Here is a 60948-nt window from a genome sequence, read left to right as displayed (position 1 = left end):
CAATATTTTTATGGCTGTATTTTGGCACATTTTGGTTGAAATATTTCACAATGGACAGTGAAATTGGTGTTTGCCCCTTGACATTTCAGAATCAATATATTTTAAGCTTGTGTATCAGTGTGTCAAAACTCTGTTGAAAATTTTAACTTTGGAAATATTCAGGTATAGATTCATTTTCATTTTTCTTCCAACCTCGGGGTTGTTCTGTCCACAAATTCAGCAAAATCAATTTTTCTTTGACTACCAACCAAGAAACTTCAATATGTAACAGAAAACATGGAATGGTATTTAGATCTTCAAAAAGCAGGGCAAACTGGAATGGAATGTACTATTTCTCACAATGGTCTATGCTGACAGCCAGGCTGAAGATTTCCAGTAGGTTATGGGTAATCAATCAAAGTTGACGTTTGGTGATGATGGCTGCAATACATCTTGAATGCCAGTTTTCTTCAATGTTTGCCAAAAACCCAAATTTAATACAGTTTGTGGTAGTGCCATTAATATATACTGCTATGAAATTTCATCCAACTCAGTTCATTTGATATAGCTTCACAAATATTGTCTTTAGTGGTCAAGTACTAGGCTCATAGAAACAGCACATCCACAGTTTTGAAAGCCTTATTCTGAACATAAGCAAAATACATCAGTAGATTCTACATCAGTAGATTCATCTCAACTAACAGCAATGAAGGGTGAGCTGATTTTTTTTTAAGATCTGAAGTTTGATATATTCAGTCATTAATTCAAAGTTAAGACTGCAGAAGTACATGAAGAAATTCTGGAGCTCCTTAATTTCTTCGTGGCAGCACTCCGGATGCAAGGTTTCACAAGTTTCTCCATTTTTTTCTCCTTTGCAATTAAAAGGGCTATTTAAAGCTTTGAAGATTCCTGTGAATATTTCAATACTGTCCAGTCTTAAAGCTGCAGAGAATCTGGCTTTGCAGAACACTCCACCTTTTTTAATGGCATGAATTTAACAGGGTTTGGCATGGTGTCACTGCCCAACACTCAGACAACTCAGCTGAAGAAGCTGACCCTATCTTTTGCATCATAACATGAATATATACTTGAGAAAAGCCTCAACATTTTTTTTGGCTGCCATTTTTAGCTACCTCAAAAGAGAAAACAGAAAAACAAGGAGTACTGATGATGGCAGCTGAGTAGCAGGACAATCCAGGCATCCAGTTATGCCGGAGCCCCAGTAAGTGAAATCTTTGTTCATATTCTTTTTATATACCCATCTGCCGCCTAAAACCTGACATCATTTAATGGTGTCTTTGGTCAAATCTAAATGATCTGACTTTCATAATCCTTTGATTCTAGCTTGCAGAGTCAAGATGAACTCTAACTCATGGGATGGACAAAATGAAAGATATAAGGTTTTCAGGGCTAAAAAGCCTCTTTTTACACAAAATCAAATTTTAAAAGAACATTGACCTCAAAACAATAAAACTGTCCTGGTTACACAATAGATATAACTCTATAAATGGAATCATATCCTTAATGAACATCCGTGGCTACCCAACTTTTCATACGTCTTATTGTTTACAGGCCTTGCTGTGAATGCTCTCTTGCTTTATCTGAAGTATTTCCACCAAAGAGTTCTTTCCAACTTTATTTCCTATATTATGAAAAATGAAGTTTTTTTCAACATTCTATCAAAGTATGATAGATAATGTATATTATATTAAATAAACCATAATTGTACTGTTAACTGTTTTTATGACATTGGTCAGTAAAGTTCTAAATCATGCGACTATAATTTATTTACATGTAAGGAAGTGACAATGAACTGCATAAAGAATGAAAGAGACGCCAGGCACAGTGGTTCACGCCTATAATTCTAGCACTTTGTGAGGCTGAGGCGGGCGGATCACCTGAGGTTGGGAGTTTGAGACCAGCTTGACCAACAGGGAGAAACACCGTCTCTACTAAAAATACAAAATTAGCCAGGCATGGTGGCACATGCCTGTAATCCCAGCTACTTGGGAGACCGAGGCAGGAGAATCACTTGAACCCAGGAGGCAGAGGTTGTGGTGAGCTGAGATTGTGCCATTGCACTCCAGCCTGGGCAACAAGAATAAGAAAAAAAAAAAACAAAATAATGAAAGAGAATATTCTAATTACTATCAGCTTACACAAAACTTATATAAAACACAAATTTTTACCTGTTCAATATAATTCCAACACTTGGCAACACTATTACACCTGAAAGTTCTGGTGTATGTTCGAAAATAAAAATGTAATTTAAAGAGATGATTGCAATTTGTTTGACTTAGTTTTGCTGTTCTTTATACTTATTAATATGCTTTATAAATAACTTCTCAGGTTTCTAATGAGTGCTATCTGGCCTCCCAGTTGAAGAGACCATCTTTTTTCCCCTCATCTCAATTGACTTTCAATTAAAATTTCAGTTTCAAAATTCTTTTCAAAAAAAGTTAGCAGAGGAATGGAAGGTTCTTTCCTTTCCTCAGCTTCAGTGTACTAAAACCCAGAAGCATAGGACCTAAGTTTTTTCCATGGGATAATTTAGTTATTACCTCGGGTGAAAACATGGTGCTAGGCTTTGTCCTTAAAGTCAGATTAGTGTGACAGAGGTAGCAGTGATTTGTAGTTAGATTTGTGTCTTAACTGTGCACTTACCAATATTTGCTATAAAATGGGGGCAGGGGGAAATAATAATATCTAATATATGAAGACTTTTGGTAAGAAAGGTGGTACTCATGCTTATTGTCACTGAGACAATTATCTGATTTTTAGAAGTCAGGACTAGAATGCAAGGCATTACCATATCAGCATCCAAAGAAGGGAAGACAAGTTACAAGAAAGCCAAATACAAGAGCAAGCTTGTTAGTGCACACTTTTTTTTTGGTTTTGTTTTTTTGCTTTTTGTTTTGAAAACCTCGGGATTAAACTTTCTGGCACGTTGGTCATTTCCCTTGGGACTGGCCCACACCAGGGAGGGGCCTACCATAAGATGTGGCTGAGAGCTGGGGGCCATAACCTGAGCCTTGGGAGTGTCATCCTAGCTTTCTCCTGACCTTCCCCCATCGTGGTCCCTATCCTGTCCTCAGGGAAGGTACAGATGCAGGGAGATTAGGAGCAGGGTGTTTTGATTATGGAAAGACTCTGATTAGGGGAAGACCTTGAACTAAGTCTCCTCTCCTCCCATCACCTGCCTGGCCTGAAATTCCCACAAACCCAGGAGCCCTTTGGAGTTGAAGATGATGCATGCAGGGGGCCTCTCTCTTGCTGCAGCCAAAGATTGAATGGACAGAGGCGTCAGGCAACTCTACCCTGCATCCTCTCCTTGGTACATGGGTGGAGAAGAGCAAAGAGGCTTTATGCTTAAGGCCTAGCACTGGAGAGGCTCCAAGAAGACCAGCTCCAGCCCCTGCTCCTCTCAGCCTCATCTAATTCATGGCCAAGAGGGGCAGGGGTTCAGTCTATCCAGGCTGAGACCCTGGGAACCTGCGGACCCTATCCATAATGCACCGCAGCTCAGTCCCTCTGGCCCTCTTCCATGGCTTTCTTCCCAAGCCAGAACCAACACTACCTTCCCCCTGAATTAGCCTCAGTGAGCCACTGCCAAGAGGAATTCAGTGCAGAGCCACACTTCTCCCTAACCTAGACCCTGCTCCTCCTTTGCCAGCAGCATTGTGGGGCCTTAGCTTCCCAGGCTTCCTCCCTATTATAGACTGTGGAGAGGAGGAGCCTAGAGAGGCCTGGCTGAGGCTGTCAAACCCTTGGCATGGACAGCTGGCAGGATGACTCCTTACACTGGCTGTTTGCCTTGAAGGGTGGCTGTCTGGCTCCTGTGGGTCCCACCATTCGCTGATGTGATAGTGCAGGGCAAGAAGTTAAGAAGACGTAGGGAGGCAACCTGGGCCGCAGTCACAATTCTGCTGTACCTTATCTGTAAGTTTCTCCACAAAGAGGAGAAAGACAAGGCCAGGGTTGGGCCTTCCCCCGGCTTGAGATGGAGTCGTGCTCTGTCACCAGATTGGAATGCAGTGGTGCAAACTCTGCCTCCTGCATTTAAGCGATCCTCCTGCCTCAGCCTCTCGAGTAGCTGGGAGTACAGGCATGTGCTACCATGCCCGGCTAATTTTTTGTAGAGAACGGGGTTTCACCATGTTGGCCCAGATGGTCTTGATCTCTTGACCTCGTGATCCACCTGCCTTAGCCTCCCAGAATGCTGGGATTATAGGCATGGGCCACTGCACCCTGGCTGCCCCCTGGCTTTTGTTGCTGCATCCACACCTGGCCAGGGCCTTAATACCTGCACATTCCATGTTGTCTGGCTGGGTTGAGTGAGTTCATCCTGGTGCCAGTGCAAACTTGGCTTTTAGAACTGTGGGATTGCACCACAGGACCACCCAGGAGAGTTCCAGGAGGTTGCAGGGAGGGAGGGTAGGGAAATGGGGAGGTGGCAGCACCAAAGGCAGCTGGTAAGAAAGCCTTGCCATGTGGTGGGCATGGATTCTGCTATCATTCATCAAATGTCCGTGATTCACCTTTGCTCACTATTGAATTCCTTCAGTCACCCATCTCACACATAATCACCAAGCACCCAGCCACGCAGAGCAGCCTGGACTTCTGGCAGCCCATGGAAGGCTGGTGGTTTAAGGCCAACTCCAGAGAGGTTAGCAGGAGAGGTTTGTGCCAAGTGGGGTGGATTTCAGGGCTGCCTGAGGCCTAGAAATCTGACTCAGCACTCCTGCAACAGGGGAGACACCCTGGCCTCCCTGAGCGAGAATCCCTGGTGCTGAGGTGAGGCCGCCTGGGTCTGGGCCAAGGGAAGGAAGCTATTCCCAGGAGCAGGCTGTGGCAGCACTGTGGATTGGAAGCTGCTTTTCCCACCGTCTGTCATCTTGGAGAAGAAGCCCTGTCAAGCTGCCACCCTGACCCTGATCCGCAGGCCACTTCTCTGCTCCCAAGGGTGCTCAGCCCTCTCCGCGTGCCTTGCTGCTTGGCCTACTCCTGAGACTGTGGCACTCACACTGGAGGGTGTGATGAACTCACCGTCTGTCCCATCACAGGAGCAGCTGAAGGAGCTGCCAAGGAGAGAGGTAGGTGTTCAGGCTGGTCAAGCTGGGCCCAAAATGCCTGTGTTTGGCTGAGTTAACTGACCAGCCAGTGCCACACGGGGAGACAGCAGGGGTGGTAGCAAGGCCTGAACAGGAGGATTTCTCCCCTTCCTTGGCCTGTTTATCCCTCTGTGGAATTACACACCGGATCCCTGGGTTCACCTCCTCACTGGCTATAGGATTCTGGTGGAATCACGTTCCTTCACCTTAATTTTTGCAGGTACAGAAGACTTAGATGAGTATGTGCCAAGGATGGGGTGGGAGTGAGGGGGCTGAGTGTGTGTACCCTGGAGAGCCAGGCTGGACAGAAAGGACACTCATACAAGGAACATGGAGTCCTGTGGTGGGGAGGCCACCATGGGGACGGCTATTTTCAGTTGCCCAGGTTGTCAGGGGAGATGCTCTGGGGCTCTTTAGGTTCTAAAATGGACTTTGTGGCTCCATGGGCAGGACTCTGGGCTAGCCTCCAAGGGAAATCCAAACAGGTGAGGTCACATGCAGTTGCCAGGAGCTCAGAATCCAGTGGAGGAGCAGACGAAGCAAGGTTGGACAGCGGTGCTATTGGCAACAGGAGGGACTGGCACACTCAGCCTTGTGTGTCTGACCACCCTTGGGGAGTCAGGCTGAGGGCTGCTCCAGGAAGGAAAGATTAACAGGACTCACGGTAATGGAAGATGATGCCCCAGGCCAATGTGAGGTGTGGCACCTGTCCCCTCTCCAGGCTTAAGTGTCTTCTGCCCACCAGCCCTGCCCTGGGAGTTCCTGCACAAATGTCTGGCCTTGGTGAGAGGCAGGAGACGAGATGAGCTGAGGAGCCTGCATTCACTACCAAGGTGTGGAAAACCAGCAGGAAAAGGCTGTGAGGTTCAGAGGCAAGAGTTTGCTGATGGGCAAGAGTTTGCTGATGGGCATTCATGACAGATTGAGATGCCCTCTCTAAACCAAACAGCTAGTGAGGCCACTGGAAAGAGCAAAGTGACCCTACCTCTAGGATGATGGGCAGCCTGGGGCCTGAGGCTGTCTTGTAGGAGCCATCAAGGATTGCACCAGCCCGTGGCCTCTGCCCTTTTTCATCTGGGAGAGATGGTCTTATGATCCCATAGCCCCGGAGGTGAAGGGTCTTGGACACAGAAACACAGAACTGGACAGGAACTTCCAGCCTATCCTGTCCAAGCCTGTCACTCCGAGAAGCCACTCCCAGAGGGACAAGGTGCCTCTGTGTAAGGCTCCCTGAACTTCTCTAAAGCCCCTGCATCAGAAAATTCGGGTAAGCCACCAGTCAAGGCCTGTGCTTGCCTGGCAGGATCTAATACTGGGGGTTAGGCTCCTGTGGGCTAGGTCAGGTCAGCTACAGGTCATGTCTTGGGGTAGGGACACAGAAAGATGACACGTTTATACCAGTTGGTGAGACTGGCCAGCCGGGAGCCTCCTCCTTTTCCACCCTGTCCACCCCAGGGAAGAAGGCCCTCAGTATATAGAGGGTTGAGGGAGCCCTGCGGGTCCAGCCAGGCACTCATGCCTCCCACTAGGGGGCCAGACCTATCTTGTCCTTTGACTTCAGTCTCACTGTATAGCCACACAGCTCTGCTTTTATCAGTAAAAATAAAAAACAACATTATTACAAAACCTTATTTATACAGGTGTACAATCCCTTACTTAAACCTACAGGGCAAATGTATGTCAGAATTTAGAATTCTTTGGACTTTAGAAAGGCCCCAAGGTGTGAATGCTGAATGTCAACGGTCCCAGAGGGGCCTGGGAGGAAACATCCCATAACCAAATGCATCAATATATCCGTGGGAAATTGCAAACAGGCACACTAGAGGAAGTAAATAAAGAAGAGTATGAATGACCTACCTGCAGCTGGGGTTGGCATGGATGCCACACTGCTGAAGAAACTCTCGGCTTTAAAGCTTTTTGGATCTCATAACCGCAGGTAAAGAATTGTGCACCTGTACTTACTGTCCATGTACAGAGCAGTGTGGTTGATGAGGCTTCTAGTGCAGCGGCAAAGCTCCCAGACTGCAGCCAGGCTACCTGGCCTCAGGTCTGGCTCTGCCATGAACAGCTGTGGGACCTCAGGCCAGGGACTCAACCTCTCTGGCCTCAGTTTCCTCACACAGGAGTAGTAATTTGGCACCAGGCGTGCTATGGGGATTCATTGGCTTGGCACATGGGAAGTGCTGTATGTGGTCAGTCCATCATCCATGATGGTGCCCTGAGACAGGCAGATACTTCAGACACATCCTTCCATAAAACCTGATAGTTACCAGCTGAGGCTCTGCATGCCACCAGCACAGGCTGGACTTTTTCTAGTTTCAAAGTCTTTCCCATCCTTGGGCTTGGGGCCTCTGGGCTGCAGAACACCAAGGTTTCTCCCTACAGGAGGCTCAATCACTGCATAGGGTCTGATAGGCTCAGGTCTAAGGAGAGGGAGCCTTAGGTGTGTGGGAGGGTGTGTGGGAGGGTCCTGGCCACATACCTTTTATCCACTGAACTACAGTTCTATGAGTCCCAGCACCTTGCACACTGGATAACTGGGAGACACAACTGTTGAATAAACAAAGATGTGTCGTCCTAGGAGGTTTTCCTTCACAACGGAGACATGGGGTTTCTGCTCCAATAAAAATGCCAGAAAGGTGAGGCTGGCACCCATCCCCACAATGCACCATTGTCCCTTACAAAAGGGACCACACATGCATACGTGAGCATGTTTATGTGGTTGTTCAAAGTAAAAAGCCAAAAAGTAACAGATGCTAATGAGGCTGCAGAGGAAGAGGAATGCTTAGACACTGCTGGTGGTAATGCAAACTAGCCCAGCCACTGTGTAAAGTGGTTTGGAGCTTTCTCAAAGAACTTTAAAGAGAACTACCGTTCCACGCAGCAATCCCACTACTGGGTATAGACCCAAAGGAAAATCATTCATTCTATCAAAAAGACACCTGCACGCTTATGCTCTTTGCAGTCCTATTCAGAATGGCAATCAACCTAGGTGCCCATTCACAGTGGGCTGGATAAAGAAAATGTGGCACGTATGCACCATGGAATACTACACACCCATAAAAAGAACAAAATCATTGCTTTTGCAGCAACTTGAGTGCAGCTGGAGGCTGCGAATTAATGTAGCCACAGAAAACCAAATACTGCATGTTCTCACTTACAAGTGGGGGTTAAACACTGAGTGCACATGTATGTAAAGAGGGGAGCAATGGTCAACAGGGACTTCTGGACAGAGAAGGGGGCTGAAGAACCACCTGTTGGGCACTGTGCTCACTCCCTGGGTGACAGGATCATTGGGACCCCAAGCCTCAGTGTCATGTAAACACATTCATGTAATGAACCTGCACAACATGTACTCTTTATAGTAAAAGCTGAAATTGCATATAAAAAAGGAACACACATTTTAAAAAGTCAGCCATTGGGAGACTTCTTGCCAGTGCCAAAGGTTGCTGGATGTGGCCCCCTAACTCCTCCTGAATCTTGTTCTGGTTCTTCCTGAACTGCCCGGCATCTGTTTGCAAGTTGGGAAGCGGGGACAAGAATAATGCAGCCAAAATTACGGGATGCCTGTGAGACTCAAGTATGATGGACACTCACATGAAACCACTCAGCAAACTGTCCAGTGTGAGATGGAGCTGAGAAAAGAGTATTACTGCCCTCCTCTCTACCTACAAACAGTCCTTTTAAAAGGACTTCAGGAAGTCGTCAAAGCCATCTCAGCATCCGAGGCAGGGAGGCCCTCTATGGTCAGATGGCACCTGTCACCCAGTGCAGCCCGGAGGCCCCCAAGCACCCCTTGGTCAGGTCAAAGGAACTTGCATCAGTGGAGGGACCCAGCAGCCCCTGCCCTCCCTGGGCTTCAGGATTCACAGAGGACTCTCCATCTGTAAGAGGAGGCAGGGAGGTGGTGCCAGCTGCTCCTGGCCTTCCCGGTGCTCCCGCCTCTTCTGCCCACACACCAGGCTTGCTTCCCTCTCCCTGTCTTCCTGGAACCGCTGGCTCCTGCCAGGGGTGGTCCAGGACAACTGGAGGGGAAAGGGGTGCGGCCAGGTCTGGAGATTGGGTAAGCAGCTGTCCCACCACCCTGACCCATCACTGGTTCTGAGGCATCTCAGCCATGCTTGGGCACATCTGGACTTCCTCTCCCTGACCCGCCCATCCACAGTCACCTGGGCTGGCTCCTAAGAGTTCTCACCCCTGGTTGTGGGCAGAAAGAACACAGAACAAAAGACTAGGTGGGGGGTGGGCAGAGGTGGGAGAAAGGGGCAAGGAGGCACTGGGTCCCTGCCTTCCCTCACCCTGCCCCCTACCCTGGGCTCTTTTCCAGGGCAGTCCATGTTCTCCCTGTGACTGTGGGGTCCCTAGGGAGGTGGATGGCTGTGGGTGGGGGCACCCAGACTGAGGGAGGGAAGCAGAGTATTCCTCCCCAAGGGGCTGGACCAGCCAGGGGGAGCCCATCCCTTTATTTTTCCCCCACCTGTCCTGAAGGCACTGCTTGGTCAATGTCTCCACTACAGCTACCAGCAAAACAGTGACCAGACCCCAGAGCTAGGCTCACAATGGCAATGAGTTCACCATGACAGGGTGATGCTAAGGAGGGCAGAGAAAAGAGGCACTGCCCCAGACAATGGGGCTGTCTCCAGGTGCCCTGGGACCCTCTCTGTATCCCCTTGACTCGCCCAGCTGGCCCAGCTAATCTCAGGCCACCGTGAATATGAAGTTTAGGCTGGGGCCTCACACATGGCAGGTGCACCAGGCCTCCTCCATGGCTGCCCAAGTCTTGCAGGGCACATCTCCACATGCTCAGTCTCTAAGGCCAGCTCCTCCTCCCCAGCCACCAGCTCAGTGAGACACCCCATTGGTAGGAGCTCGGGGACTAGCACCTCAGTGTGGCTTCTCTGTCCTGAGCTCTGTGCCTTGTCACCTGCACTGCAGGAGGTTCTGGGGAAGGAAGTGAGGGAGTAGGCTGGTGAGCGGCCACTCTCTGCCCATCTCCATGCTTTATCCCAGTGCCTCGCCATTTTCCAGGGCTGTGGTCAGAGAGGAAATGGGAGCAGGTCTTTCTCTGGGGAAGGCACTCATGCATGTTGAAGCACAGAGCACCCATCATCAACCCTCCTAGGGGGGCAATGTCCTGAGAATTCCCATGGGGAATGGGACCTCACCCCAACTTTGGAGAGGTACTGTAAGGTCCTATGTGGCCTCACCCACCCCCCTTCTTTCTACAGAGATCCTAAGGTTTTTTCAGAGACTACATGACTGTCTGCTTACATTAAGTGCCTAATAAATGGTTGCTAAAGGAAGGCAAGAATGATGACACTTCTGCAACCCTACCCAAGATAATTTTATAAAATCAATTAGGGAAAAACACAAAATCCCGCCAGGCTTGCAGGAGCAGTCACTGCCCGGCTGCCCTCTACCCCTTCCCTGCATGGTCGCTGCCTACAGTCCTGGGACAACTCGGCTCTCGTCCCAAGCTGCTTCATCTTTTCCTGTAGACACAGTCTCAGATGCTGTGGGATAACACGCATTGAGTCTGAGCTACTGCTTCAGGCTCTGTGCACTGAGGGACACAAGGCAGCCTGCAGGGTCGCACAGGAAGCTGCTGTGTGGAGGAATGTGACGCCCTGAGGATTTCATCCCCTCACCCCACCCTGACCCATCACCCTCCCCATCCATGCCTCCCCTCAAAAACCCAGGCCCAGAACCCCTCAAGGAATGAATTTGAGGCCAGAGTGCACCTTTCATGTCCTCACTGGGTGCCTGGCCATTGCTGAGGTATCTGTGCTGCAACCTGCCTGATGGGGTGTCCTCTGTGGCTTTGAGGTGGGCACAGGGACCTGGCGCTGCTGCTGCACTTTCCCCACCTCTGAACTGATCTGCCTATGGGCTCTGGAGGGGCAGCCTAGGGGAAGCCATGCTGGACCCCTCTGCAGCCCTGTGACCTGAGGGAGGCCCTGGTGCCCATCTGGCTCTCAAAGCTCCATGGAATCCGTCATTCCTTTCTCTCGGAGTTGCTCTGAGGATTCCAGGAGTGAAGCCAGGGAAGCAGTGTAGATGATGCCTGCTGCCCAGTGAGAGCCCAGCTCCCGCCTACAGAACAAACAACCGTCTGGTTTTTCAGAGAGGCAGGTGCTCTTATTACTATCCCTGCATGCTGATGAGGACAAGGAAGCACAGGGAGGGCAAGTAACCTGCCCAAGGTCACACAGTCAGCAAGCCCTGGAGCCGGTATCTGGATCAGGAGGGCGGGACTCCAGTGCCTGAGTCCTGAAACACCACATTCTGCTCTTACAATCATACCTGGTCCTTTTCTTCTTTTCTTAAAAAATAAATAAACAACTAAATAATAGAGACGACGCTTCACTATGTTGCCCAGGCTGGTCTCAAACCCCTGGGGCGCTGGCCACATCGTCTCCTGATGCTGCTTGTCCTGTCCTCGCTGCGAGGCGTGTCTCACCCATTGCCTCAGCACATTCGGACCCCTCAGCCTGCAACTTCCCTCACCTTCATAATCCACAAGGCCCCCGCCCTCAACACCCCCAGGTGCCTGTCTCCCCTAACATCACCTGTAAACCAAAAATGGCATCCTAATTCCCCACCCCAACTGACTGAATGGACTGGACCCCTTTGGGCCAAGGGAATCCAAAAAACTGAATTCCTGATTATGACAGGAAGAAACAACCAACACATCTCAATATACTCCTCCCTTTTGGAATTATGAACAACTGATGTGTATCTTGCCTGTAACTTCAGTTTTCCCAAAATGTATAAAACCAACCTGTAACCCGACTGCCTTGGGCACACCTTCTCAGACCTCTTGAGGCTGTTCCCAGAGCCATGGTCACTCGTATTAGCTCAGAATAAACCTTTACATATTTCAGTTTGTTTTTCCGTCAACACATCCCAGAGCTTGTGCCTTGGAGCTAAGGTGCTTCCTGTGTCTGCAGCCCAGCTGCTTGGGATCAGAAGTTTAGGGTCACCTGGAGGCTGGGGGGCATGTTTAGAACAAAGGGTATGTAGAGGGAGGGGGTGAAGGCCTCAGCTTCCCTGGCAGCCTTGAGCTGGGGGTGCGTTGCGAAGGACGTTATTCCCTTGGGCATGGGGTCATTGAACTGTCTGACCCACCCCTGTCTGGAACAGCAGCATCTGAGGGCCTGGAGGCCAGCAGAACTGCAGGGCGTTGAAGCCTACAGAGACTTCCCCTTGCTTAACCCACATGCTCTTCGCATGAAGAAATCGAGGCTCGGAGTCAGGGTGCTCCTGTTCCAGGAGCACACTGAGGGGTAGCAGGACCCTTTCTCTGCCTAACCAGGAGCAGGGCATTGGCCCAGCCTTTATCCTTCTGTATGAGGAAGCCCTGCTCATCAGAGTCTTTCTAAGGCCTGGTGGGCTTATCTGGGAGGGGGACACAGCTTGTCCTCCTCCCTCCCAGGCCCCTGTCAAGTGGGATGGCTCTGAGGATGGGAGTGTAGGGCCACACTGTCACCATGGCTGGGCCTGACCTATGTGGGGAGGCTCTGACCTGCAGGGAGGTGAAGCAGAGGCCGTGCCAGGAGGCCATGCTGTGCTTTGTGGAGGTTGATACCCAGCTCAGCATCTCCAGGTCCAGCGACAGGTAGTCCTTCCTGTGGAGGCCAAGCTTCTGGGGGCTGAAGGAGCTGCCACACTCCTGGATCTCCAGGCTGCACACGCCCTGGGCACTGTGTGCATCTCTGCCAATCGGCAAAAAGGAGTGAGCAACATGGTTGGGCAGTGTCCATGAGAGCTAGGGGTGCCCACAAGGGCCAGGGTCTCGAAAGGGTGGGGGGTGTGCTGGGTAGGGTAGCATAAAAAATATCCCCAATTCTCATGAGCAGCAGGACTGAGAGACCTGCATGGCCCTTCAGCACCCCATCAGAGAAGCCCTAGTCCCATGTGTAAGACACATTGTTATTTTATATGCCACCAGGAAGGATGAAAGGCAGCTGTTGAGAGTGTAAGCTACCCTCAGTGGCAAGATTGAGGCATGTGCTGAGTTCTGAGATGTTAAGTGGGAAGTCTGCCCCAGGTCAAGTTTGTCTGGCCGCCCCAGGCTGGTTCAGACCAGCTCCATCTGCTCTTTTCCTGGGCCTTCGTGCTCCCATGTTACCTTGTTTATATATTCATGTATTTACTTTTGAGATGGGGTCTCACTGTGCTAGCCTGCTGTACTCCATCTCCTGAGCTCCAGTTGGACAGCAGTATCCAGAAGCAGGTGACATCTGCCCCATCACTGGGCTGCCTGGCTGTGCCGGGGGCTTGTCTGACCCCCAGTCTGTGCTGGGCTGAAACCTGCTCTAGAGGCTCCCAGCTCTCTTTCCTTCACCCTCCACCTCAGCAGAACCTTAGGTGTTTTTTGTGCTTGCACCCAAGCTCCCCTTGGACTCTGCTCCAGAGTCTAAGGCAGCCTGCCTGGGGACCTTGGCTGCCACTTCACCTCCATTGCTTCTCTCACCCTGTGATCAGGATATGTCCAGACCCCTCCCTGCCCCAGAGCTGCAGTGGGTCTCAGAGGAGGCCAGCTCCACCCCATAGGCTGCCCTGGGAAGGTGGAGACACATCTGATCCAGTCACTGCTGGGGGTGCTCCATGTGGCAGCTGCTCCGCTGGGGCTGCCCTGACCCATCCCCAGCTGCAAGGCCCATGTCACTGGTGTGCACAGGCACTCAGCTCTGTAATCAACTTTGTCACGTCCACGTTCTTAAGTGTTTGGTGACACCAGGACCTGGCAGGGCCGAGGGAAGGACCCCTCGAAGCTCAGTTCTCTCATGTCCAGCAGGGATGGGTGTGAGAACCCAAGCATCAAGCATTGGGGAAACCGTGTCAGTTGTGCCTCCCATGCAGGTGCCCAATGTGGTGTGTGCTCCTGGCAGTGGACACTGCCTGAGTGAACTCCCCTGTCTCACCATCCTGGACCTTTACCAGGTTTCCAAGCTCCTCAGCCACCTACATGTCACTGAAATGTCAAAGACTTTGTGAGGAAGCTTCTGGGGCACCTGACTTCTAGAGGAGGCTGAGGGCAGCTATGGATGGTTATTTAATGTAATGTTCTTGGCCTGGGCTGCAGGTGGGTAAGTGGATTAGAATGGCAGCTCAAGGTGCCCCAGCTTCTCTGCATGCCTGTCACCTAGTGGAGGAGCCCAGGCTTGCCACCAGGTTGAGTCCTAGCTTATTCTCTGTCCTGAGGTGGGGTACGTACCCTGTCTCTGCCTCAGTTTCCTCCTCTGTGAGACAGGGATTCTTACAGGCCCTGCCTCTGACAGTGGTTTTGATGAAGTGCACGATGTGGGTGAAGCACCTGGAGCAGGCCCACTCGAGCAATGCACTGCAGACTCTCAAAGTTAATGTTGAGAAGGGGCTGGGGTGAGGCAAAAAAGGGCAGGCCATTTCAGCTCCAGGAACCTGGGCTGACAGATTGGGTTAAATTAGCATGTGCCTTGCTGAGTGCACAAGAGACAGTTGCCCAGGCCAGAGGTACCAGGGTCAGAGTTGATGATGCCTTGGCCTCGTCACCCCAGGATTGGGCCAGTGCATGATGTAGTCAGCCAGGGGTGGGCTCTAGAGTCCTGAAGCTGAGGGGGCCGTCAGAGGTCTGAAGTTCGAGACCAGCCTGGCCAACATGGTGAAACACCAACTCTATTAAAAAATATATAAAAATTAGCCAAGTGTGGTGGCACGCACCTGTAGCCCCAGCTTCTTGGGTGGCTGAGGCAGGAGAATCACTTGAACCTGGGAGGTGGAGGTTACAGTGAGCCGAGATCGCACCACTGCACTCCAGCCTGGGTAATGAGTCAAACTCCATCACAAAAGAAAAAGTGATCCAAAAATTATTTTGAGGTTGTTCAGTGTGAAGTTCTTTATAATACAAAGCACAAAAATGCTTTCATGTTTAACCACACAATTGTGACTTCAATTATAACGATATTTAAGTCATAAAAATGAAATATTTGAAAAATTTTAATGACAAAATTTATAAAGTAGGGCTATAACTAAAAAATTTTGTACACAAACATGATTTTTTAGTGACTAGAAAGTACCTCAAAAAGTTAACAAAGCTTTTCTATGGGTGGTAGAATTATCCTATATTTTACTCTAAAATTTCCAGAACACATACTACCTTTAGCTTCAAAAGAAAACTGTAAGTGTTGTTTGTGTGTATTTTTTTTACAAAAATTTTTTTTTTTTTTGGCTATAGAGTCTTGCTTTGTTGCCAGGCACCAGACTGGAGTGCAGTGATGCAGTCACAGCTCACTGCAACCGCCACCTCCCGGATTCAAGCAATTCTCCTGCCTCAGCCTCCGGAATAGCTAGGATGCCACCACACCCAGCTAATTTTTGTATTTTTAGTAGAGACAGGGTTTTACCATGTTGGCCAGATGGTCTTGATCTCTTGATCTCGTGATCTGCCTGCCATCGCCTCCCAAAGTGCTGAGATTACAGGCATGTGCCACCGTGCCCCACCACAAAATCTATTTTTAACACATCCTGATGAACACAGATGCAAATAATCCTCAACAAAATACTCGAAAACTGCATTTGACAAGACAATAAAAAGATCATCTGCCGTGATTAAGTGGAATTCATCTGAAATATTAGGATGATTCAATAAACACAAATAAAAGTGCTATATCGCATTCAGCAAATCAAGAAAAAAACCCATATAATCATTTCAGTAGATACTGAAAAAATAAAATTCAACATTCTTTCAAAATAAAAATTCGAGAAAGCTATTTCATTACTGCTACTACCAGAAAAAGATACCTAGAGATAAACTTAACCAAAAAGTTGGAAGTTCCCACAATGAAAACTTCAAAACAGAGACGAAAGATATTAAAGCAGATACATGTAAATGGAAAGATATCCCATGTCCAAGCACTAGAAGGATATTGTTACGGTATCACCCAATATGATCTACAGAATCAATGCAATCCACATTAAATTACAAAAGACATTCTTCATATAAATAAAATCCTAAAATTCACATAGAAATGCAAAATACCTCAAATAGACAAAAGAATCATGAATAAAAAGAAAAAAGCTGGAGGCATCACAATATCTGATTTAAATATATATTACAAATCTATAGTAACAAAAACAGCATGGTGCTGGCCAAAAAAGGGGCAAGGGAGAGACGCAGAGAGACACACAGACATAGAGGAAAGACAGACATAGACAAATGAAACAGAATAGAGAACTCAGAAATAAATTCACGCATTTAGTCAACTCATTTTTAACCAAGGCACCAAGAATGCACCTTCAGGAAGGAACACGTCTTCAATAAACTGTGCTACGAAAACACAACACCCACATGTACAAGAATAAATCGAGACCGTTATCTTAACATATACAAAAATCTACTCAAAATATTTAAATGTAGGACCTGAGACTATGAAACTATTAGAAAAGAAAACAGCATAAATGCTTCATGAAATTGGTTAGAACAAGGTGTTTTCAAATAGACATCAAAAGCACAAGCAACAAAACCAAAAAGAGTCAAATGCAATTACATTAAACTTAGAAGTTTCTGCAAAGTAGAGGAAGCAATCAGTAGAATGAAGACACAGTCCAAAATATGGAAGTATTTGCAAACTATGCATCAGGCAAGGGGTTAATACATAAAACACATAAAGAACTCAAACTTCTGAAAAGCAAAAATACAAATAATCTGATTTAAAAATCAGAAAAAAGATCTATCCACACCCTTTATCCCCCAGCATTATTTCCCCGTCTTCTTTTCCTGACCGCCTTTGGCCCTCTTCCTCTCGCCACCCTGTTTCTTCTTCCATCTACCCCAAAACCTTTCCCCCATTTTTTCCCCACTGTCACTTCACAAAGCCTTCTCCACTCTCTCACTCACTGCCATTTTCCCCACCCATCTACTCAAAAACGTTTCTCCACTGTTTTTCCCCACTGTCCTTTCTTCCTTTCCTTCCTACTCTCTAACCCCCTCCCACTCTCATCACCCTCTTGTTCTCCATCTACCCAAAAACATATTCTCGCACCTTTTCCCAAAGCCTTCTCCCCACTCCTGCTACTCAGCACCCCTTTCCCTCCTTCATCTACCCCAAAACTATTTTCTCCACCGTCTTTTTCCCCTTCCTCCTTGCCACCCTCTTTCTTTTCTCATTACCCAAAAACATTTCCCTAGCGTCTTTTCGCAAAACCTTCCCCACTTCCCGCTCACCCTCTTCTTTCCCCTATCCTGCTTGCCACCTTTTTTTGCCCTCTGTCTACCCCAAACTATTTTCCCCAACATCTTTTGCCCAACCCTCTTTTGCCACTCCCTCTGGCCACCCCCTCTTTTCTCTTCCCACTTTCCACCCTCTTCCCACCCACTTTATCCACTGTCTTTTCTTTCTGCACCATCTTTCTTTTCTGACCATCATCTTTTTGCAAAATCTTTTCTCCTTCCCACTCGCCACCCTCTTTTCTCCCTCCATCTACCTAAAAACTTTTCTCTCTGTCTTTTCGCAAAACCTTCCCTTCCTCCTGTTTGCCCACTTTCTCTTCCCCCTCCCTCTTGCACCCTCTTTTCTTCTTCTACTTGCCACCCTCTTCCCTTCTGCATCTGCCCAAAATCTTTTCACCCACCGTCTTCTTACCCTATCTTTCTTTTCACCCAACTGTGTTTCTTCAGACCTTCTCTCCCTCCTGCTCATTCCCGTTACCCCTCACCATCCTCTCTTTCCTCCTCCCACTTGCCACTCTCTTTTCCCCTTCCATTTACCCAAAAACTTTCCCCACTGTCTTTCCACAAAAGCGTCTCTTCCTTCTGCTCACCACCCTGTTTTTTCCCCCTCCATCGACTCCAAAGCAGTTTTCCCATCCTCACTGTCTTTTTGCAATGCCTTATCCTGTTCGTCATCCTCTTTTTCCCGTTGGCACTAACCCCCCTCTTTAGCCCTTCATCTATCTCAAAACTATTTTCCCCCAGCTACCACTCCAGCCACATGACCATGGCTATGCCACCAACTGCAGTGAGGCGAGCTGCAGGCTCCAGCCTCCAGCACGTTGCAGCTGGCTCTCCCATCTCCTGGTCCTCTATGCCAGGCACAGGGGAGTCAGCGAGCACACACAGAAGAGCCTGGAATGGACTGACTTCCCTTCAGCATTACTTATATACTGAAGTTTTGCACAGCGGTTCCTGGACTACGTGTTCTGATTGGATGAGAACAAGTCTTAGGCCAACCATTCAGAGCATGAAAATAAAGCCCAATCAGAGTAGGCCTAGAGGTTTTCTCTCATCCAATCAGAACATGTAGTCCAGGAACCATGCACATAACCTCACAATTTAAGGCACGCTGAGGACGCCTTATGCCATTCCAGGCTCTTGTGTATATTATTGTGGAGCTACCCTGTTCCTGGCTTAGAGGACCAGGAGAAGGGGCAGCGGAGCCACCTGCTGCGTGTTGGAGGCTGCAGCGTGCGGCACTGTGGTTGGCCTCGCTGCGGTGGGTGGTGGCGATGGAGACCGCAGTGTGGTTTGAGCGATAGGAGGCAGAGCAGGGAGGGCAAGAGTCAGGAGGGGAGGGCCGCTGGAGCGGTAGGAGGAGTGGTAGGAGGGAGGCTGGAGAGGTAGGCAATCTGGGGGCTACACTGCTGGCGGTGGGGGCCATGTTAGGGGCACTATCGGGGGCTGCACTACTGTCACTGGTGGCGAGGGGGTTGCTGCAGAGGTGGCGGCAACAGTGCTGGCCTCCAAGGAAGGGCCCTTCCTCCTCTTCCTGGACTCAAGGCTCTAGAGGATGAACTCCTCTTGCTCATGTTGGAGTGCAGTAGGCGCTCTGAGCACGGCAGGGCCCCCATACCCACCATGTTTTCCCAGCGCTCAACCTCTCGCTCCATATTGCCATGACTATCTGGGACCTCTGCGCATGTGGTGGGCACCATGGGGAAAGTGCCCTGTGGGTGGAGGCGTCAGGATCAGGAATCAGTACTTGGGTTGGGAGAGCTGGCTAGGTCTGAGTTCCTGCTGCTCCTGCTCCTTGAGGAGCACTAGACACTGTGGTGTTTCCAGTCCCCACCCTCTGGCCAGGAGACCAGCTTGGGCCAGGAGGAGAGTCTGGACTTTGGAGGGTGGTGTGAGTGCTTTCGCTAAAACCGGCCCCTGCCACGCATTGACCAGCGTGACAAGGTGAGGCTCTAACACTACCAATTTTTCTGCATTCTGTTCAGGTTTTTCAGGCTTTGCCCGCCCAGCTGTTCCAAGCCAGGCTGGAGGAGGAGGTGAAGGAGTCGTCACCTGTGGTGAGCTGGAGATTTGAGCCTGCAGATGGCACGGCTTTGTGGCTCACCTCCTGCAGTTATGGCAGCGATGGTGATGGAGACTGCAGCTTGACCGGAGCGTTAGAAGGGGGTGGTGGAGGCCAGGTGGTAGGAGCCTTGTAGGGTGGGCTGGTGCATGGAGGGTGACAGCAGTGCTGGTTGTGTTGTGGTGGGTAGTAATGGTGGCAGCAGCAGCAAGTTGGGGGGCTGGGAAAGGGGAGTAGGAGCGCTTTGGGCCCGGCCTGGCCTGGAGTGGGTAGAAAGCTTTGGATTCTGTACTGCAGGCCTTGGTGGCAGCAGTGGAGGCACAGCCAGGGCAAGGAGGAGTCCTCCCCTTCTGCAGTCTCTGGAGGGTGTCCTCTTCCTGCTGGTGGTGCCTGAGCCAGGTGTGAGTGGCAGCACTGTCTCTCTTTTTTTTTTTTTTTTTTTGAGATGGAGTTTCGCTCTTGTTACCCGGGCTGGAGTGCAATGGCGCGATCTCGGTTCATCACAACCTCCGCCTCCTGGGTTCAGGCAGTTCTCCTGCCTCAGCCTCCTGAGTAGCTGGGATTACAGGCACGCGCCACCATGCCCAGCTAATTTTTTGTATTTTTTTAGTAGAGACGGGGTTTCACCATGTTGACCAGGATGGTCTCGATCTCTTGACCTCATGATCCACCAGCCTCGGCCTCCCAAAGTGCTGGGATTACAGGTGTGAGCCACCGCGCCGGGCTCCATTGTCTCCTTCTTAACAAAATTTAGGGGATGACTGTTTGGGTATTTTATTTTTTTGTTGTTTTAAGTTATTCCTGAAGGGACAAAAGGCTTCTTTGGCTGTGTTTTGGTGTGGTGGGATCCCCTTTCCATGTAAGACAAAAGGGTGCTTTCCTAGCAAGGGGTGTGTTGGAGAGAGTTCACCAAGGGGAAGAAAGGGAACCTCCCAGGAGGGTGGCTGCTGTGGCAGATCCCCTGCCTATGGGTATGGGTAGCCTCTGGGTCACTTAGTTTCCCCTGTGGAAGAGGAAGATTACACCTGTATCATCAAAGAGGAGTCCTGGCTGGCTGGGTCAGTTGATTTGACTTTTCTAATTACTTCTTCAGCCCCCCTGCCCATGGTGTCACCTTGAGGAAGTGGATCCTTAGTCCACAGGGGCGGAGGCGTCTCTGGCGGGCTGATTGCTGTAGTGGGTTCTGTCCTGCCTGAATTTCTTGTATCTGAATGGCAGCCTTTCTAGCAAGACTAGAGAACTTTTCCTGTTACTCCCTTAAATGTACTTTCTTAGTTGGTAACTTTTTATTTTTCTCTTGTAGGAATGCCAATAAGTTTTGGTCACTTCACGTAATCCCGTATTTCTCAAGGGTTTTGTTTTTCAATTCTTTTTTCTCTTTTTTATATTCTTTTATTTTTGTCTGACTGGGTTAATTTGAAAGACCCATTTTCAAATTCTAAAATTATTTCTTCTACTTGGTCTAGTTTATTGTTAAAAATTCCAACTGTGTTTTGAAATTCTGTTACTGAATTTCTTAATTCCAGAAGCTCTATTTGTTTTTTTTCTTTTTGTAATATAGTTATTCATTCTTTGATATCCTGAATTGTAACCTTGCGTCCTCCATGCGAAGCCTGTTGTGGGTCCTGCCCTGGGACTGGTTGAGCAGCATTGCACTCTTATTGGATATGGGAGTTTCACCGTTATTTCTGTGTGGATGCGGCCTTCGATTAGAAATTCCTTGACTTGAGAGTGATTGAGAAGTGTAGTTTTTAGTTTCCCAAATACATATTTTTGGGGGAGATGACTTCATTGCATTTGGCCAGAGAATATGTGACCTTTTGGTTGTTGAGAACTGGTGTGTACACCTGGGGGCTGGGTGTCCATGTGGAACCTGATGTACCTCTGGACCTGGTTGTCCACATGGGTCCTGGGTGTCCACCTAGAGCCTGATGTTCCCCAGAGGCCTAGGTATTCACTTGGGTCCTGTTGTCCACCAGGGGCCTGATATTCATCTGGGACCTGGTGTTCACCTAGGGCCTGATAGTCACCTGGGGACTGGATATATACCTGTGGCCTCATGTCCACCTGTGGTATAGTTGTCTACGTGGGGCCTGTGTCAGCCTGGTGGCTGATGTCCACTTGTGCATTAGATACTCATTTGGGTCTGGTGTTCAGGAGTTTAGATATGCATATGGGACTTGGTGTTCATCCGGACCTGATGTCCATTTAGAGTCATGTTTACCTGGGGTTAGGGTGTTAATCAGGTGCCTGGTTTTGACCTGGGACCTGAGTGTTTACTGATGTCCACCTAGAGTTTAGTGTCCGCCTGATGGAAACCTGGGGCCTGGTAGTTACCTAGGGCCTGGGCGTCCACCTGGGGCATGATCTTCAGCTGGGGCCTGGAGTTCTCCTAGGCCCTGGTATCTACCTGAGGCCTGTGTGTCAACCTGGGACTGGATGTCCCCCTGGGGTCTCAGTGTCCATCAAGGCCTGATGACTTCCTGGGACCTAGTTGACCTAATGACCCAACATATGGGTCCTGAGTGTTTACCTGGGGCCTGGGTGTCCAGCTGGGGCTTGATGTTCATATGGGTGCCTGGGGTGCACTAACATAATTCTGCTGTGTCTACCTGTGGCCTGAGTGTTCCCGTGGGACCTGGTTATCAGCTGGGAGCCTGATAATACCTGCAGCCTGGTATCTGCCTGGAGCCTCATCAGTCTGCCTGGTATCTGGTGTCCACTTGGGGACTGGAAATCTACTTGAGACCTAGTATCCGCCTGGGGCACAATGTTCACCTGGTGCCTGCTGTCTACCTAAGGCCTGATGTCTACCTGGAGACTGGGTGTTCACCTGGGGGTCTGATACTTACCTGGGGCCTGGGTATCCTCCTGGGGGCTGATGTGCACCTGGAACCTGGTGTCCACCTGAGACCTGATGTCCATTTGTATTTTGGTGTCCTCCTGAGGCCTGGTGTCTGCCTGGGGCTAAGTGCCCTCCTGGAGACTGGATTTTCACCTTAGGCCTGTTGTTTACCTGGGTCCTAGGCATCCAGCTGGGATCTGGTGTGCACCTGGGGCCTATGTCTGCCTTGTACCTGTTGTCCTTCTGGGGCCTGATGTTTGTCTGGGTCCTGGATGTCAATCTGGTACCTGCTGTCCACTTGGGGCCACATAGCCACCTGAGGCCTCATTGTCACTTGACCTGCAGCCTTGTACCTGAACTCAGCCTTGGGCCTGGTGTTTATTTGAATTTTCATATCCTCATGAGGCCTGGTGTCCTGCGGTCTGGGTGTCTGTGTGTGACCTGATGTTCACCAGGGTTTATGTGTCCACTTGGGGGCCTTGTATTTACCTGGATCCTGCTGTCCACCTAGGGTCTGCTATTCTCTTGGGGCCTGGAATTCTCCTTAGCCTGCTGTTCATCTGAGGCATGGGTGTCAACCTGGGACTTAATGTCCACCCGGAACTGGGGGGTCCACTGGGGCCTGATGACTTCCTGGTGCCTGGAATGTTCACATGGGGTCTAATGTGTGTACATCTGAGGTTTTGGTTTCCTCTTGGGGCCTGGGTGTTCACCTGGGGCCTGATGTTTGCCTGGGGCCTGATGTTCGCCAGGGGCCTGGTGTCCACTTGGAGCCTGGTTGTCACCCTGGAGCCTGATACCCACCTGGGACCTTACATCTTTCTTGATTCTAGGTATACTTCTGAGGCAAGTATCCTTTTTGAGACTGGGTGTTCACACCTGGGGCCTAATACCTACCTAGGGTCTGGATATCCTCCTGGGGCCTGATGTCCACCTGGACCTGGTGTCCACCTGGGGCCTGGTGTCCATTTTTATTCTGGTGTCCACCTGGGGCCTGGGTGTCAGCCAGGAGCCTGACATCCACCAGTAGTCTAGTGTGCACCTAGGCCTGGTCAGCCTTCCTGGGGTCTGGTGTCCACCTGGGGACTGGTTATTCACTTGTGACCTTTTCTGTACCTGTGGCCTGGGTGTCTACCCGGGCCCTGATGTTGACCTGTGGCCTACTTTCTTCCTAGGGCCTGAGGTCCACTTCGAGATTGGGTGCTCACTGGGTGGGGGCCTGATACCCACCTAGGGCTTGAGCATCCTTTAGGAGCCTGATGTCCCCGTGGGGCTTGATGTGTACCTGGGCCCTGGTATTTACCTGGAGCCTGGTGTCCACCTGGGACGTGGGTGTCACCTTGGGTTTTGATGTCCTGTGGTGCCCTGGTGTTCATTGGGGCTATGGTGTGTGCCTGGGTACAGTGTCCACCTGTGGACTGGGTATTTACTTGGGTCCTGGTGTCCACCTGTGGTCTAGTGTTCACATGGGGCCTGAGAGTCCACCTTGGGTCTGGTGTGTTCCAGGAGCCTGTTGTTTACCTGGGACCTTGGTGTCCCCTGGGGCTTGATGTTCATATGGGGCCTGGTATCAGTCAGGGGCCTGAGTTCTGTTTGTGGCATTGCTTTTACCCAAGGACTGGGTATCTACCTAGGGTCTCTGGTCCAACTGACACCTGATGTCTGCCTGGGACCTGGGTGTCCACCTGGAATCTGATGTTTACCCTGGGCCTGCTGTGTGTCAGGGGCCCGATGTCTCCCTTGAACCTGGATGTCCACCTGAGACATTGTTATCATTCTTGGGCCCGGTGTCCACCTGTGGCATTGTGTCCAACTGTGGCCTGGCTGCGAATCTGGTGCCAGACGTACACCTTTGGTTTTGCATCCACTTTGGGCCTGGGTTTCAACCTGGGGCCTTATATTTACCTGGGTACTGGTGTTCACCTAGGGCCTGATGTTACCTACTGTAAGCATTGCACAGAATATACACAGGTTAGAAAGGAAGAAAGAATGGAAACATGGGACCTATGTATGCAGTGTAAGAAAAGTGAAAATAGCAACCAGGAAAGAACACAAAAAAAAACATGAGAAGGATAGTATGAAGAAAGAACATTAACCAACCTATGCCCAGTTTCCCAAGAAACATTGGAAACCTCAAGGTGAAATGAAATGTCAAACCTAATCAAGCCATCTCTGGATTTTCAGCTGTGCGCCGCTCAGTGTCAGTGGGGATAGGGAGCAACTAGGACTCTCTGAGATCGCTGTTAGGCCTAGAAATTGCTAAGACCACCTTGAAGTTGTCCTACCAGCTTCTCAGAAAATCACAACTAGAAAAGTACCACAAAGTCAAAGAAGGCTGAGAGCTTACCTTGGACAAAGTTCTTGCAGCTTTGGGCACTGCTGTCTGGCTGGCTCTGTGCTTGCTTTGTCAGCCCCCTCTCTTACATCAGGTGGTGATGGCTGATGACCTGCATGGCCTTTGCATGAGCCAGGGCCAGGCCTTAGTGCTCTTGGGGAGTAGCCCAGCAGGTTCACCAAGGCCTGGGGCAGCAGTGCGGGCAAATTTCTCTGGCACTGGCCTTTTCCTGTGGGCAGCAGGTTGGGGTGAGGTTCCAGTGCGCCAATACTTTTTTTTATTGCATTTTAGGTTTTGGGGTACATGTGCAGAACATGCAAGATAGTTGCATAGGTACACACATGGCAGTGTGTTTTGCTGCCTTCCTCCCTTCACCCACATTTGGCATTTCTCCCCAGGCTATCCCTCCCCAGTTCCCTCCCCGCTGCTGTCCCTCCCCTGTTCCCCGCAATAGACCCCAGTGTGTAGTACTCCCTTCCCCGTGTCCATGTGTTCTCATTTTTCCTCACCCGCCTATGAGTGAGAATATGCGGTATTTCATTTTCTGTTCTTGTGTCAGTTTGCTGAGAATAATGTTCTACAGATTCATCCATGTTCCTACAAAGGACACGAACTCATCATGTTAGATGGCTGCATAATATTCCATGGTGTATATGTGCCGCATTTTCCCAGTCCAGTCTATCATCAGTGGGCATTTGGGTTGGTTCCAGGTCTTTGCTATTGTAAACAGTGCTGCAATGAACATTCGTGTGCATGTGTCCTTACAGTAGAACGATTTGTAGTCCTTTGGATATATACCCAGTAATGGGATTGCTGGGTCAAATGGAATTTCTATTTCTAAGGCCTTGAGGAATCGCCACACTGTCTTCCACAATGGTTGAACTAATTTACACTCCCACCAACAGTGTAAAAGTGTTCCTATTTCTCCACATCCTCTCCAGCATCTGTTGTCTCCAGATTTTTTAATAATCACCATTCTAACTGGCGTGAGATGGTATCTCAATGTGGTTTTGATTTGCATCTCTAATGACCAGTGATGATGAGCATTTTTTCATATGTTTGTTGGCCTCATGTATGTCTTCTTTTGTAAAGTGTCTGTTCATATTCTTTGCCCATTTTTAAATGGGCTTGTTTGTTTTTTTCTTGTAAATCTGTTTGAGTTCTTTGTAAATTCTGGATATCAGCCCTTTGTCAGATGGGTAAACTGCAAAAATTTTTTCCCATTCTGTTGGTTGCCAATTCACTCTAGTGACTGTTTCTTTTGCCATGCAGAAGCTGTGGAGTTTCATTAGGTCCCATTTGTCTATTTTGGCTTTTGTTGCCAATGCTTTTGGTGTTTTGTTCATGAAGTCCTTGCCTACTCCTATGTCCTGGATGGTTTTGCCTAGATTCTCTTCTAGGGTTTTTATGGTCCCAGGTCGTATGTTTAAGTATTTAATCCATCTGGAGTTAATTTTAGTGTAAGGTGTCAGGAAGGGGTCCAGTTTCTGCTTTTGGCACATGGCTAGCCAGTTTTCCCAACACCATTTATTAAACAGGGACTCCTTTCCCCATTGCTTGTTTTTGTCAGGTTTATCAAAGATTGTATGGTTGTAGATATGTTGTGTTGCCTCCGATGCCTCTGTTCTGTTCCATTGGTCTATATCTCTGTTTTGGTACCAGTACCATGCTGTTTTGATTACTGTAGCCTTGTAGTATAGTTTGAAATCCGGTAGTGTGATGCCCCCCTCTGTGTTCTTTTTGCTTAGAATTGACTTGGCTATGCGGGCTCTCTTTTGGTTCCATATGAAGTTCATGGTGGTTTTTTCCAGTTCTGTGAAGAAAGTCAATGGTAGCTTGATGGGGATAGCATTGATTCTGTAAATTACTTTGGGCAGTATAGCAATGTTTGTGATATTGATTATTTCTAACCATGAACATGGAATGTTTCTCCATCTGTTTGTGTCCTCTCTTATTTTGTTGAGCAGTGGTTTGTAGTTTTCCTTGAAAAGGTCCCTTACGTTCCTTGTAAGTTGTATTCCAAGGTATTTTATTCTTTTTGTAGCAATTATGAATGGCAGTTCGTTCTTGATTTGGCTCTCTTTAGGTCTGTTATTGGTGTATAGGGATGCTTGTGATTTTTGCACATTGAGTTTATATCCTGAGACTTTGCTGAATTTGCTTATTAGTTTCAGGAGTTTTTGGGTTGAGGCGATGGGGTCTTCTAGGTATACTATCATGTCATCTGCAAATAGAGACAATTTGGCTTCCTCCTTTCCTATTTGAATACCCTTTATTTCTATTTCTTGCCTGATTGCTCTGGCTAGAACTTCCAGTACTATATTGAATAGGAGTGGTGAAAGAGGGCATCGTTGTCTAGTGCCAGATTTCAAAGGGAATGCTTCCAGTTTTTGCCCATTCAGTATGATATTGGCTGTTGGTTTGTCATAAATAGCTTTTATTATTTTGAGATACGTTCCATCGATACCGAGTTTATTGAAAGTTTTTAGCATAAAGGGCTACTGAATTTTGTCAAATGCCTTCTCTTTGTCAATTGAGACAATCATGTGGTTTTTGTTTTTGGTTCTGTTTATGTGGTGAATTACGTTCATAGCCTTGCGTATGTTGAACCAGCCTTGCATTTCCGGGATGAATCCTACTTGATCATGATAAATAAGTTTTTTGATGTGCTGTTGCAATTGGTTTGCCAGTATTTTATTGAAGATTTTTGCGTCTATGTTCATCATGGATATTGGCCTGAAGTTTTTTTTTCTTGTCGAGTCTCTGCCGGGTTTTGGTATCAGGATGATGGTCTCATAAAATGATTTGGGAAGAATTTTTTGTTTTTGAATTATTTGGAATAGTTTCAGAAGGAATGGTACCACCTCCTCTTTGTGTGTCTGGTAGAATTTGGCTGTGAACCCATCTGGACCTGGGCTTTTTTGTGTGGTAGGCTCTTAATTGCTGCCTCAACTTCAGACCTTGTTATTGGTCTATTCATAGTTTTGGCTTCCTCCTGGTTTAGTCTTGGGCGGACACAGGAGTCCAGGAATTTAACCACTTCTTCCAGGTTTACTAGTTTATGTGCATAGAGTTGTTTGTAGTATTCTCTGATGATAGTTTGAATTTCTGTGGAATCTGTGGTGATTTCCCCTTTATCGTTTTTTTATTGCATCTATTTGGTTGTTGTCTCTTTTCTTTTTATCAATCTGGCTAGTGGTCTGTCTGTTTTGTTGATCTTTTAAAAAAACCAGCTCTTGGATTTATTGATTTTTTTTGAAGGGCTGTTCGTGTCTCTATCTCCTTCAGTTCTGCTCTGATCTTAGTTATTTCTTGTCTTCTGCTAGGTTTTGAGTTTTTTTTATCTTGTTCCTCTAGCTCTTTACATTTTGACGATAGGGTGTCAATTTTGGATCTCTCCACTCTTCTCATGTGGGCACTTATTGCTATATATTTTCCTCTGGAGACTGCTTTAAATATGTCCCAGAGATTCTGGTATATTGTGTCTTCATTCTCGTTGGTTTTTAAGAACTTCTTTATTTCTGTCTTCATTTCATTGTTTATCCAGTCAACATTCAAGAGCCGGTTGTTCAGTTTCCATGAAGCTGTGCGGTTCTGAGTTAGTTTCTGAATTCTGATTTCTAACTTGACTGCACTATGGTCTGAGAGACTGTTTGTTATGATTTCAGTTGTTTTGCATTTGCTGAGGAGTGCTTTACTTCCAATTATGTGGTCAATTGTAGAGTAGGTGTGATGTGGTGCTGAGAAGAATGTATATTCTATGGATTTGGGGTGGAGAGTTCTGTAAATGTCTATCAGGTTTGCTTGTTCCAGGTCTGAGTTCAAGCCCTGGATATCCTTGTTAATTTTCTGTCTGGTTGATCTGTCTAATATTGACAGTGGAGTGTTAAAGCCTCCCACTATTATTGTGTGGGAGTCTAAGTTTCTTCGTCAGTCTTTAAGAACTTGTCCTATATATCTGGGTTCTCCTGTATTGGGTCCATATATATTTAGGATCGTTAGCTCTTCTTGTTGTATTGATCCTTTTACCATTATTTAATGTCCTTCTTTGTCTCTTTTGATCTTTGTTGCTTTCAAGTCTATTTTATCAGAGATGAGTATTGCAACTCCTGCTTTTTTTTTTGCTCTCCATTTGCTTGGTAAATCTTCCTCCATCCCTTTATTTTGAGCCTTTGTGTATCCTTGCATGTGAGATGGGTTTCCTGGATATAGCACACCGATGGGTTTTGGTTTTTTATCCAGTTTGCCAGTCTGTGTCTTTTGATTGGTACATTTAGCCCATTTACATTTAGGGTTAATATTTTTATGTGTGAATTTGATACTGCTATTTTGATGCTAGCTGGCTGTTTTGCCCATTAGTTGATGTAGATTCTTCATTTTGTTGATGCTCTTTAGCATTTGGTATATTTTTAGAATGGCTGGTACTGGTTGTTCCTTTCTATGTGTAGTGCCTCTTTCAGGTGCTTTTGTAAAGCATGCCTGGTGGTGGCAAAATCTCCGAGTACTTTCTTGTTTGCAAAGGATTTTGTTTTTCCTTCATGTATGAAGCTCAGTTTGACTGGATATGAAATTCTGAGTTGAAAGTTATTTTCTTTAAGGATGTTGAATATTGGCCCCCACTCTCTTCTGTCTTGTAGGGTTTCTGCCAAGAGATCTGTGAGTCTGATGGGCTTCCCTTTGTGGGTGACCAGACCTTTCTCTCTGGCTGCCCTTAGTATTTTCTCCTTCATATCAACCCTGGTGAATCTGATGATTATGTGCCTTGTGGTTTCTCTTTTTGCAGAATATCTTTGTGGTGTTCTCTGTATTTCCTGGACTTGTATATTGGCCTGCCTTGCTAGGTTGTGGAAATTTTCCTGGATAATATCCTGAAGAGTATTTTCCAGCTTGGATTCATTCTCTTCGTCACATTCTGGTACACCTATCAAACGTAGATTAGGTCTCTTCACATAGTCCCACATTTCTTGGAGACTTTGTTTATTCCGTTTTGCGCTATTTTCTCTAATCTTGGTTTCTCGTTTTATTTCACTGAGTTGATCTTCGATTTCTGATATTCTTTCTTCTGCTCGGTCAATTCGGCTGTTGAAACTTGTGCATGCTTCGTGAAGTTCTTGTGTTGTGTTTTTCAGCTCCTTCAATTCATTCATATTTCTCTCTAAGTTGTCCATTCTTGTTATCATTTCCTCAAATCTTTTTTCAAGGTTCTTAGTTTCTTTTCATTGATTTAGAACATGTTCTTTTAGCTCACAGAAGTTTCTCATTACCCACTTTCTGATGTCTGATTCTGTCATTTTGTCACACTTATTCTCCATCCAGCTTTGTTCCCTTGCTGGTGAGGAGTTTTGGTCTTTTGTAGGAGGCGAGGTGTTTTGGTTTTGGGTGTTTTCCTCCTTTTTGCACTGGTTTCTTCCAATCTTTGTGGATTTATGCACCTGTCATCTAAGTAGTTGCTGACTTTTCGATTGGGTCTCTGAGTGGACGCCCAGATTTTTGACGATGAAGTATTTCTGTTACTTAGTTTTCTTTCTAACAGTCTAGCCCCTGTGCTGTATGACTGCTGAGGTCCACTCCAGGCCCTGCTTGTCTGGGGTACACCTGTAGCAGCTGCGGAACAGTGAGGGATGCTACCAGTTTCTTCTGCTATCTTTGTCCCCGAATGATGCCCGCCAAATGTCAGTCTGATCAGTCTTTTGTGAGGTGATTCTTTGGATATACAGGGGTCAGGGAGCTGCTTGAGGAGATGGAGTGTACTTCATAGGAGCTCAAGTGCTGAGCTGTGAGCTTGGTTATTTATTCAGGGCTGTTAGGCAGGTGCGTTTAGGTCTGCTGCAGCAGAACTTATAAAACCCTGTTTTTTTCCTCAGATGCTCTGTCTCAGGAAGTTAGGGCTTTCTTTATAAGTATCTGTTGCCCTGTCCTGCCCAGCTAGGAGGCAGTCTAGTCACTATTTGCCTGCCGAGGCTCCACCCTGCTACTGTGGGGTCTGCCCTGTTGCTGTGGGCTCTGCCCTGCTGCCATGGGCTCTGCCCTACTGTCTTGGGCTTTGCCCTGTTGCCTGTGGGCTCCACCCAGCTGTCGTGGGCTCCACCCTGTTGGTGGAGTCTCTCTGTTATGGTGGGTTGCTTTGGCAACAGCAGGCTGTGTCAGCAATGGGAGTGTACCTCAGTAGGGGCGGAAGGCCTCAATAGTGGCAGATGCCCCTGCCCCACTGAGCTGCACCATCCTGGATTCAGCTGTGCTCGCAGTGAAACTCTCAACCCTGAGCGTTTTGAATTGTCATTTTGTTTGTCCCTGTGGGGGTGGGACCCACCAAGCCTGATCACCTGGCTCCCTGCCTCAGAGCTTTTTTTTCCCCTTTTTTTTTTAAGTTGAATGGTTGACTCTCTTCCAGGTGTTTCAGTCGCCTGCTGATAAGGCACTGAGATCGTGTGATTTCCCGTGCAGCAACCCACTGCACCGGCTCACATGTCGCTTCCCGGGAATCTCCTGGTTTGGCTCACTGTCCGAGTCCCGTTTAATCAGATGGATATGCTAATCTGCCCTCCCAAATCTCAGATTGCCTGTTTAACAGGGCACCCAGACTAGTGTGTTTTGTGCAGAGTGCCACTGTGCTGCGGCGCCGGCCTAAATGGCTGCACAAGCCAAAAGGGCTGCACTGGTGTCCCGTGTCTCTCCTACACCTGGGAATTTCCTTGTTCTGTGGGCAACAAAGATCCGTCTGGAAATGCAGCTAGGACTCACTCTCTGCGCCTTCACTGAGAGCTGCAATCCTGAGTTGTTCCTACCACGCCATCTTGGAAATCTCTCCCCGTGTGAAACTATTGATATTATACTGTGTTAACTGCAATGGGGGAAGTCTAGTTCATTGCAATCAGAATGTAGCCCATGGAGTAATTCCTTTCTGCTTTACCAGAAACTCCTGGCAAATCAAAGAAGAGTAGACTGAGGATCAAAAGCACAAAGGGATGTCTGTGGCTATGGCAGCCTCTCTGCAGAATCAGGGAAAGAAAAATGGAGAAGCCAGTGGAAAAGAAAAGAAATGTTCAGGCAGCATGTGGGTATGACTCTTTTCTAACTAATTTGGTCCCATTCTAATATTTCAATATCCTCTTTTTCTAAAAAAATTAGTTTTTATTTAAGAGCTAGAAATCAATACATGATCATTCTCAATTACACCTAGTCTTTGGTTTTTCTAAATCAAACAATTTATATGTTGATTAATGCTTCTAAACTATTTGACTAGCATCATTTCTACATTTGTGGTGATAAATGAAAAGCACTAAATGTTTTCTTAAATTCTGGATATAATTTTCACTGTTTAAGTTTATATTAAATACCTTCTTCATGCCATTTTGGCATTCTGAACTCTTTTTCACCAAAACTCTCTCTGTTCCCCCACACTGTCAAGAACTGTAAGGGTGTACAGTTTGTGAGATTTTACCATACATTCCAGTATTATCTGTCCAAAATTTAATTTCATGAATAAGACACAAGATCCCTGGGTCAGAGTCAAAGAACTTTACTACTCATGGCAACAGTAATAACCAGAGTGTCAGCATTTGCGTGGGTTCTTTGAGCCCTAATTTTCATTATGATGACACAGCAAAGAATCCCGAGCTTGAGAATCTGAATCATTTAAAGTGGAAAGTAAGCCTGTCTGACTTTTGCACCAGAGATACACATTAATAGAGTGGAAAGTGAACAAACCTGCTTTGTGCTCAAGAGAGAGACTGCATATATCTTCTAAGACAGATATTCCTATATAAACTTCCCTGGAAAGGTAGTTTGAAGTCAAATACAGTCAGTGCCTCTGTATAAAAAAAAATTATTTATTTAGAGACAGTTTATGAGACAAAGTTTCTCTCTTGTTTCCCAGGCTAGAGAGCAATGGCTCAGTCCAGCTCACTGCAAACTCTGTCTCCAGGGTTCAAGTGATTCTCCTGCCTCAGCCTCCTGACTAGCTGGGATTATAGGCATGCACCACCACACCTGGCTAATTTTGTATTTTTTTTTTTTTTTGAGAAGGAGTTTCACTCTTGTTACCTAGGCTGGAGTGCGATGGCGCGATCTCGGCTCACCACAACCTCCGCCTCCTGGGTTCAGGCTATTCTCCTGCCTCAGCCTCCTGAGTAGCTGGGATTAATTTTGTATTTTTAGTAGAGATGTGGTCTCTCCACGTTGGTCAGGCTGGTCTTGATCTCCCAGCCTCAGGTGATCCACCCACCTCAATCTCCCAAAATGTTGGGATTATAGGTGTGAGCCAACACTCTCAACCTATGCATTTTTGCATATTAGTTGTGTGATGTGGGTTTTAAAAAGCTCCCCAGGCTACCTGTGGTGGCTGACACCTGCAATCCCGACACCTTGGCAGGCAGAGGTGGGAGGATGGTTTGAGACCAGGAGTTTGAGACTGGCTTGGGCAACTTAGTGAAATCTTGTCTCTACAAAAAACAAACAAACAAACCAACAAAAAAATCCCCTTCAATGAGTTTATTTGCTCCATAAGGATAATGATTATTATATATAATTGAAATAATAGAAATCCTCCTATCTGAAGCAATTGAGACTGGTATCGGACATGTTAAGCAAAAATGATGGCTAAACTAGAGATTCATAAAAGAGATCTTAAATATTTTATTTTAATTTAAAATGTACAAATGTGCCTTCATCTTCTCATCTTTGGAAATGAAGCTAAGCCTTTTCTATGAGTGATTTTAAAGACTGAGTGTTCATATCTACAATGCAACAGTTTCTGTTTCACGAAGCTGGAACAAACAACTAACACTTCGGAAACAATACCCGGGAGGAATCCTATATTTTATGACTTTTAAAAAGTTGTTTAGTATTGCTCACACTTAATTTGATAGCAATTTTTAAAAAGTGATAGCATTTATTAACTCTTTCCAGAACATTCGACTACTTTTCATAGAAACAACTCTTGTTGCACTCATACTCATCAGTTTACATAATGCTGCATAAGATTATAGAATCATAAGAGGCTTAAACAGATTCTGGAAGAAATACAACAGATACTTGAGGAACATTAATTTGTGGTAGATGCTATCTCAGGCATACTTAATAATCCCATTCACTCCAAGCAGTCCTAGGGGTATGGGAATCAGTTACTGTGTTCACAGAGAGAATGCAAGCATAGTTTAAATTCTAGTGAGCTATTTAAGGATGATTAAAAGACAGTCCATTGTTTTCTTATGTTTTCTTCACAACATCCATTACAGACAAGAATCCAAGAATTGAGTCTGGTGAAAATGCCGGAAGGAGAGAAGAGCTAGAAAGAGCTACATAGGTGAATGGAAAACACGCTGCAGAGAGTATATCATCTGTCACTTGAATCTCCTGGGCTCTGGATTTTTGAAACTCGCATTTCTGAGAAGTGAAACGTAAAGGTGCCCACATTCTGAGAACTGTAATGGCATTTCAAGGGGAGGAAAATTGAACTTACCTGGGACCTCACCATCTATGAGCCATCATTCATTGCGTTCTCCTCTATGCTCTCCTCCTGAAAAAAATGGAATTCTGAGAAGGCATAGTTAGGAAAAAGAGAAGCATCTTGTTAATACACGATATGAAGGCTAAACGCAAATCGTGGAGCTTCAGTTTTGTGTAGGTATAGCAGACACTACAGAGAAGCCCTCTAAGACATAAACTTAAAGGCTGTGACATCCCTACTCCTCTATGACACCGGAGAATTCAATGTAGAACTGTCTCTCTTCAGTGGTGCAGTTCCCCTTGTTGTGGTCTATGGGAGCTCAGGGGTTTTCAGCCCTGGCTAAATGCTGGTGGAAATTTAAAAAGAAGACAGTGCTCAGCCCCAACAGAGAGTTGGATTTAATTAATCTGGGGTGGGTCTGAGCAACAGCATTTTAAATTTTAAAGTCTCCAAGTGACTCTAAGTGCAGATGAGAACTACCGGGAAGAGACGATGGAGAAGACATTGGTGAGGGCCCATTCTTACTCTTTATCCCAAAAAAAAAAAATAAATTCACCCCAAAACATACACTCCAGAGATCTGCCTCTCCTCTCCTCTAAGATGATCCTTTCAATATGTGAAGGAGACATCACTATTCTCATTTTTCCAAGTTTTTACCTTTCTTTTTGAGTCTCTGGATACAGTCTTCAACTGGGATTACACCTCTCTGTAGTTCTTATCTTGTAATATCACCGAAGTTCTGTTATCTTCTTTTTTTTTTTTAATTTTTCATTGGATTTTAGGTTTTGGGGTACATGAGCAGAGCATGCCAGACAGTTGCGTAGGTACACACATGGCAGTGTGCTTTGCTTTCCTTTTCCCCTTCACCCACGTTTGGCATTTCTCCCCAGGCTATCCCTCCCCACCTACCCCTCCCACTGGCCCTCCCATTTTCCCCCCAATAGACCCCAGTGTTTAGTACTCCCCTTTCTGTGTCCATGTGTTCTCATTTTTCATCACCCGCCGAAGAGTGAGAATTTGCGGTGTTTCAATTTCTGTTCTTGTGTCAGTTTGCTGAGGATGATGTTCTCCAGATTCATCCATGTCCCTACAAACGACACAAAACTCATCATTTCTGATTGCTGCATAATATTCCATGGTGTATATGTGCCACATTTTTCCAATCCAGTCTATTATCAATGGGCATTTGGGTTGATTCCAGGTCTTTGCTATTGTAAACAGTGCTGCAATGAACATTCGTGTACATGTGTCCTTATAGTAGAACGATTTATAGTCCTTTGGATATATACCCAGTAATGGGATTGCTGGGTCAAATGGAATTTCTATTTCTAAGGCCTTGAGGAATCGCCACACTGTCTTCCACAATGGTTGAACTAATTTACACTCCCACCAACAGTGTAAAAGTGTTCCTTTTTCTCCACATCCTCTCCAGCATCTGTTGTCTCCAGATTTTTTAATGATCACCATTCTAACTGGCGTGAGATGGTATCTCAATGTGGTTTTGATTTGCATCTCTCTGATGACCAGTGACGATGAGCATTTTTTCATATGATTGTTGGCCTCATATATGTCTTCTTTCGTAAAGTGTCTGTTCATATCCTTTGCCCACTTTTGAATGGGCTTGTTTGTTTTTTTCCTGTAAATCTGTTTGAGTTCTTTGTAAATTCTGGATATCAGCCCTTTGTCAGATGGGTAAACTGCAAAAATTTTTTCCCATTCTGTTGGTTGCCGATCCACTCTAGTGACTGTTTCTTTTGCCGTGCAGAAGCTGTGGAGTTTCATTAGGTCCCATTTGTCTATTTTGGCTTTTGTTGCCAATGCTTTTGGTGTTTTGTTCATGAAGTCCTTGCCTACTCCTATGTCCTGGATAGTTTTGCCTAGATTTCCTTCTAGGGTTTTTATCGTGCCAGGTCTTATTTTTAAGTCTTTAATCCATCTGGAGTTAATTTTAGTGTAAGGAGTTAATTTAGTGTAAGGAGTTAAATTTAGTGTAAGGTGTCAGGAAGGGGTCCAGTTTCTGCTTTCTGCACATGGCTAGCCAGTTTTCACAACACCATTTGTTTAACAGGGAATCCTTTCCCCATTGCTTGTTTTTGTCAGGTTTATCAAAGATTGTATACTTGTAGATATGTTGTGTTGCCTCCGGTGTCTCTGTTTTGTTCCATTGGTCTATATCTCTGTTTTGGTACCAGTACCATGCTGTTTTGATTACTGTAGCCTTGTAGTATAGTTTGAAATCCGGTAGTGTGATGCCCCCCGCTGTGTTCTTTTTGCTTAGAATTGATTTGGCTATGTGGGCTCTCTTTTGGTTCCATATGAAGTTCATGGTGGTTTTTTCCAGTTCTGTGAAGAAAGTCAATGGTAGCTTGATGGGGATAGCGTTGATTCTGTAAATTACTTTGAGCAGTATAGCCATTTTCACGATATTAATTCTTCCTAACCATGAACATGGAATGTTTCTCCATCTGTTTGTGTCCTCTCTGACTTCGTTGAGCAGTGGTTTGTAGTTCTCCTTGAAGAGGTCCCTTACGTTCCTTGTGAGTTGTATTCCAAGGTATTTTATTCTTTTTGTAGCAATTGTGAATGGCAGTTCGTTCTTGATTTGGCTTTCTTTAAGTCTATTATTGGTATAGACGAATGCTTGTGATTTTTGCACATTGATTTTATATCCTGAGGCTTTGCTGAAGTTGCTTATCAGTTTCAGGAGTTTTTGGGCTGAGGCGATGGGGTCTTCTAGGTATACTATCATGTCGTCTGCAAATAGAGATAGTTTGGCTTCCACCTTTCCAATTTGAATACCCTATATTTCTTTTCCTTGCCTGATTGCTCTGGCTAGGACTTCCAGTACTATATTGAATAGGAGTGGTGAAAGAGGGCATCATTGTCTAGTGCCAGATTTCAAAGGGAATGCTTCCAGTTTTTGCCTATTCAGTATGATATTGGCTGTTGGTTTGTCATAAATAGCTTTTATTACTTTGAGATACGTTCCATCGATACCGAGTTTATTGAGGGTTTTTAGCATAAAGGGCTGTTGAATTTTGTCAAATGCCTTCTCTGCGTCAATTGAGATAATCATGTGGTTTTTGTTTTTGGTTCTGTTTATGTGGTGAATTACGTTGATAGACTTGTGTATGTTGAACCAGCCTTGCATCCCCGGGATGAATCCTACTTGATCATGATGAATAAGTTTTTTGATTTGCTGTTGCAATCGGCTTGCCAATATTTTATTGAATATTTTTGCATCTATGTTCATCATGGATATTGGTCTGAAGTTTTCTTTTCTTGTTGGGTCTCTGCCGGGTTTTGGTATCAGAATGATGTTGGTCTCGTAAAATGATTTGGGAAGGATTCCCTCTTTTTGGATTGTTTGAAATAGTTTCAGAAGGAATGTTACCAGCTCCTCTTTGTGTGTCTGGTAGAATTCGGCTGTGAACCCGTCTGGACCTGGGCTTTTTTTGAGTGGTAGGCTCTTAATTGCTGCCTCGACTTCTGACCTTGTTATTGGTCTATTCATAGTTTCAGCTTCCTCCTGGTTTAGGCTTGGGAGGACACAGGAGTCCAGGAATTTATCCATTTCTTCCAGGTTTACTAGTTTATGCACATAGAGTTTGTAATATTCTCTGATGATGGTTTGAATTTCTGTGGAATCTGTGGTGATTTCCCCTTTATCATTTTTTATTGCATCTATTTGGTTGTTCTGTCTTTTCTTTTTAATCAACCTGGCTAATGGTCTGTCTATTTTGTTGATCTTTTCAAAAAACCAGCTCTTGGATTTATTGATTTTTTGAAGGGTTTTTCGTGTCTCAATCTCCTTCAGTTCAGCTCTGATCTTATTTATTGTCTTCTGCTGGGTTTTGAGTTTTTTTGATCTTGCTCCTCTAGCTCTTTCAATTTTGACACTAGGGTGTCAATTTTGGATCTCTCCATTCTCCTCATATGGGCACTTATTGCTATATACTTTCCTCTAGAGACTGCTTTAAATGTGTCCCAGAGGTACTGGCATGTTGTGCCTTCATTCTCATTGGTTTCGAAGAACTTCTTTATTTCTGTCTTCATTTCATTGTTTACCCAGTCAACATTCAAGAGCCAGTTGTTCAGTTTCCATGAAGTTGTGCGTTTCTGGGTTGGTTTCTGTATTCTGAGTTCTAACTTGATTGCACTATGGTCTGAGAGGCTGTTTGTTATGATTTCAGTTGTTTTGCATTTGTTGAGCAGTGCTTTACTTCCAATTATGTGGTCAATTTTAGAGTAGGTGTGATGTGGTGCTGAGAAGAATGTGTATTCTGTGGATTTGGGGTGGAGAGTTCTGTAAATGTCTATCAGGTTTGCTTGCTCCAGGTCTGAGTTCAAGCCCTGGATATCCTTGTTGATTTTCTGTCTGGTTGATCTGTCTAATATTGACAGTGGAGTGTTAAAGTCTCCCACTATTATTGTGTGGGAGTCTAAGTCTCTTTGTAAGTCATTAAGAACTTGCCTTATGTATCTGGGTGCTCCTGCATTGGGTCCATATATGTTCAGGATCGTTAGCTCTTCTTGTTGTATTGATCCTTTTACCATTATGTAATGTCCTTTTTTGTCTCTTTTGATCTTTGTTGCTTTAAAGTCTATTTTATCAGAGATGAGAATTGCAACTCCTGCTTTTTTTTGCTCTCCATTAGCTTGGTAAATCTTCCTCCATCCCTTTATTTTGAGCCTTTGTGTATCCTTGCATGTGAGATGGGTTTCCTGGATACAGCACACTGAAGGGTTTTGGATTTTTATCCAATTTGCCAGTCTGTGTGTTTTGATTGGTGCATTTAGTCCATTTACATTTAGGGTTAATATTGTTATGTGTGAATTTGATACTGCCATTTTGATGCTAAGTGGCTGTTTTGCCCGTTAGTTGTTGTAGATTCTTCATTATGTTGATGCTCTTTAGCATTTAGTGTGATTTTGGAATGGCTGGTACTGGTTGTTCCTTTCTATGTGTAGTGCCTCTTTTAGGAGCTCTTGTAAAGCAGGCCTGGTGGTGACAAAATCTCTGAGTACTTGCTTGTTCGCAAAGGATTTTATTTTTCCTTCACTTCTGAAGCTCCGTTTGGCTAGATATGAAATTCTGGGTTGAAAGTTCTTTAAGAATGTTGAATATTGGCCCCCACTCTCTTCTGGCTTGTAGTGTTTCTGCCGAGAGATCTGCTGTGAGTCTGATGGGCTTCCCTTTGTGGGTGACACGACCTTTCTCTCTGGCTGCCTTTAGTATTTTCTCCTTTATTTCAACCTTGTTGAATCTGATGATTATGTGCCTTGGGGTTGCTCTTCTTGCGGAATATCTTTGTGGTGTTCTCTGTATTTCCTGTATTTGAGTGTTGGCCTGTCTTGCTAGGTGGGGGAAATTTTCCTGGATGATGTCCTGAAGAGTATTTTCCAGCTTGGATTCATTCTCTTCATCCCCTTCTCTTACACCTATCAAACGTAGGTTAGGTCTTTTCACATAGTCCCACATTTCTTGGAGACTTTGTTCATTCCTTTTTGCACTTTTTTCTCTAATCTTGGTTTCTCGTTTTATTTCATTGAGTTGGTCTTCGACTTCAGATATTCTTTCTTCTGCTTGGTCAATTCAGCTATTGAAACTTGTGTATGCTTCGCGAAGTTCTTGTATTGTGTTTTTCAGCTCCTTTAATTCATTCATATTCCTCTCTAAGTTATCCATTTTTATTATCATTTCCTCATATCTTTTGTCAAGTTCCTTAGTTTCTTTGCATTGATTTAATACATGTTCTTTTAACTCACAAAACTTTCTCATTATCCACCTTCTGAAGTCTAATTCCGTCATTTCATCACAGTCATTCTCCGTCCAGCTTTGTTCCCTTGCTGGTGAGTTTTGGGCCTTTCTAGGAGGCGAGGTCTTCTGGTGTCTGGTGTTTTCCTCCTTTTTTCGCTGGTTTCTTCCCATCTTTGTGGATTTATCCGCTTGTCGTCTGCGTAGTTGCTGACTTTTCGATTGGGTCTCTGAGTGAACACCCAGATTGTTGATGATGAAGTATTTCTGTTACTTGGTTTTCCTTCTACCAGTCTAGCCCCTTCGCTGTACGACTGCTGAGGTCCATTCCAGGCCCTGCTTGTCTGGGGTGCACCTCTAGCAGCTGTGGCACAGTGAGGGATGCTACCAGTTTCTTTTTCTGCTATTTTTGTCCCAGGATGATGCCTGCCAAATGTCAGTGTTTTGGATATAGAGGGGTCAGGGAGCTGCTTGAGGAGACAGTCTGTACTTTATAGGAGCTCAATTGCTGAGCTGTGATCTCTGTTGTTCATTCAGGGCTGTTAGGCTGCTATGTTTGATTCTGCTGCAACAGAGCTCATTAAAAAAAACCTTGTTTTCTCAAATGCTCTGTGTTGAGGGGTTCGAGCTTTATTTTTGGATGTTCGTTGAGGTGTCCTGCCCAGCTAGGAGGCAGACTAGCCACTGTTTGCCTGCTGAGGCTCCGCCCTGCTGTTGTGAGGCTCGCCCTGTTGGGGCAGGCTCTGATGTTCTGCTGTGGTCTCCGCCACTCCCTGAGGCGGAGTCTCTCTGTTGTAGTGGGTTGCCTCGGCAACGGCAGGCTGCGTCAGCAGTGGGCATGTATCTCAGTTGGGGCGGGTTGCCTCGGTAATGGTGGACGCCCCTCCCCTGCAGAGCGTCTCGGACCGACTGCACGTGGATCGTTTGAAATCGCGGTTTTGTTCGTCCCACTGGGCTAGCCCAAACGCTCTGTCCCTGCAATCCCCTGGGCTGGCCCACTGTCCAAGTCGCGTTTGGTCTCAAGTCCAGCCCTCTCAAGTCTCAGGTTGCCAGTTCAACAGGGCACCCAGACAAGCGCGCCCTGTGGGGAGCGCTGGGTAGGGCCAGCCACCGCCACCCCGGCTGCCGGCTTCGCCCGGCAGAGGTACTGCCAGGCGTCCCATGTCTCCTTTATACTTGGGAATTTCCCCGTTCTGTGGGCAACAAAGATTAGTCTGGAAATGCAGCTCCGACTCACCTCTCTGCGGATTCAAGGAGAGCTCCAATCCTGGGTTGTTCTCACAGCGCCATCTTGAGTCCTCCCCCCACTGTCATTCTTGTTGTACTTAATAAGTAATCACTGAGGAGATGATTTTGAAACTGTGTGAATATCCTGTTCTTCATATTTTGATGTTCTTTATATCCTGCTTCATATTTTGTCTGAAACAAATTTCAGACAAAATATGAAGCACCCATTGATGATTGTTTCCTCAAGTAATTACTACTATGGTGGTTTAAAATGGTGATGTTTCTTCATCCTATTGTCAGAAACAAAGTCGCTTGTCCAAACCCCAAAGGATAGACTCAGACCCAAATAACAGCAAAAGGGAGACTTTTAATAATGGTCTTGAAAGACTGGGTGTCTGGAAGCAGGCACACCCAGCACAGTTTCAACAAGCAATTTAACCCGTAGTGCTCAGGCCCCTCCCCCAGTTCCTTCTAGGCTGAGTACTGGGCGTCACAATCTTTTTGAACATTGCCTATTAATTGTTAGGCAGGGGCTTCAAGCATGTTCTTTAGGTCTTTCTGCTGCATTTTATTACAGCCCACCACACATTGCGACTGTCTCAGGACTCTTCAAACTTTTTTTTTTTTTTTTGAGACAGTCTTGCTCTGTCACCCAGGCGAGTGCAGTGGTGCAATCTCAGCTTGCTGCCGCCTCTGCCTCCCGGGTTCAAGCAATTCTTATGCCTGAGACTCCCAAGTAGCTGGGAGTACAGGTGCCTTCCACCATGCCTGACTAGTTTTTTTTTTTTTTTTTTTTTGTATTTTTAGTAGAGATGGGGTTTCGCCATGTTAGCCAGTCTGGTCTTGAGCTCCTGGCCTCAGGTGATCTGCCCACCTCAGTCTTCCAAAGTGCTGGATGGCTGGGAGTCACAGTATCCTGCCTCCTCTTCAAACATTTGACTTAGGGCCCTAGTGGCTGCACTTAGCTGATAAGAAAGAATACGATTAGGCCAGGCAATGTGACTCACATCTGTAATCCCAGCACTTTGGGAGGCCAAGGTGGGAGGATCACAAGATCAGGACTTCAAGACCGGCCTGGCCAACATGGTGAAACCCATCTCCACAACATACAAAAATTAGCCAGGTGTGGTGGTGCATGCCTGTAATCCCAGCTTCTCAGGAGGCTGAGGCAAGAGAATTGCTTAAAGCAAGGAGGCGGAGGTTGCAGTGAGCTGAGATTGCACAACTGCACTCCAGCCTGGACAATGGAGCAAGACTCTGAAAAGAAAGAAAAAAAAGAAAAAGAAAGATGAAAGGAAGGAAGGAAGGAGGGAAAGAAAGAAAGAAAGAAAAAGGAAGGAAGGAAGGAAGGAAGAAAGAAAAAGAAAGAAAGAAAGAACGAAAGAGTACAATTATCTGTTGTAAGCTAGCCTAAACTAAATTCTTGGTGGAGTGGGTAGCAGGTAGTTGAGGGGTCCCTGGCCGATAGGTGCCTGGCTGCTGGGTAAAAGGGAAGGCAGGAAGGAGGGGGTGGGGACTCAGTATACACTGCTTCTTTACCTCTATATTTCCATGTAAAAACTAAGGCATTTAAAATTAAAAACATACACATAAGGTTTTTTTCTACACTATTACATTTTTAGTTGGCATTCTTTTGTAAAGAATAGCTTTCCTTTTTCCCTACATCACATTAACAAATTTAATTGTATTTGGGTGTCTATAGCAGGCATATTACCAGAGGTCAGGAGTTTTAGACCAGCCTGGCCAAGATGATAAAACCCCATCTCTACTAAAAACACAAAAATTAGCCAGGTGTTCTGGCACATGCCTGTAATCCCATCTGCTCAGGAGGCTAAGGCAGGAGAATCTTTTGAACTGGACCCAGGTGGAGGTTGTGGTGAGCCAAGATCATGACACTGCACTCCAGCTTGAGCGACAGAGTGAGACTCCATCACAAAAAAATAATAATAATAACTGCGATACAAAATGCATATATATAAAAATGCAAAAATTAGCTGGGCATGCCCACCTGTAATCCCAGCTTCCTGGGGAGTCTGAGGCAGGAGACTTGCTTGAACCCAGGAGACAGAGGTTGCAGGGAGCTGAGATTGCACCACTGCACTCCAGCCTGGGCAACGGAGTGAGAGTCAGTCTCAAATAAATAAATAAATAAATAAAGTTTGAAATGCATATATTGTTTTTTCTTTTTTTTGATAACGGTCGTGATCTGTCTCCCATGCTAAAGTGCCGTGGCTTGATCTTAGCTCACTGCAACCTCCTCCTGGGCTCAAGGGATCTTCCCACCTCAGACTCGTTAGTAGCTGAGACTACAGGCATGCCCTGACACCCCCAGCTAATTTTTGTATTGTTTGTAGAAATGGGGTTTTGCTGTGTTGTCCAGACTGATCTCGAACTTGGGCTCAAGCAATCCAACCACCTCGGCCTCTGAACGTGCTGTGATTATAAGCATGAGCCACTGTGCCTTGCGCACGTGCTCTCTCTCTCTCTCCTTTTTCCCTGACACTGGGTCATGCTCTGTCACCCAGGCTGGAGTACAGTGGTGTGATCCTAGCTCACTGTAGCCTCAACCTCCTGGGCTTCAGTGATCCTCCTGCCTCAGCCTCCATAGTAGTTGGGACTACAGGAGTGCACTACCATGCCTGTTTCTTTATTTTTTATTTTTAGTAGAGACAGGGTCTCCCTCTGTTGTCCAGGCAGGTCTTGACCTCCTGGGCTCAAGCAATCCTTGGCCTTGGCCTCCCAATGTGCTGGGATTGCAGGTGTGAGCCACTGCATTGGGTCCATAGGTTGTTTGTCTAATCAGTTTTTGGTGAATGCATACATACATGTGAGTCAGACCATGTGTGAAGGTAAGTTCTCTCTTGTTCCTTCCTGGTCAACTCATCTACAGAAGCAACCACTGGTCTAATTTCTACCACTGTTCATCAGTATTGCCTATGCTAGAGCTTCCCATAAATGGAATCATATAGTATCTATTAAGTCTGGCTTCTTTGCCTCCATATAATATTTCTGAGCTATTCAGACTGTTGCACTCTCACCTTTTAAAAATCTAACCTTTTTTTGTTATCTGTTTGAACTCATGGATTTTTAAATGTAACCTTTTAGTCCTGTTATTCATTTTGAAGTTCAAATTGTTCTCAAATTCTACTAGCCTATTTGGGATTAAGAAAAGAAACATTGTTCTAAAATTGGCCAGTGAGAGCCTCTTAAAGCTGAGGCCTGCATCCTCTTCTCTTGTATCCATCAGTTGCTGTGCATTTCTTTACTTTCTGGCACAAATGTATTATCCAAGTTCCTCCTTTCCTCCCTCCCTCCCTCCCTTCTTTCCTCTCTCCCTCCCTCTTCTCTCTCTCTCTCTCTCTCTCTCTCTCTCTCTCTCTCTCTCTCTCTCTCTCTCTCATCTCTCTCTCTTTCTCTCTTTCCAGGGTCTGTGTCTCTCTGTCACTGAGGCTGGAATGCAGCAGTGGGATCTCTGCTGACTGCAACCTCTGCCTCCCAGGTTGAAGTGATTCATAGCTGGGATTACAGGCGTGCGCCATGAAGCCCAGCTGATTTTTGTATTTTTTGTAGAAACGGGGTTTCGCCATGTTGGCCGGGCTGGTCTCAAAACTCCTGACCCCTGGTGATCCGCCCACCTCAGCCTCCCAAAATGCTGGGATTACCTGTGTGAGCCACCGCAGACGGGCTGAAGCACCATTTTAGAGATGCATACATGTTTCCCACACCCAACCTCTCATCTTTATAGCGCTTACAAAGCAGTAACTTTAACTGCAGCAAGCCTCATGTTCCCCCTCTGCAAAATGGACCGTTTCGCAGGAGGGCTTTGAGAATTTGATCCACAGAGCATGGATAAGTTCTGGCCATTACTGGTCCCTTATCTCTCTCCACCCCGATGGGCCACCTCTACCCACAGGATCACTGCCTGGTATCACTTGGCGGAGCCTGCACTGTGTCCCCTTCCTCATCCCAGCGATGGATGACTTGGGCTGTTTTTGGGCAGGTTGTGGAAAGGTGGGGTGATTCAACCCCTTGACCTCAGACAACCCTGAAGTCAGATGACAGATTTCTTTTTCTTTCTTTCCTTCTTCCTCTTTCTTCTTTCTTTTCTCTCTGTCTCTCGCTCTCTTCTCTCTTTCCTCTTTCTTGCCTTTTTTCTTGCCTTCTTGCCTTTGTTTCTTCTCCCTCTCTTTCTTTCCAGGCGGGACGCAGTGGTTTATGCCTGTAATCCCAGCACTTTGGGAGGCCAAGGTGGGTGGATCACGGTATCAAGAGCTCGAGACCAGCCTGGCCCAAGTGGTGAAACCCCGTCTTTACTAAAAGTACAAAAATCATCCAGACGTGGTAGGCACCTGTAATCCCAGCTACTCAGGAGGTTGAGGCAGGAAAATCACTTGAACCCGGGTGGCAGAGGTTGTGGTGAGCTGAGACTGTGTCATTGCACTCCAGCCTAGGAGACTGAGCAAGACTCTGTCAAAAAAAAAAAAAAAAAAGTCTGCACCGTACCCCTTAAATATAGAAAAATTAAAAATTTAAAAAGTCACCTGTGCCCCGACAAACTTGCTTCTATTTTTGGCAGCTCCAAGGAGCAGAATAAAACAAACTGTTCCTGTGTGGTTCCATTCCTCATCTTAATTTGTCTGCCTTACCTAGCTTCCAAAGAGAAACACAAAATCATGTGTGCCTCCTGGGTCTATGCCTCTCTTACCTATGAAAAGAGCATATAAGTCTCAATGATCTGGGCTCTTTTTGAATCGGATATTCGGTGTATGCAGATTAAATAAATTTCTATGCCACCTTCTCCTAACATTTTTTTAGTGTTGATATTGAAATATCTTAATCATTTACCCCCCTACAGCAAGCAGCTTTTAACATACATTTTTATAAATTTTACGTTAAGTATGATTTTAGGTGTTCTTTTGCCTTCCTCCCTCCCTTCCTTCCTCCCTCCCTTCCTTCCTTCCTTGTTTCCTTCTCCCCTTCTTCTTCATCTTTGTCTTTGTCTTCTTTCTTTCTGTCTGTCTTCTTTCTTATTTTGAGACAGTGTCTCACTGTCACCCAGGCTGGAGTGCAGTGGTGTGATCATGGTTTAACTTTGATCTATGGGGCTCAAGCAATCTTCCCACCTCAGTCTCCTAAGTAGCTAGGATTATAGGCAAATGTCATCATGCTCAGCTAATAAATCGTATTTATTTATTTATTTGAAATGGAGTTTTACTCTTGTTTCCTAGTCTGTAGTGCAATGGCATGATTGCAGCGCATCGCAACCTCCACCACCTGGGTTCAAGCAATCCTCCTGCCTCAGCCTCCTGAGTAGCTAAGATTACAGGCATGTGTCACCACGCGTGGCTGATTTTGTATTTTTAGTAGAGACGAGGTTTCTCCATATTGGTCAGGCTGGTCTCAAACTCCTGACCTCAGGTGATCCACCAGTCTCAGTCTCCCATAGTGCTGGGATTACAAGCATGAGCCACCACACTCAGCCTTTTTTTTTTTTTTGAGACAGAATATCACTCTTGTTGCTCAGGCTGAAGTGCAATGGTGTGATCTCTGCTCACTACAACCTCCGCCTCCCAGGTTCAAGTGATTCTCCTGCCTCGACTTCCCAAGTAACTGGGATTACAGGCATGTGCCACCATACCTAGCTAATTTCGTATTTTTAGTTGAGACAGGGTTTCTCCATGTTGGTCAGTCTGGTTTTGAACCTCCGACCTCAAGTGATCCGCTCACCTCAACTAGAGATGGGGTTTCGCCATGTTGACCAGGCTGGTCTCAAACTTCTGGCCTCAAGTGATCAGCCCACCTCAGTCTCCCAAAGTGTTGGGACTACAGACATGAGCTACCATGCCTGGCCTGAGTCGAGTTTTACTCAGTTGTGATAGATTCAAGGTTTTATTCTGGCTAGCTTGACTGACAAATGGATGGTCAGCAGTATTTTACAGGGACTGGTCCATTGGGGGATTGAGTTGGTCCTTTGGTCTAAATTCTTTTTACAATGTGAGGAGGACCCAGCCTCCCCATTTAAAGTGATGGAGGATCACATCAGTTAGAGACAGCAGCCTGGTATAAGCAAACTCAGGAACAGAGGTTGCAATTTTATTTAAGATTTTAGATATTGCCTTGACCAGTTTTGACTGGCCACAGTTGGTTTATGCTAATTCTGACTGGTGATGACCAGTTGCAATAGGTATAGGCCTGTCTCAACTGGACAAAATTGGTTTAGACTAGCTATAACCACCGTTGACCAGCTTTGACTGATATTGACTGGATGCAAAGAGTTCATGACAGTTGTGACTGGTCATGGCAGGTTCTGATGGGTTTGGACCAGTTTAAACTAGCTACTAGTTTAAACTAACCACAGCTGCTTTAGACTGCCTATTGCCACCCACTTTGACCACTTCCCTATAGAATCTATATCCTCATGTAAGCCTTGTCAGTTTTTTTGTGAGAGCCTTCTTAACAAATTGGGGATATCGGTAAGGGTAGAACCAGGCCAGGAATGATGGCTCATGCCACCATATAATCCCAGCACTTTGGAAGGCCGAAGAGGTGTATCACTTAAGGTCAGGAGTTTGAGACCAGCCTGGCCAATATGATGAAACCCCATCTCCACTAAACTATAAAAATCAGCCAGGGCAGTGGCAGGTGCCTGTAATTCCAGCTACTCCGGAAGCTGAGGCATGAGAATTAATTGAAACCGGGAGGCAGAGGTTGCAGTGAGCTGAGATTGCACTATTGCACTATAGTCTGGGTGACAGACTGAGACTCTATCTCAAAACAAAGAAAAGGAACAAATTAAAAAAGTAGAACTTGAACATTGCAAACAAGAAATACCCAGAAGATTTTGAAGAAGCATCACAATGTTGATTAAAGGGGACCAGCTACCTTATCGTTTAGACCTTAGAATCCTTTTCAGTCTCCCATTGTACAATTTTGAGCAGTAATTTTGACCAGTTTTGATTAATCACAATTGTTATATGCCTGTTTTGACTGGTCATGTCTAGTTCTGAAAGGTTTAGACCAATTTTAACTGGACAAAAAATGGTTTAGGCTGGGTCGAACCAAGTGCAAGCACTTTAGACCAATTGAAACTGGCCGGAACTGGTTTAGACTGGTCTGACCAGTAGTAATTAGCTTAGACTTGTTTCAACTGGACTCAAGTGAGTGAGACCGGCTTTGAGTGGGTACAAACTGTTTTGTCTGACCACAATTGGGTTATATTGATTTTGACTGGTCATGGCGAGTTCTGGGTAGATTAGATTGAACTGGCCACAACTGGTTTAGACTGATTTTGACTGGCTACAACCCGTTTGGACCAGCTATGACCATCCCCAACCTGCTTGGATGGGTTTTGGCTGGGCACAATTGGTTTTATCTGGTTTTGACTGGTCATGGTTTGTTCTGACCAGCATAAGCATAGGCTGGTTTCAACTGGCAGCTGTTTTAGACCAAGTATAACTGGCCTCAACTAGTTCTTACTGGTTTCAACGAAATAAAATCAGTGTATGCTGCTGCTGACTGGTCATGACTGGTCTCAATTAACTTCAACTTGCCAGAACTGGTTTTGACTGGCTACAATTGGCTTTGACCAGCTATAATCAGATTTGTTAGGGTCTGACTGGTCAGGGTTGGTTTTGACTGGCTTAGATTGGTTTCAGCTGACCACAAGAGATTTAGACTGGCTATTTATCTTTCCTACTAACTTCCTGTTTTCAAACAATTTCATTGATCTGCTTTAATTTTTTTTTTTTTTGATATGGAGTTTTGCTCTTGTTACCCAGGCTGGAGTGCAATGGTGCAATCTCAGTTCACCACAACTTCCACCTCCCAGGTTCAAGTGATTCTCCTGCCTCACCCTCCTGAGTAGATGAAATTACAGGCATTCACCACCATGCCTGGCTAATTTTGTATTTTTAGTAGAGATGGGGTTTCTCCTTGTTGGTCAGACTGGTCTGGAACTCCTGACCTCAGGTGATCCACCCACCTCAACCTCTCAAAGTGCTGGGATTAAAGGTGTGAGCCACTGCACCTAGCCCTAATTTTTTCTTCCTTCCTTCCTTCCTTCCTTTCTTCCTTCCTTCCTCTTTCTTTCTTTCTTTCTTTCTTTCTTTCTTTCTTTCTTTCTTTCTTTCTTTCTTTCTTCTTACTTTGGTTTTAATTTGCTCTTCTTTTCCTAATTTCCTAAGGTAGAAGCCTAGATTAATAATTTTAGCTCTTTCCTTTTTCCTAATGTATGCATTCAGTGCTGAAGCTTGTCCTGTAAACACTGCTCTTGCTGCATCCCACAAATTTTGGTACATTGTATTTTCATTTTCACTTAGTTCAAAATTTATTTCTTCTTTGATTCATTGTTTATTTGGAAGTGTGTTGTTTAATCATGAAGTGTTTGGAGTTTTCCAGCTATCTTGTTTAATTCCCTTGCAGTCTGGGAGCATAATTTGTATGTTTCTAATCTTTTAAATTTGTTCAGGTGTGTTTTATGATATAGCATATGGTCTACTTTTGGTGAATTTCCATATGATCTTAAGAAAAATGTACATCCTGCCATTGTTGAAAAAATCTCTTGATGCCAATTAGATATAGTTGTCTGGTGGGCTGTTCAGTTCAATTATTGATAGAGTATGATGAAGTCTCGAACTGTAATATTGGACTCCTCTATTTCTCCTTGTAGTTCTATCAGTTTTTGCCTCATGTATTTTGATGCTTTGCTGCTGTGCTGATACGCATTAAGGATTCCTATATCTTCTGACTCTCTTTCTCCCTGATAATTTTCCTTCTTCTCCAGTCTGCTTCATCTGCAATTAACATAGCTACTCCTTTTTCTTTTAATTAGTATTAGCATTATATATATACACACACACACACACACACACACACACACACATGTATTTGTTTATATGTATATTTTTTGACATGGAGTCTCCACTCTGTCACCCAGGCTGGAGTGCATTGATGCAATCACGGCTCACTGAAACCTCCACCTCCTGGGTTGAAGCGATTCTCCTTCCTCGGTTTCTTGAGTAGCTGAGATTTTAGGCACTTGCCACCAGGCCTGGCTAATTTTTGTATTTTTAGTAGAGATGGGGTTTCATCCTGTTGGCCAGGCAGGTCTTGAACTCCTGACCTCAGGTGATCCGTCCTCAGCCTCCCAAGTGCTGGGATTACAAGTGCGAACCACCATGCCTGGCCTTCAGCCTTTTTCTTTTTGTGAGGACGGTAGTGATGATTTATAAGATCTTACATGTACATGCTGGATTAGAAATCAGAAGTGCATAATTTATCTTCAATTTCCCATTGTTGGACATTTACATTATTTCCCAGCAAACTTATCACTACACATGCATCTTTTACCAAATATCTGATAATTTCCTTTTGACACATTCCTAGAAAGGCCTAAGGTCAGAGATTGTGCCAGTCATTAAAGCTCTTCATAACTTTTTGCCAAATGGCTCGCATGGAGTAATGGGAACAAGCAGGAGGGGCTGAATTTCTATTCACTTTTTAGAAATGTTTTATTGTATCATGACACACATACAGAAAAATGTACATATCACAAGTGTACAGTTCACTGAATTTCAAGAAACTGAACACACCCACACAACCTAGACCCAGATAATGAAATAATAGAATATTTCCAGCAGCCCAGAAGCCCCCTTACTACCTCCCTATCACTATTCTTAGAGAGGTGGGATTTTATTTTATTCTTAATTTTTTGGAGACAGAGTCTCTCTCTGTCACCCAGACTGGAATGCAGTGGTGAAATCTCTGCTGACTGTAAACTCTGCCTCCCAGGTTTAAGCGATTATCATAGCTGGAATTACAGGTGTGGGCCATCAAGCCCCACTAATTTTTGTATTTTTGAAGAGACAGGGTTTTCCCATGTTGGCCAGGCTGGTCTCAAACTCCTGATCTCAGGTGATCGCTCACCTCAGCCTCCCGAAGTGCTGAGATTACAGTTGTGAACCACTGTGCTTGGCCAAAAGAGGTGGGATTTTAAAACCCCAAGACGTAGCAAGCCAATTACATCTTTGGAATCTTAGTTTATTAATACTTTTTTTTTTTTTTTTTGAGACAGAGTCTCACTCTATCACCCAGGCTGGAGTGCAATGGTGTGATCTTGGTTTACTGCAACATCCCCCCGCCCCGCCAGGTTCAAGCAATCCTCCTGCCTCAGCCTCCCAAGTAGCTGGGATTACAAGCATGCACCACCATGACTGGCTAATTTTGTATTTTTTTATAGAGAGGGGGTTCCAACATGTTGGTCAGGCTGGTCTCAAACTCCTGACCTCAGGTGAACCACCTGCCTCAGCCTCCCAAAGTGCTGGGATTACAAGTGTGAGCCACCGAGCCCAGCCAATTACTACTTTGATAAAACATGGACCACAAAAACATGTGATACATTATGTTTGCAAACATTTAACAGTCTGCAGTCTGGCTTGGCAAGTCATATTGGGTCCTTTTGGACGAGTTTAAGGGTATAAGGATTGTTTTCTTTTCCCCTTTTCCAGCTCAACTTTGGAAGCATGAGAAGTGGCCATGCATTCTTTCTTTCCTTTTCTTTTTTTAAAATGGAGTTTCACTCTGTCACTCAGGCTGTAGTACAATGGCATGGTCTCGGCTCATTGAAACCTTGGTCTCCCGGGTTCAAGTGATTCTCATGCCTCAGCCTCCTAAGTAGCTGAGACTACAGGCACATGCCACCACACCGGGTGAAATTTTGTATTTTAATAGAGACAGGATTTCACCATGTTGTCTAGTCTGGTCTTGAACTTCTGACCTTAGGTGATCTGCCTGTCGGTCTCCCAAAGTGCTGGGATTACAGGAATGAGTCCCTGCACCCGGCCTGTTTTTTTTTTTTTTTTTTAAGTCTTGCTTTGTTGCCCAGGCTGGAGTACAGTGGTGGTGTTTTATCTCTTTATTTATTTTGAGATGGACAAATCTTGCTCCATCGCCCAGGCTGGAGTCTGGTGGTGCAATCTCTGTTCACTGCAACCTCTGCCTCTTGGGTGCAAGAGATCTTCATGCCTCAGCCTCCCAAGTAGCTGGGATTACAAGCAGAAGCTGTGTCAGTTATTAAGTCTTCCCCATCTGAAATCTATATGTTGTTCTCATTGAGTGTAACCATGAAATTTGGGGGAGCAAGAGTTTCAGACTAAGAAGATAAATAAGAAACAGATACATAAATAAAGAATAGAAGAATTTTGAGAGTGATGAATTATTAGAAAAGAGAGGTGGGGATGGAAAGAAAGGGCTGGAGGAGTCTGTTGATTCTTAAGTAATTCTGGATCTGATGTGTTCACAGAGCCAGCAACAAAAACAAATAATAATACATGTGAAAAGAAGCAAAAGAAGCATTAAAATTGTTCAGATGAAAACTATTTATGTCATTAATGTATTCAAATGTGACCTCTGGTGAATTATGTATTATTTTTCTTTCACATTCCTCATCTTTTGAATCAGAATAACAATAATGTCTATATTGATGGATTGTTGTACACACCAGGGTTACAATATTAAAAAGTCTTTACAAGGTACATCTTCGACAACCAGTAACTATTACTATACCAATTGTTTTTTGAAGTATCCAGATATCATTTTCCAAAACCTTTAAAAGAAGGATAATTCAGTAAACTATACTATGATTACTTAGCATGATTATGCAAATTCTAATATTTTTACTATCAATTTTGGGGTAAATCATAATTTCTATGTCTTCCAAAGAGTACTTCTCTCATTGTAGATGCTTGAAAATACATCCCCAAAGGTTTACTGGTTTTCTTTCTTTGTAAAACATGCTTTAGGGGAAAGTATCTTTTCTTCTTGGAATTCTGGAACTTGAATTAAAGAGTCTGCCAGTCAACATTGCCTGTTTTCTCTTGATCCTGGCATACAGCACATGAAAATGGTCTTCAAGGCAAAGCATTCTATAATCTGTATGCAAAGTAGTATTTTATTTATTTATTTAAGACAGAGTCTTGTGCTATTGCCCAGGCTGGAGTGCAATGGCATGTTCTCGGCTTACTGCAATCTCTGCCTCCTGGGTTCAAGAGAGTCTCCTGCCTCAGCCTCCTGAGTACATGGGATTACAGGCACACACCACCACGTCTGGCTAATTTTTGTTTTTTTAGTAGAGACGGGGTTTCACCATATTGGTCAGGCTGGTCTCGTACTCCTGACCTCAGGAAATCCACCCACCTCGGCCTCCCAAAGTGCTGGTGTGAGCCATCGCGCCCAGCTGCAATGCACTTTTCATCCAAATTCCATGACTAGATCACTTTTTATCTTCCTACTGCCTTGTGTGGTAGCTGCTTGCTGCTCCTTTGGGGTATCTTTTTTAATGCAAAGGGTTAATGGCAAGAAACTAATGTCTCCATAGTTAGAACCAGACCTTTCATTTAGGTAAGATGCTATACCAGAAATATGGATTCCTAAAGCCTCTAATTATAGTAATTGCACGGGGTACTAAGAACTGCCCCTCACATGAGATAGCAAAAATGATAATGATGGCTATAATCTAAGACCCCAGAATATCCTTTACTTAGGTGGGAAACATAGTCAGCATAATGTTGAGCAAAATTGTGGAGCTATTGTGTCACACATTATCCCAAAATTTAATGACGTAAAACAAAAACTATTCATTATTTCTCATGAGTCCATGAATAAACTGAGCAGCTGCGCCAGTCTAGGCCAAACTCTGGACTCTCATATGTCTGTGGTCAACTGACACATCAGCTGTGTCTTACTGGTTCAAGATGTGGCTGGCTGGTCTCAGAACTGTCACATCATCACCTTTTGCTGCAAAGGTCTTTTGGCCAAAGCAAGTTACACCCCTAGCCCAGATTCAAGAGTTGAGAAAATAAACTCCACCACTTCAAGGCAGGAGTTGAAAGCCACATTGGAAAAAGAAGGAATACTGGCTGGGCACAGAATTGGGGTCTGTTTTACAGTCAATCAAGCCCGATTGCTTTTCCAGATTAAAAGGGGCAATATTGAGGTCCCCTCCTGTACTGGATTACACCAACTCACTCATGGTAAGAATCATAGGTCAAAAGTGAGATGAGAGGTTTCCGAATAAGCTCTAACCGTCTTAAATTAGGATTTAAGAAAAATAACATATTGATGTTCTGTATTGGTTAATACATTTCTGCAACATTTGGCTTGATACAGATACAGTTTCCCTGTTTAATGGAGCCTTGATTTCTAAAATAGCATACTCCCAACGTATTTCTTCTTGTTTTCTTTCATGCATATGTATGTATATTCATACATATATTAATATATATGTATTTATATGTATATGTTTATGTACACACTTCCTACTTCACTTCTGCCAGCATGCCAGTATCCTTGTTATCTCTTTCTTTCTTTCTTTCTCTCTCTCTCTCTTTCTTTCTTTCTTTCTTTCTTTCTTTCTTTCTTTCTTTTTCTTTCTTTCTTTTCTTTCGACAGTCTCACTCTGTCACCCAGGCTGGAGTGCAGTGGCTCGATCTCAGCTCACTGCAACCTCCACTTTCTGGATTTAAGCGATTCTCCTGCCTCAGCCTCCTGAGTAGCTGGGACTACAGGTGCATGCCACGATGTCTGACTAATTTTTGTATTTTTAGTAGAGACAGGGTTTCACCATGTTGGCCAGCATGGTCTTATCTCTCAACCTTGTGATCCACCCACCTCAGCCTCCCAAAGTGCTAGGAGTACAGGTGTGAGCCACCATACCCGGCCCATCCTCGTTATTCTTTAGCACTCTGAGGTACCACCTTATGGTTATTTTCTCAGGTTGCTAATTATTCCAAAGGTCACTGCCCAGAGGAGGAGAAGTCACTTGCCTTACTGCAGCCAACTAGTTATATTATGGAAGAGAAATTTAACTGAGGATGTTAATCTGGCCTCTCATTTTGCACCTGGGATAGCTGCATTTCTTTTCTTTTTTTTTTTTTTTTGAGATGGAGTTTCACTCTTGTTACCCAGGCTGGAGTGCAATGGCGCGATCTCAGCTCACCACAACCTCCGCCTCCTGGGTTCAGGCAATTCTCCTGCCTCAGCCTCTCGAGTAGCCGGGATTACAGGCGTGCGCCACCAAGCCCAGCTAATTTTTTGTATTTTTTAGTAGAGACAGGGTTTCACCATGGTGACCAGGATGGTCCCAATCTCTTGACCTTGTGATCCACCCGTCTCGGCCTCCCAAATTGCTGGGATTACAGGCTTGAGCCATTGCGCCCGGCCTGGATAGATGCATTTCTAATCCTCCATCAGTTGCAGTGTTGTCATCTTCATTAAGAATTTAAAGAGCACCAACAGGCCTGGCTAATGTACAGAAAACAGAGGTAGCCACATCCTTTGCCCAGCAAGCTGTTGCGTGATGACAGAGCTGCTGTTATGCATAAAGATCTGGAATCTCCCCATTTTTACTTACTTTATAAATCTAGACAGACTTCACTTTGGGGCTCCTATTATTAGGAGGAGACTACAGAGGAAAGATAAATCCCATTTGGTAAAGTAAGTGGTATGCCTGCTCCTGTAGCTACCCATGGTTTATTACTGTTGTGTGTTATTGTCAACAGTATGTCTTCAGGATTCATTTTGTCTTGCTTTGTTTATGAGTACATTTGCATGAAAACAGGTTATTTGGACATCTGTCCTTTGAGAGTTTTGCTTATTCTTTCCTCCAAGTCAGGATCATGTCTTCCATGCCATGATCACTTCCATAGCCAAATGAAGATTTGTGAGCTGTAGTGAAAGATACAACATGAAGTCCTCAGAAACCAAAGTAATCTTACTGAAATTTGTTTTTTGTTTTTTACTTTAACTTGTTTATCGTTCATTGAGGATCCAAAGTTGCCGATTTGGACTGCATTTAAGTGTGTGCATGTGTGGAGAGGAGATGTTCACGTTAGAGTGAAATTTGATTGTACAACTTTTATAGATATAACCCAACCCTCTGCTTACAGTAGTTTTATATTAGAATCAGTAAACTATATGTGATTCTTCTTAGTTCATGTCTTATTTTCCAAAGGTTTCAAAATATAAGCATCCACATTCAAGCTTTATTTTTTGTTTACTCCCATTTTGAGATAAGTTAAAAAAGAAAGTACCAAATATTTCCTATGTATGTGCAGATAAACTTCTGCTTTGGATTAAGAAACATGCATACATATTAGGACTTGCAATAAAGATATGTACAGTTTTATTTCAGTATTTTACAAAGTGTTGTCACTGGAATACCTGTTAAAAATACAAATCCTTGGCCCTTCATCGGTTCTGCTGAATTCGATTCTTTGGAAGTAGAAGCAGTGTTATCTTCATTTTATGTTGATCTACTAGGCAGGTCTATGATTATTAAAGTTAGAGAAACACTGCTAATCCTATCTCAGAATTAAATCTGATTATTAGAAAACTATATACTGAGATCTCATTAATTTCCTAGAGAATTGCCTTCATGGCACAATAATTTACTATTTTTTGTTTAGTTTTTTAAAATCAAAAATCGGTAGAAGAAATGACAACATGTAAAGTTAATATGTACTTTTAAGAAACTATCTTCAAACAACAGTTCATCGTATTGTTCAGAGACCATCTTCATGGGCCTTTTCATGACATGGCAGCTGGCTACTGTAGTAGCTATTGGAGTAGGTTTCAGTTTTTGGCTTATATGCATAATGCTGCTTGGAATATTTCTTTACAAAGACTTTGTAAGTACGCTGTGTGTTTCTATGCAGGAATAGTACAAGTCCTGCATCATGTGGCATGCAGACATTCACATTTAGTAAGATACTCTGAGATTTCCAAAAGTGTTTGCATAAATGTATATTTTTATAAGCAATACTCCAGTTGCTCTGTCCTTGAAAACATTAGATTTTGTGTGTATTCTTCATTTTAGCCATTCTGGGGGTGTGTGTATAACATTATCTCATTGTGATTTTAATTTGTACTCTCGTAAAAATAATAACATCTATTTCATTTTCCTGTGTTTATTGTCATTTGGATTTTCTCTTTTGTGAAATTCTTATTCCAGTAATGTGATTATTTTTAATATAGGTATTCTGCTTTTTATTATTTGTCTCTAGAATTTCTTTCTACACTCTGAATATTGTTTTTTTAAAGATATATGTATTACAAATATTTTTTCCCACACTGTGACATACAGTTACACTCTTTCAGAATGTCTTTCAGTGAAGAGGGCCTCAATTTTAATACTGTCAACTATCAATTTTTATCTTTCTGTTCAACCTTTTTGAGACTTATTGAGAATCCTTTGCCCACTCAAGGCCAAGAATATATTCACTTTTTTTCTAAAACCTTTATTGTCTTATCTTTCACATTTAAATCTAGTATCTATCTAGCAATTAAGATAAAGGATAACATGCCTTTCCCAGGAGGATTTATAACAGGAATTCCAACATGGTTTTGCAACTGAAATCTAATCAGTGTTGTGCACCGTGTTATTAGAGAAAAAAGGGCAAAACTATATGATCATATTAATACATGCAAACAACTATGTGATAAAATTCAGCTTTTTATAGTAAAACACACCTGCACATATACACGCTTTTTTTTTTATCAAATGAGGAAACAAGAGAACTTCTTAAATCTGATTTCTTAAAGACAATCTTTAAGTGTACATATAGAAAGCATCATACTTGGTGATAAAATGCTGAAAGCATCCCCTGAGATCAGGAAAACAAGCCAAGGATGCTGCTATCACCCCATCTTTTCAATATTGCTCTGGAGGCCCTATCCTCTAGTGCAATCAGTTAAGAGAAAGACTTACTGGAAATAAAGATGTAAAACTGCTATTATTCCTAGATGACATGATTATTTATCTAGGGAATCTAAAAGAAGCTACACACTATTAGAACTAATAAGTAACTTTAGCAAGGTCACTGGGTACTATATCAATAAATAAAGTAATTGTATTTCTGTATATGAGAAGCAGAAAAATGAATTTTTAAAATACATCATTTACAATCATATTAGAGACCTATGAAATATAATAAACAAATTAGATGCAAGATATGTAATGCAACTAATTAAAACCTCAAAATATTGAGAAAAACTAAAGAAGACCTAAAGAAATGGAGACATATACCATTGCCATAATTGGGAGTGATGTATAGTTCTAACTCACCCATAATTAAGATCCCTACAGCATTTTGAATCAATAAGTTGACTCTAAAATGTTTAAAAAGAAAAGATCCAAGAAGAGCCAAGAAATCTTGAAGAGTAAGAACAGAGCTGGTGAACTTTCAATGCTTATAATGCCAGAATAATTGAGAAATATGTTATTGGTTCAAACATGAATAAAAAAATACTGAAACATAATAAAAAGTTCAGAAATGACCTACTGACATACATATACCCACTGCACTGCAGGGTTCTTGCCATAAGTCAGTTGATCTTTTTTTTTTTTTTTTTTTTTTTGAGACGGAGTTTCGCTCTTGTTACCCAGGCTGGAGTGCAGTGGCACAATCCTGGCTCACCACAACCTCCACCTCTTGGGTTCAAGCAATTCCTCTGCCTCAGCCTCCTGAGTAGCTGGGATTACAGGCATGTGCCACCATGCCCAGCTAATTTTTGTATTTTTAGTAGAGACGATCTCTCACCATGTTGGCCAGGCTGGTTTTGAATTCCTGGCCTCAAGTGATCCTCCCACCTCAGCCTCCCAAAGTGCGGGGGTAACAGGTGTGAGCTACCATGCCAGGCCTGAAGTGGATATATTCTGTAAATGGTGCTGGATTCATTGAATATTCATAAAGAAAAAACATTAATCTTGATTCCTACCTCTTCCCACATACAAGTCAAAACATTTTAAATTTAACTGTACAAAGATGTGATTTTTCTTAAAAAAATTTAGTATTCTTTTTATTTTAGAGAACTATATTTTTATGTGCTCATTTGTTTTTGTTTTGATATCTAGAAACTCACAGCGACAGCATGCCCAATCACAGTAATTTTCTTTAATCTAAGGTTTTGGCATAACTCTCTGGTCCTTTTTATCGCATGACAATTGTTCTTTCATCCTTGCTTTAATGACCCTGTGAGTCTCTTTTGTGTGTGTGTGAGTTGTGTTAAATCTCTTTTTAATAGACAAGGTATAAATAAAGAATAAATCAATCAAGAAAGCAAATTAAAATTCTTTCAAAATTTTGAAGTCTGATTGAATTGACAAAAAGAATTCTAGCTCATGTAGTAATCCTAGTTATTACACTTTGATAAAATTGTAACTGTCTTAATATAGTGCTAGTACATATTATGCATTATATGGATTGTTATTTAAATGTTAACATACGTGTCAGTATTAAAAATAAGTATCATTTACGTAGAGTATCTACTTTTTTTTTTTTTGAGATGGAGTCTCGCTCTGTCACCAGACTGGAGTGCAGTGATGTGATCTCAGCTCACTGTAACCTCCGCCTCCAGGGCCTCCAGGGTTCAAATGATTCTCTGCCTCAGCCTCCAAGTAGCTGAGATTACAGGTGCCTGCTATCACACTGGGCTAATTTTTTGTATTTTTAGTAGAGACAGGGTTTCACTATGTTGGCCAGGCTGGTCTCAAACTCCTGACTTCAGGCGATCCACTTGCCTCGGCCTCCCAATGTGCTGGGAGTGAGCCACCGTGTCCAGCCTACTTTTTATACACTGTCTGTGATACATACTTGGACAAAAAAATATATATAGATAGATCATTTGTTTCTCTTTAAGAAAAATTGCCTGAATATTGAAATAACTTTTTCATACGGTTAACTTTCTCATAAGGTTGTAGTAAGCCGAGATCGTGCCATTCATTGCACTGCAGTATGTGGAAGAAAAAGAATAACTGGAAGGCAGGAAGTGTAGCAACTAAGAAGTGTTTCAAACCGTGTCAGTGATTAAGAATACGACATTTAAAGTTATTACACCTACCTGCATAGGCATCTCAGCTCTGCCACCTAGTGGTTGTAATCTTAGAAAAGTTAGTTGACCTTTCTTAAAAATCATATCCAAAATAGGAATGATATCCCATTTTGGATATGAGTCTCAAGATTCTTTATATCCAAAATGGGAATGATAATATCCAAATCATATAGGCTTGGCTCTGCATATGGCTGAATGTATGCATGGCATTGATTTTTTTTGCAAAGTGTAGCATTTCTATATTATAATATCCATCATTTAAAAATTTTAATTTTGGGCCAGGCATGGTGGCTCATGCCTGTAATCCCAGAACTTTGGGAGGCCGAGGTGGGTGGATCACGTAAGGCCAGGAGTTCAAGACCAGCCTGACCAACATGGTGAAACCCTCCTGTCTCTACTAAAAATACAATTTTTTTTTTTTTTTGAGACGAAGTTTCGTTCGTGTTACCCAGGCTGGAGTGCAATGGCATGATCTCGGCTCACCGCGACCTCTGCCTTCTGGGTTCAGGCAATTCTCCTGCCTCAGCTTCCCGAGTAGCTGGGATTACAGGTGTGCGCCACCATGCCCAGCTAATTTTTTGTATTTTTAGTAGAGATGGGGTTTCACCATGCTGATTGACCAGGATGTTCTCAATCTCTTGACCTCATGATCCACCCTCCTCAGCCTCCCAAAGTGCTGGGATTACACGCTTGAGCCATCGCGCGTGGTGGCATGCACTGTAGTCCCAGCTACTCGGGGGAAAGTCATGAACCTCTCTGTGCCTTTTAGTCACCTCATCATAAGATGGGGATAATGATAGTACTTTGTGGGTTGTGGAGGTAAAGTGAGTTAGCATATGACAAGCACTTAGTGCAGGCCCCACAGTAAGTACTTAGATAAGCATCAACTTTTATGGTCATGAATGCTGGACCCGGACAAAGAGCTTAGGAGAGGGAGGTCTTAAAGAAACAATATCTTTTGACATAGCTGTGCTGGAATGATGATGAAGATGATGTTTAGCTTCCCTTCCAAAAGCCATCCCTGTGCTCTTTGGGGAGGGCCAGGAACAGTCAGGATCTGTCTTCCCATGTGGGTGTGGCTGCAGCC

At 44.7% G+C, this 60948-nt stretch overlaps 1 protein-coding gene across 1 annotated transcript; it reads left to right on the top strand.

The window, feature by feature from the left end:
• The first annotated feature begins 14394 nt into the window (after positions 1 to 14394).
• LOC144581647 (uncharacterized) lies at positions 14395 to 35185 on the top strand. Its single transcript, XM_078365979.1, has 6 exons — positions 14395 to 14474; positions 18013 to 18088; positions 18482 to 18562; positions 19287 to 19358; positions 31457 to 31601; positions 33780 to 35185. Exons 1-5 carry the CDS (start codon positions 14395 to 14397, stop codon positions 31487 to 31489), a joined length of 342 nt encoding a protein of 113 aa, XP_078222105.1. The 3' UTR covers positions 31490 to 31601; positions 33780 to 35185.
• The last annotated feature ends 25763 nt before the right edge of the window (positions 35186 to 60948 follow it).

Source organism: Callithrix jacchus, chromosome 2 (assembly GCF_049354715.1).
Source record: "Callithrix jacchus isolate 240 chromosome 2, calJac240_pri, whole genome shotgun sequence".
In the NCBI taxonomy this organism is placed as follows: Eukaryota; Metazoa; Chordata; class Mammalia; order Primates; family Cebidae; genus Callithrix; species Callithrix jacchus.
The sequence above is the reverse complement of the archived record's forward strand: the minus strand, read 5'-3'. Positions and strand labels throughout refer to the sequence as shown.

Excerpts from the sequence above, each read along its gene's own strand:
- LOC144581647 (XM_078365979.1), top strand. The coding sequence starts at position 14,395 with ATGTGGGTGAAGCACCTGGAGCAGGCCCACTCGAGCAATGCACTGCAG. Across the intron at positions 14,475-18,012 it reads AATGTTGAGAAGGGGCTGGG|CCCTTCATCTATCTCAAAAC; the intron begins GTGAGGCAAAAA and ends CCCCCTCTTTAG. Across the intron at positions 18,563-19,286 it reads CTGTGGTTGGCCTCGCTGCG|GTTTTTCAGGCTTTGCCCGC; the intron begins GTGGGTGGTGGC and ends CATTCTGTTCAG.